The sequence below is a fragment of the Sinohyriopsis cumingii genome, chromosome 6, assembly GCF_028554795.1.
Source record: "Sinohyriopsis cumingii isolate HCF-2022 chromosome 6, ASM2855479v2, whole genome shotgun sequence".
Lineage (NCBI taxonomy): Eukaryota > Metazoa > Mollusca > Bivalvia > Unionida > Unionidae > Sinohyriopsis > Sinohyriopsis cumingii.
The window spans coordinates 153,692,418-153,761,960 of NC_142966.1; the positions used below are offsets into that span (position 1 = coordinate 153,692,418).

A 69,543-nucleotide genomic window follows, 5' to 3' on the forward strand; every position below is an offset into this window, starting at 1 on the left:
GTTCAGCGACCCCGGATATAAGAACACATGGAAACGTAACGTTGCTATTTCTCCCAAATACCACTCCACCTATTACGCATATCTTTATTTTTCAGTCATAGGTGTGTTGTACGTCAGGCATAACATTTCAGAGTAAACCATTTTGATCTATATATCTTAGCGAGAAAATCGAAAACAGAGTGAAAGTTCATTTAGCAGATATATAAATTACATTACTATTATCATTATTAAACTACTAATTTAATAACTGAGTTTATTTTTACTTTCCGTCAAGAACATTTGTGGTTGCAATTCTTCGAATTTCATTTTGTTCAGTTTTGCTACTTTTTTATATTTCGGTACTACTCATGACCTACTTGACACCCATTCCTCCATGAACTTTTCATCTCAAGCTGCATAAGTTCTCGTGCTTCTTTCCCAATGCAATTACTTCCATTTAGGCATTATGGGACTAGGAACGACGTGAAAGATTTACTTACCTCCAAAATTGAAGAACTTCACAAAGTTCGAAAACTACTGACCTCCGAAGCTGAAGATCTGACAAAGGAAATGCTCCAAGGAGCATAAATAATTTTAAGTTTCGCAAAAACATATGCTTAACTCACTTTTATGAAGAATTTTAGTGAACTTAAATGAAAGTCAAGACGTATTAGATTGACCTTTGCAAATCATCACAACTAAATAAAGTAAAAGGGGCCATGTGTTTGGAACTATTTTGTTAGACTCTTAATATACATGACTTTAAAACTGGACAGCGCAGGGGTAGTATCCATAATTGGATGTAAATCGTCAGATGGCAAGGGCTCTAATTTAGCGGTGATATTGCAGAGCGCTTTAAATCTTGCTAGAACATTTAAATAGCATTTAAAGAGTAACATAATTACATGCAGGTGACCTAAATAATTGTCAAATATAGTTATTGGTTTTCCTTATCTAATGGTGCCTCAAAATATAAAAAGGCCCTCAAACTGTCATGGAATAACGAAGCCAACAGCTTCGCAGTAAGCCAATTCAACCAAATTGTTGCTAATTATATTTCAGCCACATACTCCATAAAATCCGTCGGTATAATTGGTTTATCTTTGGAAGAAATCTATATAATACAAAGAGACCACAAGACTTACAGGTAGATTATTACCTATTTGTTTATATACTGAGAGACCACAAGACTTACAGGCAGATGACATATTGTTTAAATACTGAGTACCCACGAGACTTACAGGGAGATGAACTATTTGTTTAAATACTAAGAGACCACAAGACTTACAGGAAGATGACCTATTGTTTTAAAGACTGAGAGATAACAAAACTTACATTGCGATGATCTATTTGTTTAATTACCGAGAGACCACAAGACTTACAGGCAGATGACATATTTGTTTCAATACTGAGAGACCACAAGACTTACAAACAGATGACATATTTTTTTTAATACTGAGAGACCACAAGACTTACAGGTATATTACCTATTTGTTTAATTACTGAGAGACCACAAGACTTACAGGCAGATGACCTTTTTCTTTAATTACTGAGAGACCACAAGATTTACAGACAGATGACATATTTTTTAAATACTGAGAGACCACAAGACTTACATGTATATTACCTATTTGTTTAATTACTGAGAGACCACAAGACTTACAGGCACATGACCTTTTTGTTTAATTACTGAGACACCACAAGACTTACAGGCAGATGACCTTTTTCTTTAATTACTGAGAGACCACAAGACTTACAGGTAGATGATCGTTTTGTTTTAAAACAAAGAGACCACAAGACTCACAGGGAGATGAACTATTTGTTTTAATTGAAAAAGATTACAAGACTAACAGACAGATGACCTATTTGTTTAAATACTAAGAGTTCACAAGACTTACAGGGAGATGACCTTTTAAATTTAATACAATGAGACCACAAGACTTACAGGCAGATGACCTATTTGTTTAAATAATAAGCGACCACAAGACTTACAGGCAGATGACCTATTTGTTTAAATAATAAGAGACCACAAGACTTACAGGCAGATGACCTTTAAAATTTAATGCAATGAGACCACAAGACTTACAGGCAGATGACCTATTTGTTTAAATAATAAGAGAGCTCAAGACCTGCAAGCAGATGCCCTATTTGTTTAAATAATAACAGACCTCAAGACTTACAAGCAGATGACTTATTTGTTTAAATAATAAGAGACCACACGACTTACAGGGAGATGCCCTACTTGTTTAAATAATAAGAGACCACAAGACTTACAGGGAGATGACCTATTTGTTTAAATCCTAAGAGACCACGAGACTTACAAGCAGATGCCCTATTTGTTTAAATAATAAGAGACCACAAGACTTACAGGCAGATGACCTTTAAAATTTAATACAATGAGACCACAAGACTTACAGGCAGATGACCTATTTGTTTAAATAATAAGAGAGCTCAAGACCTGCAAGCAGATGCCCTATTTGTTTAAATAATAACAGACCTCAAGACTTACAAGCAGACGACCTATTTCTTTAAATAATAAGAGACCACAAGACTTACAGGGAGATGCCCTACTTGTTTAAATAATAAGAGACCACAAGACTTACAGGGAGATGACCTATTTGTTTAAATCCTAAGAGACCACGAGACTTACAAGCAGATGCCCTATTTGTTTAAATACGAAGAGACCACAAGACTTACAAGCAGATGACCTATTTGTTTAAATAATAAGAGACCACAATACTTACAGGCAGATGCCCTATTTGTTTAAATACTAAGAGACCACAAGACTTACAGGCAGATGTCCTATTTGTTTAAATACTAAGAGACCACAAGACTTACAAGCAGATGCCCTATTTATTTAAATACAAAGAGACCACAAGACTTACAGGCAGATGTCCTATTTGTTTAAATACTAAGAGACCACAAGACTTACAAGCAGATGCCCTATTTGTTTAAATAATAAGAGACCACAAGACTTACAAGCAGATGCCCTATTTTTTTAAATGCTAAGAGACCACAAGACTTACAAGCAGATGCCCTATTTATTTAAATACTAAGAGACCACAAGACTTACAGGCAGATGTCCTATTTTTTTAAATACTAAGAGACCACAAGACTTACAAGCAGATGCCCTATTTCTTTAAATAATAAGAGACCACAAGACTTACAGGCAGATGCCCTATTTGTTTAAATACTAAGAGACCACAAGACTTACAAGCAGATGCCCTATTTGTTTAAATAATAACAGATCACAAGACTTACAGGGAGATGACCTATTTGTTTAAATACTAAGAGACAACAAGACTTACAGGCAGATGTCCTATTTGTTTAAATACTAAGAGACCACAAAACTTACAGGGAGATGCCCTATTTTTTTAAATACTAAGAGATCACAAGACTTACAAGCAGATGCCCTATTTGTTTAAATAATAAGAGACCACAAGACTTACAGGGAGATGACCTATTTGTTTAAATAATAAGAGACGACAAGACTTACAAGCAGATGACCTATTTGTTTAAATACTAAGAGACCTCAAGACTTACAAGCAGATGACCTATTTGTTTAAATACTAAGAGACAAGAAGACTTACAGGCAGATGCCCTATTTGTTTAAATACTAAGAGATCACAAGACTTACAAGCAGATGACCTATTTGTTTAAATAATAAGAGACCACAAGACTTACAGGCAGATGCCCTATTTGTTTAAATAATAAGAGACCACAAGACTTACAAGCAGATGCCCTATTTGTTTAAATACCAAGAGATCACAAGACTTACAAGCAGATGCCCTATTTGTTTAAATACGAAGAGACCACAAGACTTACAAGCAGATGCCCTATTTGTTTAAATACTAAGAGACCACAAGACTTGCAGGGAGATGACCTATTTGTTTAAATACGAAGAGACCACAAGACTTACAAGCAGATGACCTATTTGTTTAAATAATAAGAGACCACAATACTTACAGGCAGATGCCCTATTTGTTTAAATACTAAGAGACCACAAAACTTACAGGCAGATGTCCTATTTGTTTAAATACTAAGAGACCACAAGACTTACAAGCAGATGCCCTATTTATTTAAAAACTAAGAGACCACAAGACTTACAGGCAGATGTCCTATTTGTTTAAATACTAAGAGACCACAAGACTTACAAGCAGATGCCCTATTTATTTAAAAACTAAGAGACCACAAGACTTACAGGCAGATGTCCTATTTGTTTAAATACTAAGAGACCACAAGACTTACAAGCAGATGCCCTATTTGTTTAAATAATAAGAGACCACAAGACTTACAGGCAGATGCCCTATTTGTTTAAATACAAAGAGACCACAAGACTTACAAGCAGATGCCCTATTTGTTTAAATACTAAGAGACCACAAGACTTACAGGCAGATGTCCTATTTTTTTAAATACTAAGAGACCACAAGACTTACATGCAGATGCCCTATTTGTTTAAATAATAAGAGACCACAAGACTTACAGGCAGATGCTCTATTTTTTTAAATACTAAGAGACCACAAGACTTACAAGCAGATGCCCTATTTGTTTAAATAAGATTAGATCACAAGACTTACAGGGAGATGACCTATTTGTTTAAATACTAGGAGACCACAAGACTTACAGGCAGATGTCCTATTTGTTTAAATACTAAGAGACCACAAGACTTACAGGCAGATGCCCTATTTGTTTAAATACTAAGAGACCACAAGACTTACAAGCAGATGCCCTATTTGTTTAAATACTAAGAGACCACAAGACTTACAGGCAGATGTCCTATTTTTTTAAATACTAAGAGACCACAAGACTTACAAGCAGATGCCCTATTTGTTTAAATAATAAGAGACCACAAGACTTACAGGCAGATGCTCTATTTTTTTAAATACTAAGAGACCACAAGACTTACAAGCAGATGCCCTATTTGTTTAAATAAGATTAGATCACAAGACTTACAGGGAGATGACCTATTTGTTTAAATGCTAAGAGACCACAAGACTTACAGGCAGATGTCCTATTTGTTTAAATACTAAGAGACCACAAGACTTACAGGCAGATGCCCTATTTGTTTAAATACTAAGAGACCACAAGACTTACAGGCAGATGTCCTATTTGTTTAAATACTAAGAGACCACAAGACTTACAGGCAGATACCCTATTTGTTTAAATACTAAGAGACCTCAAGACTTACAAGCAGATGCCCTATTTGTTTAAATACTAAGAGACCACAACACTTACAAGCAGATGACCTATTTGTTTAAATACTAAGAGACCACAAGACTTACAGGGAGATGACCTATTTGTTTAAATACTAAGAGACCACAAAACTTACAGGGAGATGCCTATTTGTTTAAATACTAAGAGACCTCAAGACTTACAAGCAGATGGCATGTTTGTTTAAATAATAAGAGACCACAAGACTTACAAGCAGATGGCATATTTGTTTAAATACTAAGAGACCACAAGACTTACAGGGAGATGACCTATTTGTTTAAATACTAAGAGACCACAAGACTTACAAGCAGATGCCCTATTTGTTTAAATACTAAGAGACCTCAAGACTTACAAGCAGATGGCATGTTTGTTTAAATAATAAGAGACCACAAGACTTACAAGCAGATGACTTATTTGTGTTTAAAAAAAAACAGCTGATGGAATGTACTATTTAGATGACTCTAAAGAAATGTAAAATGCGTTAAAACCGTCCTGTGATAACAATGCGAACAATTAAAACCAGACAACTTCACAGAAATTCGTAAGTGATTTAGAAAACAAATACCAATAGCATTCCGGAAGTCCTTGTGCTTATAATGTCCAGAAAGAGAATTATTTCGAATATACAAGGTCTATCCTTGGTTGACATGCACGTTAGAATTTTTAATAAAAGGTTAGATCACATAAATGTACAATTATTAAGGTCTTTTTTATTTTGGACGGAACACGTAATGCATAAATTGGTACTATGTTGCGGCACTTACCGAGTACGCACAGTAGCAGTTATTGTCCGCTTCTTCATTGATACATTATGGAAGTTATGAACTGCACAATAAACATGTTAACATTAATCGTCTATATGCATATTATGGAAAATATATTTTACAAAAGAAGTGCATTTTTTTAAAAGAACTCCTCAACATAACAAAAGAACGAACGCCATTTATTGATAGTTATTTATTGTTGTATTTCATATAAATAAAATCAATCCAAACAACATTTCTTTCAAGCTTGAAGGCTTTTTGGCCTAGAACTAATGCAAATAATATTTTCAATTAAAAAATCATAAATCAATTCAGTTAACTTGGCTTCCGTCGCGACTGTGGAAGTGGTTCCCACTGTTTAAAAATGGTTTCCAATTTCAATAATTGTTAGAAACATCAGTGATGTAGTAAACAAGTTTAAAATTTTTATGTCAGTCTAAAACCTAATTTTCTTCATGTGGACGAGTGCACCGGAAAATGTGATAAAAATTAGGTATGAAAAGATTGAATATAGATAAACTTGCATGAAAGTTATACTATCTAATCATGGAAGAATAACCTCTGCACAACACTGGTTCCAATACCATTATTTTCTGATGTAGACATGACTGGCCACCTTTGTTTAATTCCATTTCAGATGAATAACATATTGATAAAATTATTTTCAAATTGCGCATTATGTTTTGTTGGTTTTGAAAACTGAGCAGTTACTAATTATATTTCAAACCTGTAAATTGACAGCCGTTGATATTATGGAAAATAATTCTTAAAAAGAAAGAAGAGAAAAAAAGCTGTGGGGATTCGAACTTGGTGCGACAATTTGGCACGATAATGTTATACCCCATTTGAACTGTTGAAGCTTGCATTGTTTAATCTGTATATGATGCAGATGACACATTTCTTCTAAGCAGATTTATATAACTTCAGACGATCCTTTGTTGTTTAGCTAGTTAATGTTTAAGTTTTAGAGAATTAATATTGTTACTATATAAAGAAAGACCGAGTTTAAAAAAATTAATGAAAAAATACGCTGGTTGTACCTGTTATTTCCATCTGGAAATTGACGGATTCATTTAAATATTACATGTACGGAATTACACTGTAATAGTGAGTGAATTAAAAGTAGCAAACGGTATCGTGATGGAAATGAAGAAAAAACCTGTTATTTATGTATAAAATAAATAATATATATGCAAGTATCCTGTTATTTACAGTATGCTTTTGTAAAAAATTGGCAAATTAAAAATGCAGGTCCATTTCACGTTTACTCCACGTAGTCTTTGTTTACATATAGTTCCAAATGCCCCTTGAGCGTCTCTTCGAAAAATCGTGTTCCCTAGGCAATTTAGAAAGACTGGAGAAAGAGAGAAATGAATGGATAACATTCTTTTTAAAATATCTGAATAGTTATTATTCCCGGATTTTTAAAAAATATAATGATAAAGGAAATAATACAGCGCACTCTAGAAATGCGGGTCTAATTGCTCACGCGTAGCGATACGCAGGCAGCTACCGTGCAAAAGAAAAAACAACGACAATGATACATAATAAAGAAAATTCAAGATTTATTTTTGGTTTTTAGTGATTAAAGCAAACGTGCTCACATAAGTTAATATATGAACCCAAAAATATTCAAAAAAATTAATCAATCAGTGTAAATACTTTGAGCAAGCCTGTGCTTAGATCTTATTTCTAGTTTCAAGTTGCTGAAATGTAGCATTTTCTCCTAAATTCCCCATACCAGCCCATGTTCAAAGGTCGTGTTTAGGTATGAAAAAGAAATTATATGCATATTTAATGCAGAATAGGGTGATTTATACATCGAGTAATACAATGAGACACAGAGTTGTGATATTTACAAGAATGTTCCCACCCCCCTACAAACGGGTGCAGAAAATGGCCATTATTCAATATAGTCCTGTTGTTGGGTGCTACGTATCACCTTCTCCGACAGTATATAATCCAGAAAGTTAATACGGCCACTTTAGCAAAAAAGTAGGTAATTGCAACCCCAATTTACTTATAATGAGTACTGACATGGCAAAGGTTAATGGGCGCACTACAGATATTACGTACTTCTAAGAGAGTGATAGGTCAAGCTGAAGTATTTAACATTCGCAACATGCACACTGGAGAGAATATTGGCATACCTCTATGATATTTCCTTGTACTGTGGCTGAAATTTCTTTACATATTGTACTTGTGGAACTAAGCACACGGCTAACCAAAAATGGCTGTTCCCATGTGCTCGAAAATTCAGCCGGAAAATTCCTAAGTAATCTTTAGTAATTATTAAAATAGGGAAAACGAAATTTGCCGGATTAGTCAGTATCAGGTTCTGAAAGTGCAATCGAGGAATTACAAAAGAAATATATAAAGTAAAATAAGTTATTCGCTCGTTTTTCTCTCCAATTTACCTTTGAAATTCAGAAAGTGAAAATGACAAAGTGGACCTAGCAGTTTAAAAAAAAAAAATTTGTTATATGTGCACATCTGAAGCAAGGCCAAGCCGCATGCTATAGAACCCAAATTACACATATCAATCATGTACACCAAAATAAAGAGAATTTAAACTTCTTTTATCAACACCTAAGATATAAAATGTCCTATTTAGATAACCACGATAACCATGCGGATAACCTGGGAAATTCTTTTTCTTCAAAATGTGCCAAGTACGAACCTGTAAGAGACCCACCCAATCGACAAACAAATTTCATGACTATATATGTAACAGAGTCTAGGAAAGTGTGCTACATGTAAATGAAACAGCAAAAAATTAATATAAAAAAACACACAAAAAACAAATCAAAAAAAAAACCAACAGAAGGAGCATGAGAAAAATATCAACCGCTCCGGTGGCCTAGTGGTTAGAGCGTCCGCCTCGGATGCGGGAGGTCGTGGGTTCGATCCCCGGCCGAGTCATACCAGAGACTTAAAAAATGGTACTAACAGTTGCCTCGCTTGGCGTTCAGCATTAAGAGGTTAGTGTTAGGACTGGTCGGCCTGGTGTCAGGATAATGTGACTGGGTGGGACATCATGCTACATGTCTGCGGCATGATGCCCCAGTGCTAGACGTCACTATAAACTGCCACATTGCAGACATCGTAGCGATATGACTGAAAAATTGTTAAAGCTACGTTAAAAATCAAAATCACATCACCTCACAGAAAAATATCACCAACTTCTGCCTACATGTAATTGCAGCCTATGGCGAAACATGAACGCACTCGTCAAATATCATGACTGATTATACAGCTCTGTGCAAATACCTATCTGAACGATTGAAGGTAATACCCCAAAAGGACAATCTGTCATTTAGAGATAGCTCGAAAAGTTTGGTCAGGGTCGCTTGCAATTACGCACATACAGTGCGGTGTGTCTTCGCACATGTACTGTGTTAAAGTAACATTGATGACTTTATACAAGTGTTGGTATAAAGTAGGTTGATATACAAATATTGTTGGTATATCAAATTGATATCCGCCCATGCCGTATGGATACACATCTAAATATGGTTTCAACCGTACACTATTTATTCTATATTCTCTATATCGGTGATGAATTTCTACTTAATAAGCATCACTGACATAAGAAAGTAACGAGAAGAAATATTAATAATCCTCGTTTACGAAATAAAGTGAACATGGTATGCAATTTCATCGAAATTCTCTCTCTCTCTCTCTCATGCATAAGGAACAAAAATACGAGGAAATCTCTAAGTGAGAAAGGAAAAAGAACTTTAACTGAATAAAATCCTTGAACTAGATATTGCACTACGATACCTACAAGAACACGCGTGGTCGTAATTATATATGTACACTTTCAAATAGATTTATATACAGTGCTGGCAATACAAATGATACAAAGTTGCAATAGCTGATAGAGACCCTACGGTTAATTCCTTGGTAGGGTGGCATAAACATACTGTCATCTATTTAATGTTTTTTTAGACCTATAATAAGGTTTGAAAAAAGGACATAATTCTTAATATTAAAATGTCCGAATGCCTCTCTCTCTCTGTTGATAGGCCATGCAATATACTTATTGACCAAGAGAGAAACATACGGATGGAAATTTAAAAAAATATATTACTGCAAGTCTCGCCAAACTTTCACCACATCCCCACTTCTTTGTATTCTCTATTTCCCTTTCTCAGGACCATCGTCGCAAGCTACGGGCTAAAATCCGTGAAAAAAAATGGAGTGGCATGCAAAGATGGTAACAATTACAGAAAAACCGACCACTGGAGATGCGAAAGAGAGAGATGGTGGTAAAAAAATAAACCAAACGATCTCATGATAAGGGGCAATGTTAATTAAATCATTATAATGACTTAGATCAACTCTAAATTACCTCTTGTTGGTTTGTCACTACTCTTCTTGTCTATATTCCTAATCAGTTTATATATACTTGCAGATGACCGAACGACCGGCCATTAAAGTTATGACCGCTCCGGTGGTCTAGTGGTTAGAGCGTCTGCCTCGGATGCGGGAGGTCGTGGGTTCGATCCCCAGCTGAGTCATACCAAAGACTTACAAAAATGGTACAAACAGCTGCCTCGCTTGGCGCTCAGCATTAAGAGGTTATTGTTAGGACTGGTCGGCCTGGTGTCAGGATAATGTGACTGGGTGGGACATCATGCTGCATGTCTGCGGCATGAAGCCCTAGTGCTAGACATCACTATAAACTGCCACATTGCAGACATCGTAGCGATATGACTGAAAAATTATTAAAGCTGCGTTAAAAATCCAAATCACATCACACAACACATTAAAGTTATGTAGTCGGACACTTCTTTATCGATTTTTATGCAATTAAAGCAAATGTGAATGAAAACATACAGATTTATCGTCGCCATTCTACACTTATAGATATGTACCGTCTAAGTGAAATTCACGGTTTGATTTCATTGGAGTTTTACGGTACAGCAACAGAAGTAGATTATTTAGTGTCAAATCAGAATAAAGTGCTTATCGAAGAGCGCACTACGGTTACCGACTCGGGTCCAAAGTATAAGATTCGAACCCTGACCCCTTCGGTCACAAGTCGGGCAAGCTAACAAATGAGCGATGACAGCGCCTGTCTCCACTTATCGCCGTGTATATGATACATGCCCGAAACAGATAAATCCAGCAACTGAGTGCTTGCATCTTCACTAGCCAAGGTTCAGATATGACAATCCTATCTACATATTGTAGTGCTTTGTCTCTCTCTCTCTCTCTCTCTCTCTCTCTCTCTCCTTTTCCTTTGGACGGTTTGACTTAACCTTGCCATCATTCATAGGTCCAGAGACATCGTCGTATGACACAAGCTAAAATCCCAACGCTCGTATTTTCGTGGAGTTTCGCCCGTTTTTTGCTAAGTAGCAGGAGGGGGTGGACCTAAAAAATTATATTTTCAACCAAGCAACGGTGACTCATTAACTGTCTAAAGGCCAATCCGAGACTTGCAAGATTGTTGATTTTACCTGTGGTAATGCTGATTTATTAATCTGAGCAAAAGGAAATGACTGCAACCAGGTTGTAAGATATTGAATATCTTTTGAATAACTTTTTTTGGTAATTGTTTTCATATTTTTTTCTTCGTTGTTTTCTTTTTCCATTATGTGTGACAACCCCCTCCCCCCCCCCCCCCCCCCAAGAATCGCTAAGTGTGAAACGCAATTTTAGGGATTCAGAGGGCTGTCCAGGCTGAATTTCAATTTTGTAATCAAGCATACACACACAAAAGTGGACCCCGGGTGCTCTAAAATGAACAATGCACCCGTGTTAAGTTTTAGACGTTTGCAATTACCCATTCAACGATATTTCATCTTTTTCAATTCATCGCAGGCACACATCACCCCCCACCCTTTAATACGTTTTTTGATACGCCGACATTATATCATTTGTGTGTTCCTGGGATCGAACGTGAGTTTCCACAGGTTGATCGAAAGATTGTCCGTACTCTTTAATCACTCCGCCACTGTCTTTATTAAGAATATACGCCTAAAATAATTTCATGAACTATACCAACGGTGCTGTTATTTCAGCACATTCGCACTTATGAACAGACATATAAAAAATTAGTGTACACGCATTGAACAGAAAATTTATTAAGTATCTGAGCATTTTAAATCATTCCTGTTCTATTATCATAGCAGGTATTAATTTTGCCGAGTGTGGGAAACCCCGTGTGTTATTATTAGGGGTCAATTTGTCGCATGCGTTTTTGGCTGGCTTGACACGTAGTACGGTGATGTCTAAATTGTATGTCGAATTAACATTCCGGCAATTTGCTGTAGCTGAAAAAATACGTTACTGTATATACTGAAGTTTTATACGTGAACTGACTTAATGTTCTGTAATTAAATCGTTGTTGTAATAATAAGAATGAGTGAGTATGTCCTTGCCATGGAATTTCATACTGCTAAATTAGTTCGACAAAGACTAGATGAAATTAAGAAATATATTCCAGAACGTGATTCTGTTAAACAGCAGCTACAACAGCGCCAGTCACAAAAGCTACTAAAGATCTTCTTCCGTCTTTGGAAAAAACCGCTAAAGCAACTAGAAAAAGAGCAGGAAGAACAAAAACAAAGAAAGATTCCACCACAGCTTCCAGCTGAAATAGCTGCTGCACAACCACAATCACAGGAATTAATGGAGGGTATCGATCAATTCTGTGAAGAGATCGATGATATAAGGGATCTTGTTGCACCAAAACCAGAACCAGAACCTGTTAAAAAATTAAAAAAACACCTGCCATTTTTACCAAAGAAAGTCATAAAATACTTCGAGAAAACCATATTGCGGTTGCTGCAACGTGACCTATTAGATCCAGAGACCGCCGATTTTCGAAAAGAAACTGGACGCGTTTCGTATTTCGAAAGCACCATGCTATAAATCAAATCAGCGGTGAATATATGGATAAATTTGAAGATTTTGAGAAACAAGTCAAAGAAGCAAGAAAAAACACCATTATCTGGAGATATATCATTCCCCAAGCAATCACTATTCAGTGGCCTTGTCACTCGCGATCGACGTCGTAATAAACAAGGTGGTAATGTGATTGCTGAATCGCCGGTGATTCAAGATAAAAAGTATCCAAATAACATCCTCGCTGATGTTGATCGACTAGAAATTCTGATTGGTGGAAGACGAGTCGGCAACAATTCCCACGAAATCACCAATGAAGCAGCTGATATTTGTCAGCGTTTATTTAGAAGGTGGCGACATGGACAGTAGCGGTTATCGGGCATTGTTTGACGAAATTACCGACGATTACTACAGTGAGTGATCAATTAGATCAGCTATAACAAAATAACATAATTATACACAATGCCCAACGTGGACCTAAATACGTCAGGGTGATAAAAATTCAGATATTTTCTGCCCGCTGAGGCATTCATGGAGGTTCAGGTTAGACTTTTGAGAGATAGCATTAATCCATACGCTGCAGATGACAAATGCGGATTCGTTAAAATGGTATCATGGCCATTTTTTTTAAAGTGCCGTGTATATGACTGATAGTAAACAAATCGAAGTTTGTCACAACGACGTCGATGTTGCCACGATGATACTCGGTCTTGCAAGATATTCCGATGATTATTCAAGGTCTGCTGGTTCATCAATAATGTTCTCAAAGGATATTACTGAGCATCCTAATTACACCAATCTAACAAAGAGAGCTGTAGTTTGCGGTGATGATGTGATAACTGGAATGAGTGAATAAATCAACCTGGGATTTGTAGCGCGACGATCTCAAATTGATGCTCAAGGTAGATTCGCTGTGTGATACCGCTGTCACATATCTTCAGATTTTGCAGACATGTTAGAACAGTTATCGTTTTGGTGCAAGTTTAGTTTTAAGGTTTTCATCCTACCCAAATTGTTTTTCTATCTCACTTCATATTTCTGCATATGTTGCCACTTATGCATGGTAGGGGAGAGGGGAACGGAAAAGAGAAAGGATTGTGATGAAATTGTGTACCATATTAACTTCGTTTAGAAAACGGGGACTATTAATACTTTCTGTCGTTATTTTCATACGTCATTAATGATTAATGAGTGAAAATTCATCATTGTTCTATAGGCCTGCAGCTGAAAGAATGTTTATATATTCGTATTATTGTGCCATGCTTTTCAAATATTTACAGTGTGTACCATGACGTAGTAGAGCGTGTTGTAATTCCAGTTTGACAGTGACATTTCACAATCATAGTGCGTGGAGGAATTTCACATGGAACCATTGTCCAGGGTAGACAGATGTCTGAGAAATGCAGGATGAAATTTCTTCAAGACTTGTGTTTCTTTGAATGTTCTCCAATTGCTGGTCCATGGATTCAACAAGTAAGCATTAACAGCAAGGACAAAAGCAACAAAAGAGAATACAGAGAAAGCAATCCATAACAGCCCCTGAGAGAGCAATAACGACGACCAAGTCTAATGCAAGTCTAGAAATGGGTGAACAAATAATAGAGTATTTACGGGTTTGGTGGTCCATAATTGGTTAATAATGAAAACTAAAATTTTATTAAAAATACCTTTTGAGAGCTTATCCTATATGTAATTTTAAAAAAATATAGACAAATTCTATTGATGCAATTTTAGTATTTTTACCGGCTTGACTCAGGAGTACTCAATAGTGAAAGCAGCACCTGATCCATGTGGTGCAGAGTCAATAACATGTGTTTCATGCACATGTAGATAAACAAAATGCCGCGGCTCATATGGTGTTCTCCACACATAAGTTTGTACCAAGGTTAGTTGTGCATGGAGAATTATTGGTCTCATCATCAGCACCCAGAAATTTTAAGTTATTGAATTTTGAATATGATAGTGTCTCCATATGTTTACTATTGGAGTTGAATTAGTACCGTGAGTCCTATATGAGAATTACAGTAGCAACGTTCACTGCAAGTAACAGCTCTATGGACTACGTTCAACAGAGCTGTTCGACCATTGCTTCATTTATTGAAGATAATGGTTAGCCTTTGTTCCTCTTTTATGATTTGATTTCATGATTGCATTTTTATTTGCAATATACAGCGGGGGCCAAAACGCAAAACTACTGTCCCACACACAGTCTTACTGATCATCACCCACGCATACTAATAGTCACTCACAGCTACTGTCAAACATCCGCAGCTTCTGATAAACAGTTTTACTGGTCTTTTTTAATTCAGCTTGGCGGGCATTCGACTTAAACGAGCACTAAACTTCCTAAACTGACACGAAATGAGCGGAGACTAATTCCGCCCCCCCCCCCAAAAAAAAAAAGAAGAAAAAGAAAGAAAGAAACAAAGGCAGATTTTATAAACATGGCCGGGAAGAAAAGTCACATAGCATTTCTCAAAAAAAAAAATGAATTTAGCAGAGACTATAAAAAAATCAAAATATTTTTCTTGGCCTAGACTAAAAATTTTCAGCTGACATGGAATTTAACCGAGACTAAGAAAAACCCAGACTATTTTATTACAATGATCTAGACTAAAACAATTAGACTGTATACGACGGGAAAGAAGTGGATGAATTCATTATTAGAGGCAAAACATCGATCAGAGAAAAAGTGTGTTTAATTTTCGAAGTCTACATACTGTTTTCCAGGAAAGACCAAACTGATACAAAAGATGACTGGCAAATATCTTTAGACAATGAGTTTATCCAAATTTGGGCACCAAGGCAAAATTAATTTTGACACGGAAAAACGTGCAATATTAGAAGGAAGTATCTAGCGATCATCGATCGGTAACTCTTGTAGATTTTTAGAACAAGAAAAGAACAAAAACAAGAATAAAATCAAGTTTAACTCCATTTCGGAGCATATGTGGGCAAGACCACTGCAAAATGAATCAATAGCGTACAAATCAAAAGTACCACTCCTTCGATTAATGACATGGCATTCTCCATTTAAATGTAATAAGTCGAGATAACATTGTGGTAAACGAACTTGAACATTTGAAACAATACTAACCAAAATTATTTAATCTAATGGAGTTAGAAAAATTAAAAAAAGGGTTATGACACTGCTAGAAATATCCGAGCATAACACGTACCTAAATACGAACAGCGTAGACCCAGATTAGACATGGCATAATTCACTGGTACAGCCTAGACCAAGCAAACATAGTGAGTTTGAATAATGTTTATTTACTCAAGAAAGATCCAATCGAATTACAGCCATCTTGAATTTAAATTTCAACTTTGTTGCAAACTTACAATAACTAGCTTCTTAACTGAAATGTAGCACAAAACAAATAATATAAAATAAGACAAACTAAAATACAAACCCTTGAAACCCTCCAACAAAATTTTAGATAACACAAGCGATGCTTTACATTGATTATGTAGATATTAAAATTAAACTGGACAAATCTGATTGGAAAAATAGATACAGCATTTTATTTAGACTATTGAATATTTATATTACCTCAGAATGGCCAACCATTAATAATGTGTACAATTGCTTACTTTTCGAGCTCAAAATGGTCAACCATTAATAATGTGTACAATTGCTTACTTTTCGAGCTCAAAATGGCCAACCATTAATAATGTGTACAATTGCTTACTTTTCGAGCTCCTTGCAGATATTTCCACCACAAACGTGTTTACTCACCGAGTACTTTTGTCTTATGATGTTTAATTCATTAATTGTTCCACATAATTATAACACTGTACATTGTGCCAGTTTTTCTATACTATTGTATGGTACAGTTACTAATAATAAATTACATATATATTTTTTGTGCAATAGCAAAGTAACACCAAAACACGATATAAACACAACTGTATCTTAAGAGCACGATAAAGTTATTCAAACATGAACAAAACGATAAGAACAGAAAAAGAAAAAATTAATTAAAATACCTAATAAGGAGGTAGAACGAAATCGTTAAAATATAATCACGCTCGCATCGATTAAGAAATGGTTAGCTTTACTAGTGATTGATTGTGATTGATTTATCGATCTACCACACAGCCAACTTGGGATCAATTTAAGGAAAATAATATTGAGACAAAAGGTTTATGCTTGCTTGTCCTCTAACGTCTAGACCATAGAAGTGACAAACAATGGCTGTTAATTTGAATGAAATAGTCTGGTCTGAATTTTCAAAGAGTCATTCAGTACAATCCTTTTGTAGACTGAGATCAACAGAAGTGTTGTATGTATGTATGTATGTATGTATGTATGTATGTATGTATGTATTATTATATATATACACACACGCTGAGTTGAGAGGGTGGACGAAGCGTGTGCTGAAATCCGCGGAGATCCAAATTCATTTCTCCGATTCTCAATGTTAAAGCTGTCAGTCATATGTATTAGAACATGTATACAGGCTATATTAGAAGATTTGAAAATCGCAAGTAAGACATTCAAAGTAAATGTTAACAATATAAACATTTAAATAGAAAGAAATAGGACAGAAAAAGAAAAAGAACTATGTGTGTGTGTGTGTTTGTGTGTGATTTGGAATTTTAATGTAGCTTTAACAATTTTTCAGTCATATATCTACGATGTATGCAGTGTGGCAGTTTATAGTGATGTCTTGCACTGAGGCATCATGCCGCAGACATGTAGCATGATGTCCCACCAGTCACATTATCCTGACACCACGCCGATCAGTCCTAACACTAACCTCTTAATGCTGAGCGTCAAGCGGGGCAACTGCAGGTACCATTGTTATAAGTCTTTAGTATTACTTGCACGGGGTTCAATCCACGCGATCTACCTATTTGATGCGGACGCTTGAACTATACTTAAGCCAATAGAGCTATCTAGAATAAAGAACTAAAGACACAAATACAAATATAAGTGTTTGTAACAGTTGTAATGCCATCTGTTTAAGCCTCATATATTGGTTACAGGAGTTCACACGGAATTAGCAAATGTTACTTATGCTACCAAAAATGGAGACAAAGAGACAGACAGACAGGAACGTACGTACCATGGTTATCCTTCTGATCACATTTTCGTTTTAGTTCTTCAACTTGTAACATCAATACCTCTACGTCATTCTGTAGAAGAAGTCGTTTTGCTTTCTCCTCCCCAAGTCGTATTCGAACAGCTTCCACATCGGCTTGTCCTGCATCTTTCAGAAAGGCCGATCTACTTTGGATAAAGACAGAGAGTAAAAGTAGTTGTCTTAACAGCAGCATTATGGCAATGCAGTCGCGGACACTCTGACACGCAGTGGCCTTACTAAAAGTGGCACTGTAATTTCAGACACTCTGACACGCAGTCTCTTTAGTAGAAGTGGCACTGTAATTTCAGACACTTTGACACAATGGCTTTAGTAAATGTGGCACTCTAATTTAAGACACTGATATTCAGTGGCGTTATTAAAACTGGCACAGGGAGGAAAAACTGATGCCATATTTATACTGTAGGTAAGGATGCATCAAGATTCACAACAGGTGGCCGATATCTAATTTTATCAACTACATTACCATGTGTATCGGCATTTTCTTGCTCTAACATAAATTTTATTATATGGTCAATTTTTTCTCCGTTAACTTTACATTGTCAGAAACGTTCAGTATTTTACGATATTGCACTCACATGCACTTCATATTGTACTCACGTGTGCCCAATAGTGTATTAGGAACTACTTTGTAAACAAATCATGTACACTCACATAGTATACGTTTTATGTTTTGGTTGATTAAATTTCTTTCTGAATGAACTAAAGCAGATGTTTCGTGGACTGCCACATACCAGCTGCTTTTCCGCATGTTGGGTTAATCTTTTTGATACAATGTTTCGGATTTAGGCTAGCTATAGACGCCAGACAGGGTCGGAACGCTATGATAGTTTGATTTTAGAGTGAGCGATAGAGAGAAGTCAAAGAGCATGTACAATGAAAAAATTGAAAACAAACGACAGATATATTTTTTCAAAACACAACATTTTTACTCAGTAACTAACAACGAACAATTAACAATAAAACAACCATTTTTCAAATAACAAGCTATTTTTGACAAGGTTGTGAAGTTAAGCTAGACTTCCACCTATGGTAGTCATTGGGCCATTGATGTATTCTACGTTTCCTAGCTAAAAACAAAATAAAGCCATACTGGTCACGAAATCATCGATCTACTTTGTCATCGTTTCTAGAAGAGTGACGATCAGAATAAGTCGCTAATTCTTCTAAAGATTATCCATGACTACGTTGATGAAGAAAATACACACAATATTGTCCACACACCATGGAATATGTGCCTTGTATTTTCACATTATTGAATCGTGTCATCTGGGCATTTCTTTTCATAAAGTCGATGATGTCGTCTTCCAAAGTTCGCAATTGATACGAATAAAACAAACTTAACACAACCATCACGGGGAAATAAGACCACTATCCAGTGGGTTCCTGGGAGACGACTGTTGTCAGTGTTGATGACATAAGCTTGATGGTATTGAGGTTTGCGATGAGGCAGTTCATCTTTAGCACACACGATAGGATTCCAAGAAGCAGTGTACAAACTGTGATTCAAAAGGTAATAAAGTTTGCAGGTATCCATTTTTGTTTTGTTTTGTTATGTTGTTTTTTCTTTTTGTTTCATAGGTAATGATAAGTCATCAATTCAATCCGAACATTTTGCTTACCGTCTCAGGTAGAGGTTTAGCAAACTGAAATGTATACGAATCTGATTTCATAGGGTGGAAATGTCCCTCGTCGATGCCTTTGTCTGGAGTGAAATCATAAGCCTACAAAGTGTAACCTCCATCATATTCTTCGTACGTAATGCCGTGAATACTGTTGGTCCCAAGCTGTCCCGTTGCTTCCTACGGGGACAAGTACGATATCAAGCAATTCATCTTGGCAAAGTCAGGTTCGAAGGATCTGGTACAGGACTTGCCATCTCGACTGACTTTGGACACGTCGAAGTGCTGAAAGTTGAAAGGATTTTTTATTGTGGGCTCCGTTGAAGGCTGAATACCACTGATTATACGTTTATGTAACTGTCCTTAGAACAGATGATCTTTGATCATGGATCGCTGTCCTTTGGGAATGGTGAAGGTTTCCTCTTCCACGCGTCGTATCGGATACTTGGTGGTTGTTCTCCTCAAAGTGTGACTGATGTCGTTTCCCACTTTAGGTAAACCTTCCACGCGTCGCACGTAGAGTCTGGCTTCTTGGATAATGGTTCGTAATCGGCAGCATCAGCCAACAAATGGAAAGCATTACTGCTTCGATTTAGTCTCAAGCTGACACCCACTCCGTTCAGCAAATAATATTCTTGTAACCACATGTCCAAATACAAACGATCTATTAATTCTAAAATCTGCCCGTCTTGGGTAAACACGTTCGTTGTGCTATTTTGCCCCACAAACAATTCAACATCATTCTGGCAAACGATCGCCTTCCTTCGTTTTTCTCCACGTGGTCTAAAGTAATGCCTTCCTGCTTCCAGTATTTTTCTTAGAATTTATTTTGGTCTTCGGGAGTGTGGCACCAGGAAGGATAGCCACTGGCTTCTTGTTTATGTTTCAAAAAGGTACCCTTGTAGTCCGAGAAAAAGCCTTTCTGAGTCTCGTCGCCCTTGTGGTATTGTTCTGTCTTGGGAAAGTAGTAAATTTCGTACACTTCTAACAATTGGTATCCCAGGTCGAGAGCTTTAAACAATTCCATGCTGACCCACATTCCCGTCAATGCGCGTCATTCCTGGATGTGCTGACAAGGCTGATCTTGAATACACGTCTCGGCACAAGGGAAACATCAGTTTTCCTTGGCATTGGTGAGGTAAAACGGGATGGTACAAGTCCGTGGGACTTTGCACTTGATCAAGCCTTCGCACTGTCGAATGTTGTTCAGGTCGATGTGTTCCGTCAGCAATTGCGGATGCCCTGCGGAAAAATCGACAATATATGCACACCTAAGGATACAGCGAACACACGTCCAAGTATTTGATTTCTTCTTCTTTCTCTTCGTCAGCGTGCTACAGCAAACAGGTGGCAATCGTCCGTTCTCAGTACAAACTGTCCAGAGGGTTCAGAGGGTCCACTAGCTTGTAACTTTCCACGATGCATTTAAACTCGGGATCGGTTTTCAAATGGTGATCGTACTCGTGTTCCCACATTTCCACTACTTGTTATCCTTTTAATTTCAAGCGCCGGTGACAAGTGGTCTAGTACAAGTCTTCCATGGTCCGTTGTAAAAACTGATTTTTGGTGTCACGTTGAGGATAGCAGATGGGACATTCGTGAAATGAGCATCCGTTAAACTTATACACGATCTTCGAGTTTTCTAAGTCTCAGCCATCCACCAAATACGTTCCGATGGTCTTTTCGCCTCCCCAATTGCGAGCATGTTGGATCTATTTGTCTTCCTTGTCGCACAAGTAAAGTAGCCAGCGTATGGCTTTGACCGAGTATTGACGTTTGACAAAGTTCGTAGTTTGAGGGCTTATGACAGTCAGGGTGTTTTCGGGCATGAATCGTTGGCGGTACACTAAGGAACACGCTTTGGCAATGGTGCAGGCTTCTTTCAAAGGATCGATCCCTCCATGTTCCATGAACAGTTCTCGAAATTTCCACAGCAACGTCGTAAAATGCCCACATCGGATCGACAATACTTTAACATTTCTTCCTGAAAGTCGAATGGGTTCGAGGCGTAAGCCTGGTACCAAGCCTAGAAAGCTTCTCGTTGTTCGGTACGCATATTGTTCGGTCGTAGTAGTGAGTCTCAGGCAAATGGGATAGAAAGAAGTGTTGATTGGCTTCGGTATTGAAAAAGTGCGGGAAATAACCTTTAGCCATTTTTGTCATTCCAAACGTTTTAGGCATTCGACTCAAAGGCAGTGCCAATGAACTAATTGAATCTTTAAATTTCACTTGTCCCACTTGCATGGAAATGATTTTGGTTCCGTTTAAAGTCACTTTCTGACGTTCGGTACATTGTTCCGTATATTATCTGAGAAGAACTTGCCAATCGTATCCAGAGAAATTGTGAGCCATCACTGTGGCATGGCGATGACAATCATCGTAACGTTCGATGTCCTCTTGGCTCCACGTCTCGTTGATGAGGTTTTAGACCCATTGGGCGAAATTCGGCTAACGTGTTCGGTTCCCGAAAGATGTCTCCACATCCTCCATGAATCTTGCTGAATTGAGGGCAATGACTAAAGATAGGTTCTTGGATGCAGTTAGCCACACAGAAATTAGGAATGTGAATGCCAGTCTCTTTCAAGCATTCGAAATCAATCAAGATGAAATTGCCTATCTTCTTGTCATAATGTTCCTCTTGATGTTTAGAATCGCATTTTCGTACGTAGCATTCGTGTTCCAAGACCACGAAGATTTTGACAAATGTGACATCGTTTCTTTCCTGAGCATACGTTTAACTTGGCACTATTGGGACGTATGCCTTGTCAACAAGTAGGGAACACTCTGAGCAGTTGCCAAGCACTTTTTTGTGAACCTTGCGTCTTTAGATGTTGTTGGTAACAGGTTGGACTGTCAAAAGTGCGCATACAAGCTGGGCAATGCATCCTTTCTGGTCCTTCGTTCAGACAGGGTCTCAAGCGATCGTCTTCTTTGGCTTCACATTGTCGTTTCAGTGTGCTTAAAAATAAATCCGACACTTCGTCGATGAACCCCTCTGCTTTTTACCAACGGTGCTTTTGACTTGAAATCTTTAAACTTCACCGTGTACGTGTAAGCCGTAGTTCTAAATTTTCTAGAGGAGCGTTTTTCCGTCTCTCCAATGTGATAGTACTTTTCAGGGTTTACTGGTGAACTTTGTTCGGGTGTAGACTCTCTGGGTCTGGATTTCGGCTCACTCATCTCATCTTCAGAGTCACTGGCATGAATTTGAGCCAAGATTTCAGCTACTGTACGAGGCGATAAATCAGGTTTCTGCGTCTTGCTTTCTTCTGCTTTTTCCACGAAATGATATGATCGAAAAGTTATGCTACTGCATTTTAAATGCCATCGGTCCCTATATCCATGTCAAACCAGGATCTTCCCTATATAAAGGGTCAATGTCTTCCCTCCTAGTAATAATTTCACTCTTAAACCGACCAGAACGATAGAAGTGCCAACACAGATCGAACCTCTGATCAGAGCTTTGCAAGGTGTCATAAGAAAGTTTTCTTCAGACAAGCCGACGGACATCTCCCCCTCCTTTCGAGATAAAGGTCAATATACTTGCTCTATCTGTAAGAAGAATGGGCATTGGGCTACAGAGTGTCCAGACTGTCAAAAAAGCAAGACAGATGTGAGAAGAGGCAAAAGTCAAGATACCTGTTATCACTGTCAAAAGAACGGACATTGGTCTTCACAATGCCCTAAAAACAACAGGAACAAGACGAAGAGAGGGGTTAGGAACAGGAATAAAAGGCTTCCTACCAAAAGGAAGAACCCAGACACGTCCAGAAAGAGAAAAAAGAGAAGAAAAGAAGAGAAGGAGAAAGTGACGAAGAAGAGGAGCAAAAACCTGTGAAAGTAAAGAAATTCTAAAAACAGAGAGATTGAAAAAAGACACAGGCGTCTATCAACTTTTTAAAGTATTGTTTTGTAAATTGGATTGTGAAATTTGTACCAGAATAGACCAGAGAGAAAACGTAACTGTCTCTTGATTTTAAGTTCATTAGAATAGGACTTAACACTCACGCTCTCACACACGTCCATCATGGGGCAATAACAAAAGATTTTGTGTATTAACTGATTGTGGCAAAATGAATACTATCTCTTTCCGAGAGATGTGGGTGGTCCTGAAAAGGAACGTTGGGTGTTTTTTTTTTCTTTCCAATTTTATTTAATCGAATAACAATATTTACATTGTGACCGCTCCCGTAGGTCGTGGGTTCGAACCCACACAAAAATAGTGCTAACAGCTGCCTCGCTAGGCACTCAGCATTAAGAGGTTAGTGTTAGGACTGGTCGGCCTGTTGCCAGGATAATGTGACTGGGTGGGACATCATGTTAAATGTCTGCGGCATGATGCCCCAGTGCTAGACATCACTATAAACTGACACACTGCAGACATGGTAGCGATATGACTGAAAAAAATTGTTACAAGTTACGTTAAAAATCCTAATCTGTCTCTCTCTCTCTCTCTCTCTCTCTCTCTCTCACACACACACACACACACACACATATATTTACATTGTTCAAGATACACTTTATTGACAAAAGGTCGCATCCACCCCATCTTCGATAGCCAGGTTCCGATATGATAACCCTATCTACACGTTGGTGTATCGAGCAGATACTTCCGTGCTTTGTGTCTGTGAATTTCATCCAAATTAAGTTATTTAAATTTGAACACTGTTCCTACATGATCGAAGCAATGGGAGCGCACAGTTTGATTGGACTGATAAATAAGCAATTTTCCAACGCCGGTCCGTGTTTGTACAAATATATTTCATTCCAAAATTTTCGTTATGGCTTCCATCTGGTATATAGTCATACTTTCGATGTTAAACGTACAAAGCATCCTTTTTAAGTCAATTGTCTCCACTCTTTTCGGCCGATGTACAATGCACCGCTGTTACACGTTATCGGTTAGTTGACATTATAAGACAAGATAAGAATTCTTTATTGCAGACTACAAAGTCCATACATCTAAATTAAAATATAAAGTAAAAACATTGTAAACATAAAAGAACAGATATATCAGACATACAAGTATACAGATACATCTACAACAGGGGGCCCCGAGTGGCCGAGTGGTCTAAAGCGTTTTCCGTCACGGATCGCTGCCATCTCACCTCTGTCTGCGTGGGTTCGAGTCTCGGGCTCGTTCAATGTGGATATGTGAGAAAGCTTTCCGGTAGCTTCTCGTGGGTCGGTGGTTCTTTCCGGGGTTTTCCCGGGGTTCTTCCTCCACCATTAATACTGGCCGCCATGTATAGCCTATCTTGTGCTGAAAAATGGCGTTAAACCCTACAACAACAACAACAACAACATCTACAACAATTAATTGTGCCATGCATTGTTAAGAATGAAATTAAATGTCACATTTAAAGAGTAATTGGTTCTATCTAATAATTATATGAGAATTGAAATGAATGTCATAGTTCCAAAGAGATTTCAATATACAGTTCTTACTAATAAATATTCTTGTCATCATTGAGAAAACATACTTTCTCATTACTTCATCAAAACTGAATACATTATAATTTACAAACATGTTGGAGGCACTGTTCCACCTAGGAAGACCTAATAGAAAACGAAGACTATTATTATAACCAATAACTAGTTTCTTTTGATACATTCAGTAGAATTTGTCCACAGAGGAGCACAATACATAGTGCAGCAATACGATTTGACTAATCTAATTTTGATATTCAATGAACAATTCTTATATACTGAGGGAGGCAACTCATGAAGTCCAATATATGTCGATAGGACAAAGCACTAAAAATATCTATTCGATCCGCGAAGATGTAGATAGGGTTATCACATCGGAACATTGGCTAGTTAAGACACATGCACTCGGTTACTTGCCTTATCTATTTCGGACATGTATAGTACCCACTGTAAACACCTTTAGAGGACTGAACTTGCGCATCTTTTCGGTCACGAGACTGGCACTCTTGCTATATGCGCTTTTCCTCATGTCGCAAAAGGCGACATGTGGAGACAGAAGCCGTCATCGCGCAGTGGTTAGCGTGCCAGACTCGTGACCGAATGGGCCAGGGTTCGAATCTTATACTTTGGAACAGCCCGGGTCGTTTACCGAAGTGCGCACATCGACTAAGCACTTTATTCTGATTGATTTGACACTAAATAATCTACTTGTATTACTATACCGTAAAACTCCAAATCAAAACCAAACCATGATTGATTTAGACGCTATATACCTGTAAGTGTAGAATGGCGACGATAAATCGGTATTTAGTTTCATTTACATTTGCTTTAACTGAATAAGAAGTGTCCGACTACATAACTTTAATGCTCGGATATGACACAAAACAACCCACCGATCCGGAACTATATCTTTGGAGATATAAGAACCAATTGTTTCACGAACCCTGCTTTCCATATACAATGATAATAACAATAATGATAATGATGACGCAGTGACCAATTTAAAAATGATACCAGACCGACTCAACTGTGTTCTTTTGGCAAAGTAACATGATTTGTGTGTGTATATGTGTGTGTTTGTGTGTGTGTGTGTGTGTGTGTGTGTGTGTGTGTGTGTGATTTTTAATATATCTTCAACGATTTTATTAGTCATATCGATATGATTTGATTAACACGTTTTCTCTAAAGGAGACTTACCGTATAGGGTAGAATCTACTTTTATTTAATATCACAGACATATATTTCTTTGGTTCAAGATACGTTTTACTGATAAACATTCCTTTGCTCTCGAATATTTGCATATCAAGGAGCAGCGGTAGCTCAGTTGGGAGTACGCTTGACTCGCGGTTTTAATACCCGTTCAGCCCAGCCTGGGTCGGCTAACTTGGTGTGTCCTTAGAAAGTTTAAAAGAGCAACAACTCTCATTACGGCGACAGTAATGTGTTAAATTTGCCGTTAACATGAACCAATCAAACAACTAGCAAGCGAATGTTTACAACGAGCATAGATAAGAGTTAGACAGAGGTGACTACAAAATTCAACTGCTTTCGGTAAACACAGTAGTGGATTGAGTTCATAATGGACGAAAAATCCCTATATCTAGTATCATTTACATTTAATGTAATTAGATTAACAGTGGCCAAAGATGCGTCTGACTACCTCAATTACTGCCCAGATGCCGTATACCACAAAAAGATTCCCGGACCAGAACCCGAACTCTTTGGGGAGGTAAAAATCAATTATTTTATAAATGTTGTTTTTTGTTTACAGTAATTATTATTATTATTATTATTGTTGTTGTTGTTGTTGTTGTTATTGTTATTGTTGTTGCTGCCACTATTGTTGTTGTTGCTCTTATTGTTATTGCTATCGTCATCACTGGATTTATTTAAGATTCACCAATAATTTGTTTTCATGTCTGATAATGTTTGTCCCCAAATCAGTTATATAGTAGTTTGATTATTATAATGTGAGCCTAGTGGTTAGAGCATCCGCCTCAAATGCGGGAGGTCGCGGTTTCGAACCCCAGCTGAGTCATTCAAAAGACTTTTAAAAATGATACTAACAGCTGCCTTTCTAGGCGACCAGCATTATGAGAGGTCATAGTTAGGACTGGACGGCCTGGTGTCAGGATAATGTGAATGGGTGGGACATCATGCTACATGTCTGCGGCATGATACCCAAGTGCTAGACATCAGTATAAACTGCCACGCTGCGTACATTGTAGTTATATGACAGTTAACATTGTTAAAGCTACACACACACACACACACACACACACACACATTAAAATGTGTTTACCTGGATATGTATGCGCTGAAGCCATTCAACTTCAAAAATGGGATTGACGGATGGAAGGTTGTTTATATCTTGCCAAACATTGTTTGTCGAAAATAAACGTGGCTGTGAACATTGTTTCTCGAAAACAAAACTTGTGAACTTTAATTTCAAAACGTTCAGATGAGACGTAAGAAGTTGTAAAAAAATGCAAGAAAGCATTAGTGTACCTAATTATTTAAATGTTCTCGAAATGTTCATGATTGGCTACTGCTTCCCTTTTAGTACTATTCTTCCACGCTTCACTAATTTTCATTCAAATATTATTTATAGAAATATATTTTCGACAACAGCGACAGTATGTTATGTTATTCTGCTGCATTTAAAAATTAATTATTAATCGACATCGAAATAATCCAATGGTTCGTTGATTTTCCTTGGATAATTACACCGACCTTTTTAGATAGCAGTTTTTGATGTTTCAAATATTAGATATATGTATCTGTTATTTGTGTATATTACTGAGCTCCGCCCATTTATGTGGCTAGCTCATCAGCGTGATCAAAGAATGATAAATGAAAAGATACACCTTGACATTTCTCAAATTTATTTAACAATTAATGCAAAAAATAAAAAGCTAGAAACAGCGGTGGATAGAATCACCAGAATGGACCGGATCGGAGGCAATCATTGGGAAGGAGCTGAAACGTGTGTAAAATATTTGTAATCAATATTACTTTTGTATTTGACTGTATAATCACACATTTACGCAATAAAAGGTGTGCGCTCAACGAAAACAAAAAAACACCTCTATAAACGCAGAACACTTATCGATCTTATATTTATGGAACCGAATACTACACACACGATGATATCAAAACATAAATTATAAAACGCAATTAATTTTCAATACAACTTAATAGATAATCATAAAAAAATAAACATATGTTCGCTTTAAACGCAATTAACAAATATAAGGGCTTTAATTAAAAAAATACATTTCATTTCGTTTTAAATGCTTACAATTCTGAGTAACATATTTGTTAATTGAAATAATAACAAAGGACAATAAACAGTATCTAAACTTTATTTCATATATATATATATATATATATATATATATATATATATATATATATATATATATATATATATATATATATATTATATTACATTCTCATATATCTATATATATCAGTGTGTACCATGGAGAAGCAGGGCCTGTTGCAACTCCAATTCCACAGTAACATTTCACAATAAAAGCACCTGGCTGAATTTCAACTGGAACCATTGTCCAAATCACACGATGTCTAATAAATGCAAGACGAGATTTCTTCAAGACTTGTGTTTCTATGAATGTTCTCCAAATACTGGTCCATGGATTCAAAAAGTAAGTGCTAGTAACAACGACAATAAAAGAAGAGTAGTTCGGAAATGACCGATGATGACCAATGATTTGTTTGCAACTTAAAATCTTGTATGGGATAAGAAAGCATTAAAATCAAAATTAAAATACCACACGATCACATTATGTTTTAGTGCATTGCACTTTCGTACAGGGATTCTATAAAATTGCTAGATCAGTAATTTTATATAAAAAAAGATTTTTATAGAGATACAATTTTCCCACGGAACACATGTTTTGTAGACGAGAACGTTAGAAATCAAATTGAAAATCATTAGACCAATGTACATAGTGTTCTCTACTAGAATTTTCAATGAATGTAATGCCTTTTTGTTTTGAAAAATATTTTTTGCATTAATAAGTGGTATGAATTATACGAATATTTTCGGGCTGCTGCATGGAATCATTTCACTAAGTAAATAGCTTACAATAGACTCTGTGATGAAATTAGAAATGCCACAATGTAGTTGCAGATTTGGTGAAATAAATATAAATAAATTCTCGATTTAGTCAAGACTATATAAATACTGTGGATTCTATTGTACTTGCAGACGATTTATGTTTTCATTTTGTGTTAATATTTCTCGGAAATATTTCAAATCTATACTAATCAGGATAAAAAATATGAAAAGATATAACAGTGAAATTACAATTAGTTTATAGATAGCTATATTTGTATGGATCATTTGATAGAACAGCTGACTAAACATTTAAGACATTAAATATTTTTAAAAAATTGAAACAGTTTACAAATATGGGGTGTAAATATTTGAGGAAAGACCTTTACTCATAATAATATGTGAATAGCTTTGAAAGAAAAAACGATAAATGAGACTGTCAATGATTGATACTGATTCTTTAAACATTCATCTGGAAATAAAGGACGTATGCAGTAAAAACGTTTTGTGGGTAAAAGTCAATCCGTTATTCCGGAACATTAAAGACGAAAATAAAGTTTTAAAACAAATGCTATAATGATTGACAATTTGTTATCATGTTTATTTCTCAAACCAAGTCAGATGCAATGATTGTCATTGTAATAACGCATATTGTCATTGAATGATTGTTTCTATAAACTACTGTATGAACTGAAAACCCGTGGTATAACCAAAGCCTGAGAGACAGCATGAAATCTGTTCTGTCGACAGTGAGGTAGTCTTAAACTTTACAATACAGTTTTTTATTTATTATTTAGCGATTGGATATTTAATTTCTAAGACACAGCATCATACTGCAAAACAAATGTTTTCCAGTTTACATTTGTGACATCCACCGGATACTATTCAGAGGCAATTGCGAGTGAAATGTTAAATCAAAAGTTCTGTGGAAGAGATAACTGATACAGTGGACAATGATCTGTTAGCATGTGAAAGTCAAGTTGTGTTCTAAACTTTTTCCATACACAAACCACTGGATATCTTGAGGACCAGTATTTTCCTGATATGATCATACCATTCTAAATTTATTATTCTTAATACCTTGTCAAAGCCTATTTGTCATACACGAGATAAGTAGCGTAAATACTTGTTCAAGTGCTGAAGATATTGTAATCATTCAGCTTGTAAAGGTCATAACGTCTGTCAGATATGGTGATGCTTTTGATATGCATTCTGCCCGTGTTTATAATCAAATTGATAGCATCTCTTTTTACCTTCACATCGAACGAAGAAACTATGATATTCGGATTCCGCTTTGTAATTGCTGTCTGTTAAGTTTCCAGAGAGTAATGCTTCTTGGATCCTATACAATACACTGATGTCTTAGCTCTTTTTGGTATCTTGCCCTGCTTTTTATGGGTTATGCATTGCCATTAAGTGTGCTAAATAAAGAATTAATGTGCTTCGTCCACATGCATTCTCCATGTCTGTATAGATGAACTTGTAAGAAAAATGAATATTGACACCCAATATGTACATGAATTCTGTTTGACCATTAATTTGGGTTGTTTTGGATTTTCACGTTTAACAATTTTTCTGGTTTTGTTGGTGCATATAGAGCAAATACGTTATATAGGTTGTCTAAAGACTGTGTTATAAAACTCTACAGTTTTTATCAAAGCAACCAAGTGTCTTTGTTCTGTTTTCATTCACTGAACCGTGCTTTTTCTCTGTAATTGATATTTGATAGATAGTTGTTTCCTGTGTATGAATTAAGGTTAGCTAATGCTTATCTATTGTTGCATTCATAACTAACAAACTATGATACTACTATAAGCTTTTATTTTATATCCTGTATGAATAGGTGATGATATTTTGTTTTTCGTTTAAATTAATAAAATTTTATTTACGTATTTCTTTTACACTGTAAAGAACAAGTAGGCAAAAAGTTCGTTGCTTATCTCTAAGTGCTACGAATCTGTGGTCAAAATACAAGTACAAGAAAGAAAAAAACCCAACAAGTTTTGTTAAACTTAACAAACAATTTAATCATCCAAGTTATAAATGAAATCTGTGAGAGCAAACGGTATTATGAAGTGAATCAAAGCTAATCCTTATAAGAGTCTATGAAAAGTCGTATATAAATGAAAAGTTCCTTATAAATTTAAAAATCTTAAATATACTGGTCCTCCAAGAACCGTGACGTTGTCAAGATGGCGTTGTACTTTATTCCTTCGAATAAGTTATAACAATTTCAGACTAATATTATCGTCCAAACAATGAGCACTTTTTATTTCCACTGAACTGTTCAAACATTTTTTTCCCTCTCGAATAATATCTAAGTACAACATAAATCATGCGTGCAGACTTACAACAGGAACACAAAAAATGTGAATTACTCCAACATCAGAACGAAACTGATTGCTTAGTTCTCTGTTTATATACATCGTCTATAGCGACTATATTTCGCAATAGACCACACGTGATGGAACTTACTATTAATTTTGCGTCCAACTGGCCTATTCATGTGACCTAGCCCAACCGATGGGAAGTTACTGAGTACTTCTAGAAACGCCGAAACTCCACCAGTCAACGAGAAATTAAGCCAATGGTCATTAGGTGTTATTATTAAGATTATTATTAATAATTGTCAACACATACGTAAGTATCTATTTATTGATCCCATGTAGTACTATGCTCTTAACAGACTCCTGTCACGTGTGCAATGTGTATTTGAAGATATTCTGTACAATTTACAACTATACATAACAATTATAAAAATGAGATAAAATCCGGTAACATTTTTTCAGACGTTTCATCATTGTTTCTGTTTATTCAGTACTATATTACACCAAGTTGATATTAGTAAAGAAATTCGGCAAATGTAACATCTTTTATCATTTTGATCTTCTCACTTAAATTGAATTGTTAATAATAGATCTTGTTGTGTTTTTTGTAATATTCGTTTTTATATTTGTGTTCTCATCTGTTTCTTTTTGTTATTTGTTAAATCATTTTTCTTTTCCATCTCTTAGAGAGTATTATTGTTAGTAACAAACATTTTGTGAAAGTCGGTAGTGTTAGTGTCTTGGATGGTGGTCTAATTCCTCTATAACTGTCTGAACTGTAATTAGAAATTGCTCTGTGATTATCGGACTTAATGCATATCCTATCTTAAGTTTGTTGTAAATATTGAAAAAAAATATATATCATGTTTCTGATTTCAATTACTGTTTGCAAGTTATGTATGGCTTTACATAAGGTTCAGACTCTATGTGTTAGCAATTTATGTGCATCTAAAGAAATGATGTCCTCATCTATTCATTTATCTGTTCTCGTCTATTCATCTATCTTTTCTCGTCTATTCATCTATCTGTTCTCGTCTATTCTTCTATCTGTTCTCGTTTATTCATCAATCTGGTTCTTTGGATCTGAGATTTTGTTTGCTCTTTCGGTATCACTCTGTTAAATATTCAGTACCTGATGATTTGTTTGCAACCTGACATATATATATATCATTATCTACATGCAGCACAGGATTTAATGATGTTGCACTCAAGACGAACTTCGCCTCAGCTGACGGAGCACTTTGTGTCCTTCCACTCATTTGTATATAGGAAAGGGACAGCTTAGACTTTCTAGTGATAACCGGTTATTCGACTCTGTACATATTGTGCTATACGAAGATTTCACCGTTTAAGGTGTTACTATCATAAGACTCGCATTCTCCTTCAGAGATGCTGCACGATTTGTGTTTGGTTTTCTTCAAAACTGAAAAGTAACCTTGATTTTTCCCAGAGGTGAGGATTTATTGTTTAGATTCAAGGTTATTTCTTTGTAACAACTTTGTTAGGTAAAAATCAATATCCATTATTGATGGTGGCCTATTGGAATAACAATAGAGCACGATGCTGCCCACAGAAAAGAGAAGAGCTTATCTGTGTGTGCCAAATTGTTTTGATGTGCGTTTTTGTTTCAGTCGATATTTGTGAGCAAGTGTATGTTATTTAATAGCCCCAAAAGTTAAAACATTTTACCAATGTGTACGTTACCGTTGTTTGTACAGTGTTAACACTATTTTCTGGTCGTCGATGCTTTTTTCAATAGTCGAGTGACGTAGAGAAAATGGAATAATTAGCTCTACGGCTTCTTTATTATCGATGTTTCATGGAGAAACTATTAACTTCTCGATGTCTTCAGAAACATGTTGTGTGCAATGCTACAAACAGATTTAAACGGAATGCATGATAAATAGAGTATATTATCGCTTTTGCTTCATTCGATGTTGAATTGCAGGGAAAGCTACCATTTTTATTACTTGAAAAAAGTTAAAGGTTAAAGGAGTTTTGATATTGGGATGTATATACACAAAGTCTTGTCCTGTTGTTCTTTAGTTTTGTTCATTTTCATGATATCTAGTGGCTTACTTTGTAAAAGCTTAGTATCTCATCAACGTTTTAAACAAGAACGACTTCACGTTGTGCCCATATAAACAAGATGCTAAAACGTTATACACTCTCACCTTATCAAACAACACGTCGTGCTGTTAGATTCCTTGGCGAAGTATCCTTTGCTTATTTTTTAGTATCAACCATGTTTTCAATTGACTCCTAATGTTCACAATGTTCTGTTTGAATTGCAAGTCAGATTAATATGCATTTTAAACTGGAAGGCAGACTGAGTAATTTTTCAATGATACTTTGAATCAGTCATGACAAAGGAATATTCTGTTTTGCATTATGCTACGAGTCTATGCTCTTAAAATAAGTAACAGAAAAGAGTGAAAGACAACACGCTTTGTAACATTTAACAAATAATTGAGATCGCTCCGGTGGCCTAGTGGTTAGTGTCCGCCTAAGATGCGGGAGGTCGTGGGTTCGATCCCCGGTCGAGTCATAGCAAAGACTTACAAAAATGATACTAACAGCTGCCTCGCTTGGCGCTCAGTTTTAAGAGGTTAGTGTTAGGACGGGTCGGCCTGGTGTTAGGATAACGTGACTTGGTGGGACATCATGCTACATGTCTGCGGCATGATGCCCAAGTGATATACATCACTAGAAACTGTCACACTGCAGACATTGTAGCGATTTGACTGAAAAATTGCTAAAGCTACGTTAAAAATCCAAGTCACACACACAACAAATAATTATTTTCTATAGAATACAAGGTGAAAATGAGGAAAAACTTAAGGTATTGCGATTTAAATCCCAGAATAATCCAAGAATTAGCTCAGACGCAAGTCGTAGTAACTGAAAGTCTTGAATACATATTCAGCAAAAGTCCCGAAGAAATCAAAAACTGCAGTCAATTACGTGTATGTTATAGGTTATGGAGTGCTGATGTGTCAACCGTCTTTTTGTTGAATCACAGTAATATAATTCCAGACTTAACTTCAGTATAGATTCCAGTGAATGTCTTCATCCCGGAATTTAATCGGAGCACTCTTGTATTTCCAGAGAAAATAATCACCTGAATTGAATAGTTTGAAGAAAAACAAAATTCAGCCCAATCTGGTCACAACATAATACAACTTGAAATTGCTCGATGTTAAAGTACGAATGGTAAAATCCTCACAGTTACAATATATAAATAGTTCTCTATTTACAGGTCACAATTAGCATTTTCTAAAAAAAAACAACATTACTTAACGGAAAAAAACCTTCTAAAATAATCTTGAACAAGGTCAAGTCTAGCATACAATGTTACATTACAACAACATTTTATGAAATAACAAATTTTAAATCTAACAAACAAACAATTAAATTAAATATACATAACAATCAGCTGACTTCTGTCGACAAAACATTAAGGTGTAAGTGAAGATGACGTATGCCTAGATTATGTACATATCACATGATTCGAAGTGACCTGTTTGATATATTCAAACAGTAACAGTATAGAAAACGTTTCCACTGGTTAAACATGAGGTGTATAATTCGGTTGGAGGCAATCCCAATTAGGCAACAAAAATCCAGTACAGTATTCGATTCCTTTTCTTTATATTCACTTTTACAGATCTTTTTCAGTTTTACACATTTCTTTTTCGTATGTTCCATTTCAAATAAATATGTTCAGTTGGTGTTTGTACACATTCAGGTTATCTGCAAATGGAACTACTGGTGCTTTCAATCTTGCTGTTATCTCGTTTGTGAGTCTGTTGCAATCCTGCAGGCAGAAATAAGCACAGCCAGCTGGTTCATCTTTGTTTGTCCTTGAATTATTTCGCCAACTCAAAATGTTCTCCAAGATTAAATATTATCCGCTCTATGGCTTTATTTATGTTTCTAAGCAGCTAACATACAATCAGGTGTTGGCAATTCAAATCATTTTTGTACAGTTTTATGTTCGTCTATATTTGTTTGTCCCCTTGAGGTACTTACACTCATAATTTGGTGTTATTGTGAAATGTGTGCACATAAATTAAGTTGTTTCACCTCTATGCTGTTTTTTTTAATTTGACTCCATATTACATTTTACATTGAACTGATATTTAGACAGCTGTATTCGTATCTCAAATGAAACATGATTCTTTAGATAATAATTATGGTAAAATTATTAGTTTTTAAATGCCAGTAGGAAACTCAAAAGTCAGAGGTATAAACCATAATTGTTCAATTTTGTTAATTTTTCCCAAAGTTCAGGCCGTATTGTGAGTTTGATCTTCTCACTATCATTACTGTCCAATTTTAAAGTATATTTATCTTTTTAATGAGTTTATATTTGAAAAATTGAGTTTCAGTGTAGTGAAATTTAAACTCTTTAAACTTCTTTATATTATCAGGAATATTATTAGCAGAAAGCGGAACTGCAGGTGGTAGTCTAGTGCTTTACTTGGTTTCTTTTCAATTTGTAATCCATTTATTAGAATTGGCAAAACATGTACATTATTGGCATAATTAAAAGTATTAATTTGAAATTGGATTTTCTAGGTTAAATCTGAGGTAATTAGGTAGTATAGGGTTGTCACAGTTCAATATAGTAAAGTTTTACCCAGTGTTATATATATATCTGATTTAATTCATATTTATTTTAATTTAATTGTTTGTCAGTTTTAATTTTTGTAATTCTATTATATGCTATTATAATGTAAATTTATTCACTGGAGATGATATTTTTCCAGAAAATCGGTTGACCTGAATCATTTTTTTTTCAAACACCAGGTGTTGATCTGAATCCTGACCTTGTTTCATAATTCGTAGCAACCTTCGTAAACAAGTTCTATTTTATTTTAAAATGATTTTGGTCAGGGTTATTTTTGGTGTAAATACGATCACGTGACCCCCCTTTCGATTTCGCAATTCCGGTTTTTCCAATACTGCGCATTTGTTAGTTTTAATAGAGATGCATAGAGAGAGAGAGAGATTTCTCTGTTTTGGGCTCTTTACACTGATGTCAAGTTATTTTGTTGTAGCCAGATTTTGAGTTATAATTTTCTTGAGATCCATTGGATTTCAAAAGGATTAATTCTTTATTCTCTGGAAATATTTTGAGGAGTGCTCACACAGAAATTTTGGAAGGCATTGCTTACAAATTTAATTTGGATTTCCAACACCCGAGTGTCGTTATTTATATTTCTACAAGGAACTGTAAAAGACAAGACAGTGCAGACTACAGCATTCGTCATCGTCATCCATCCTGGATTTTCCACCAGGATTCGAACTTGAAATTATTGGAACATTTATTACTAGGACTTTTGCAATTTAATTCGTGGATTATTTTTGGATTATTCTTGGAATATTTTTGGATTTGATTCTTGAAGCCGTAAGTTCTTCACCTTTTTTATTTTTACAGAATATTTCCAGGGAAATAATTTATTTGTTAAATTTTAAAAAGCTTGTTGTTTTCACTTTTTCTGTGTTACTGTTTATTAGAACCTAAACACGTAACACCAGGGAAATTGATGCAATAACACGACCTGTATACCTGTTTTGAATAAAATTAGAAAAAGGTAAAATATTGCCTTTATTTCATGAACATCTGTGTGATTTTCGTTTCACATTAGTTTGTTCAAAGTGTGGTAGATTAGCTTGTAGTACTTTGCAATATATATTTCATTATTTGTAACATAGTCAGCTTTTATTTCTTCTTCAATATGATTTAGTACACTGCTAGGACATCGTATAGATTGTAGTTGGCTTATCACGTTTATCTTGTGTACCATTTTGTAGCTTACTGCTGATCTTCTTGGAAGAACTTTATTCTCTCTCTGTCTATGTCTCTGTTTGTCTGTCACACACACACACACACACACACACGCACCATGCATGCTTTAAACCCTTCATGTGTAGTGGAATATGTTTACATTTTTTCTGAAGGATTCTGTTAAGCCCGTTCAAAAGTATTCAGTAACTTTCATTTTGTAAAACTATTTTCCCCATCAATCTTTATCTTTCCAGCCTTTTTGATGATTTCTCTTAAATCATATCCCGTTTCTATGTTTCGCGGAGACGTATTTTGTGAAGAAACATATCATTATCAAAATGTATTTTTTATCAATTGTTTGTAGTTTATATGGCAATAATGTTAGCCTGTCGATGGTATCAACATGGCTAATACAGACCCTTCAATATGGACATATACTTCTCTCTTGCTTTCTTGGTGTGTTATAAGATTGTTACGTTAATGATTCCTTCAGTTCGTCGTATTTTATTTTATTTTGTCGCTATCATATTAAACGCTTTAAATATTTCCAGAACCTCTCTGAAAACTGCTGAACACAATAGAGTATGGCTTGGTGTCATTATTTACATTGTAAAAAAAAGTAATTCTTTTTAGTGACGCACTTTAATTGTCTTCATAGTATTATAATTCCAATATGTATTAATGGACTGCGTTTTCTACAACTTGATAGGATGTAAACGGTCACGTGCTACAGATCTGGCATTTGTTACACATCGATAATTTTGGGGACTACTTATGGTTCCCTGTTTCCAGGTCATATTATGTGAAGTATTATCTATATCAACACATGTGTCACATATGTCTGGTATTTTAATAATTTACAAAAGTTGGTTGATGTTATGTATATCTATAATTTTTGCAAATTTTATTCATGACTGTAATTTTTAGTGACTATCTCTAGCTAAATTTTGTGTACGTGTATAGGTTCTATTTTAAGATCTTAATAGTTACAAGACTGCGTGGGATCTATAAATAGCTATGATCAAATTACTACTAATAAGATACTATTAGTAGTAAAAATGTTGACAAGTTTGGAGTTGTTTCCAATTGGACAGGTCGGTCAGGTGGGTTTCTTAGAGGAGTTAAGTAATTTTCCATTGAATGGGTTATGTCAAGTAGGTTCTTTTACAATGTCGGAAATTTGCGAAAGTCATGTGACTAGAAGTAGCAAAATGTATTTCCACCATTTTGCTTTTATATAAGAACGTGGTGCTGGACCAACATTAGACCTTGTTTCTTAAGTTCTTGTTGCAACATCAGTCTTCAGATGTATTTAATGTTGTAATTAGACATTCGAGATGAACATTTGTTTGAACTATTCATTGGAATTACAAGGTGCTCATTGGAATAAAACGTTTTCTGGACTATTGTGACCAGCGCATTCGTAGATATGGCATTCATTCTGACAATTCGATGCTTTTGGACTTGAATAGAACTTTTGTAGGATTATTTTTTTATTCAATTTATAATGCTGTAAGTTCCTGTTACGTCTTTATTTTGAAAGTAAATTTAATTGTTAATTATATAAAATAAAAAAATCTTTGTTGGTTTTGCCTCTTTTTGTTGCTTAGTTTATAACCATAGAATCGAAATAACTCATCTGGTATCTTATACGTTCACACAAAATAATAATACACAAAAATATTACTAATCCAGAAATGTTGCATCCTTATAAAAATTTTCAACAAACAAATTATAAGTAGTATAATGATTTTTATGATTTCAATTTTAGTTGTTCTCGAATCACTTATATGAGATTGTAAAATTTCAACAAATAATTTATCCATCAAAGTCATTTGTTAATATTAAAAACATATAGATACAAAATGACAGCATCAAGAGCGAAAACAATAATGACAACGACGATTAATACCATGATGATAATGATAATTAGAAGCATTAGTATATTATTATTATTATTATTATTATTATTGAACAATTTAAACCTTCACCATTTAAGTTCGTCACTGTCAATGAAAGAACAAACAATAATTTCAGGAATTTCAGCGGCAATAATAACAAAAAGAACAATGATCATGATGAAGATTTACATCAAAATGAGATCATTTAGATGCACTTTTGTCTGTTAGTTTTTTGTGTGAACAAGACTGCTTGTTAAACAACATATCAGACGCCGTACTATAATATTTATATATATTGACCAAGCTGGAGATATACTTATTTATTAAAAAAGGAAATAACCTTTTGAACACCACATAAAGTCTGGGGGTTTTGCACCACATTAATGTGGGGATTGTTTATTTTTTCAGGTGTCAATGAAAATCCGGAATGAGCGTCCCTTGAACGTACCAATGTGCAACAGCACGTGTTTGAATTGGTGGAACGATTGTCGAGATGAATATACGTGCTTAAATAATTGGGGCAAAGGATTTAATTGGACCAGTGGTATAAACATGTTTCCTGATACTTTGCGATTATTTTTATTCAAAATGTTTGTTTCATTCTTTCAATTTCACAATAAATGGAGTTTAATAGAAAAGGTGAAACGTATATTAGTGCTTTCGCGATATTCTAAATTAGATTAAAGGCGGTACATATTCAACCATACACAATTTGGCTTCATATACATTTTTCATTTAAATAGTTCCAGATATAATGAAACAGTTATATGCAGATCCCTCGAAAATACATCTCAAGCTTTAGGATGGCCAGGATGTTGTGATTTGAAAATCCAGTGTTTAATCAGGGGATTAGGTGCTGGTTAAATTGCACTCATCAATTACGTCATAGCCAATTATTAAAAACTAGAAAAGGAAAAACAAATCTACAAGGAAAGAGATTTAGCATAGATTATTATCTTCTTTATTTTGTTTTTCTTTTGCTCTTGCAAATATAGTTTCAGCTGAAGAGTACGCGACTTTGTTCATCTTAACTTGTTTGATACCCTTGCTGTAATTATTGATTAAATATGGTCGTAGTTTACAAATTTGTTAATTTTCAGTCATACCATATTGAAAGACTGTCACCTATGTGTTTTGCATGAAATTGTTTCGCAATTTGTTCGGTAAGTGTTTCATCTGAAATTTTTTAATTTGCAGGGACTAACCAATGTCCAACATCTGGTACATGCAGACCATTCACGGAAGTGTTTAAAGATGCAACGACTTTCTGCAACCAGATTTGGGATTTTGCCTGGCGGGTTGTTCCGGATAGTCAGCCCTGTATGAAACTCCAATTTAATGGAAGTAATCCGAATGATGCTGTTGCTCAGTGGAAAGCGAATCAGTTAGCAAATAGGATGAATTCAATGAATGCAGATATGGCTGTAATATCTTTGGTGGCAGTTCTTCTTATGATGCTCTCAGTTTGAAACTGCATATGTTATTATTCCATTCAGTAGAGTTGACCCTGCACGTTGCTCCAATTTTATAGCTGCAATCCACGTGAAGCTATTGCTAAGAGGAAAATGAATATGTTGGAAAAGCATAAATGTGATTGTATTTTACCTTGTGAAATGCTCTGATGTATTCTTTGTTCATAAAATATTGTAATGGTTACTTTTTTTACCAGTTTATAAGAGAATCTCTCTTCAATAGCAGTAACACTAAACAAAATCAAGGCATGTTACAGAACATTGTTTTTGACAATAAGTCGTATTTAATTTATTCAAACGCAATTGTATTTTTCCAAATACACATTTATAAGTAAGCGATAAATCGTTACATTATTTTCTGAAGAAAGGTACTATTGGAGTGATGAATTGGCTTTATATGTCTGAACAAAGTTTATTTTCAAGATTTGTTTTTCTGCCTTCATTCAGTGTTAATTTATACATTTTATTGATTTTTTAAAATCAACTCAAAGATTTATGCGTACAGGACCTAAACAATTTTTTATCTACATTACCATTTGGTCATTTAAATTTTCAGAAATGTTACCGTTGAAATAAGTCTTCAGACAAGGATCATTAGTTCAAAATACTTTTTGTATACCTTTTCCAAAAATATACATTATCTTATTAACTTGCAAGTCAAGGTTACTAACATGGATTATTGAAAATAAGATTTATTTAGCAGCAAGTAAGCAGCAATAAAAGTAGAAAATGATTGAACTTAATAAACAATGAATTAATGAAATTTAAGTGGAAAATGTGGATTTTTTAAAACTACAATCTAGCCATCTTGTTCAAATATTTTATCTATAATATTAAAAACGTAAATGCTTGATAGAAGTTTTATACGTAAAAGTAACCATTTTTTCTGACGCTCTATTTCTTGTTTATATCTTCCAATTATTATTATATGGGTTCCCTTTTTTTTTTTTTTGTAAACGTTTGCTAACTTCCCGCATATGATATATAAACAGATTGATTGATTAATTAATTGATTCATTGATCAATTGGTCGATTTCTGAGGGACCTCTGTTGCTAATCTTTATAAAACGGCATTGCATATAACAGAATAGTGCGTAAGAGACGAATTAAATTTCTGCCTATAATTTCATATTTATGTCAAGTGTCTCTGTAGTTATAAAGACCACGGATACTTTTCTTGCACATTAAATTTTGTGGTACATTTTATATATAACACATTAATAAAATAAACAACAACAAAACAAAATCTTCTTTGTTTTTCTTTTTTCTTGTTCTTTGACTTTCGTTTTCAAGATGGAGGCGAGATTTAGAATTGAGCCAAAAAATACATAAAACGTTATGAAAGTTCACCGATTCAATATAAGTATAAACTAAAGTGATATCCGACCACTAAGGTGGGATTACCGTCACCCATGGTATGCTGACCAGGGTTAAGGTGTGAGGCAGCAACTGTTTAGGGCACCTTCTCTAGCTCCATCTTTTTACTACTGGGGTGAACAGTGTTATCGTAAAATGGTTGCTCCATCACTGAGGAGACTGCCAATTTTTACTGCAGCTTCGGTCAGCTGAAAACGACTTTGTGCCATGAATCGCCTGTGTACAGGTCTGCAGCTTCAGCTCCCAGAGTATTCATACTTGCTGCTCACCATTGCTACATGACGTAAATGTATCAGATGTCGGGGGAGGTGAGTAATATCATGACTTGCGCGTCAATTGGATTTAAGTGAGTGGAAGTTGCACCGAGTCGCCCTTATTCTCTCGCCCAGCACGAAGTTTTCAAAACGTCTTGAGACAAGTCCGAATGCAGTGGAGGGTCATCACTTCTAATGCACCTGAACAGATGCCCTGCGTTATCCACACAGCTCTTGCCATCTGTATTCACAACCGGGGAATGAGCATATCTGCTTCGCTTCCTGATCCACCAGAAAAGACTTTTAAGAGGGAGCAGTTCATTTTTATTTAATTTAGATCAAGTTACAAATTACGCATAAGTAGCCTTACAGGTATCCGCATGGCTGTATTTTTCATTCATCGATAATCTGTTCGGACTATCTAAGGAACTCATTCATTTATATCTGTTTTTTCTATTTGTCATTGCAATGTTTTTTTTTCATATGAACTTATTTTCTAATTTAATATGCGACATTCAAATAATATTTTTAAAAAAAATTAAAATTCACATAAATTTAAGATTCATAATTTGCAAACATCGCTGGAAGAATAAAGGTCGTTTGTGCTGTGTAACATTTCTATATTCCTCTAATAACTTCCTACTGATTACAAATCGCCAACGAACATGAAACAGCATCTGATAATCCAGTTTATAAAGCCTCGCCTCCTGGTATCTTTGTTAGGATAATGTTCCCATGCTCAGTTTTATCAGCAGCAATGTAATTCAGTACAAAATGACACTTTATACTAAGTATATATTCTATAAAAACGGAACTATTCTCACCAAATTTTCCGTTGTCTTTCTGAACAAATGAAAAAAGTTGTGACAGAGTTTAGTTAGTTGTCTGGGCGTTTGCAATCATGATCGACCAGCTGCATTCTGCAATCAGCCGATGTTATATGCAGAAATATTTGCAAATTCACCGTCCCGTTTCACCTCCCGCTCCCAATATATCGTCAACGAACATAAAACAGTATCTGATAGTCCAGTTTATAAAGCCTAACCTCCTGGTTTCTTCGCTGGGATCATGTTCTCACGTGCAATTTTATCAGGAAACTCCTTTTAGGCGCCGATGGCCTAAGTAGAGTATCACAGGTCTTTGCTGATATGGTCAAGACCATAAGCATGGAAGCTAAGGTGTCAGCGCTGCTTGCAGAATGTATTGTCGCTGAGGTTTGTCAGACTAATCCCACCCCACGCTGTTGGAAGTCTGCTGAACGAAGTAATGTATCGCTAGCAAGAGTTGTTGACCTAGTACAAAGTGGTTTCCGCCCGAGGGAAGAACCACTCAGTTAAGAGAGGTTGGAAGTGCAGAAATACCTGCGAAAGTGGAATCGCCTGTTCCTCATCGAAGATGGTATTCTGTATCGAACCGCTTCGCTTGACGGTCAACAAACTAAGCTATTAGTCTTGCCCCCTAGTCATAGACAGCAGTTCCTGAAAGGCATCCATGACGATGTAGTTCATCAGGAGAAGGACAACTGTCTGTGGCTTGCAAGGCAGCGCTTTTACTGGCTCTGGTTAGAGAAGGATCTTGAATCTCCATCTTAAAAAAGGGACAACTTAAGATTGCCGAGTTAATCCCAATACAGACTACACACCCAATGGAACTGCTTTTCATGGGCTTCTTATCACGTGAAGGTCTAAGAGTGGATTCAATCATGTTTTTGTGATCACAGACCATTTTTCTTTCCCTGAAAGGCCCCAAAGCGGCCGAGGCCTGAACTTTGAGAGTTCAATGATAAGGGAACTATATACGTTAGCGAGAATTTCCGAGTCTCGTACTACTCCATATCACCCCAATGGGCAACGGTTCAGCTGAGCGTTTCAACAAAACCCTGTTAAAAATGCTTGGTACACTGGAAGCCGAACAGAAACTGGACTGGAAATCGTACATCGGACCAATCGTTCAGGCCTACAATGTCACTAAAGGTGATGCCACTGGATATTTCCCCTATTTTGTAATGTTTGGTTGGCATCCCAGGCTATCTGTCGACGCGTATTTGGGTACCCATCTTGGAAACGATGGTGCCAAAGATCCGGCCGGTTACGTGCAGAAACATCAACAACGCCTGCAGTATGCTTACATATGTGCTGCTGAAGAGAGCTGGAAACATGCTGCACGTAACAAAGATGTTTCCTACCAAAAGGTTCAAGCCTCCAAGCTACAAGTCAACGATTGTGTAATTGTCAAGATAGTTGTATTCCAGGGAAAGCATGCACTGACTGACCGCTGGGAACACCGCCCTTATAGAATCAAGTAGATACCAAACCCTGACATACCAGTCTACAGGATACAGCGAGAAGATGGCAAAGGAAGCCAGAGAACCCTTCACAGAAATATCTTGCTCCCCTTTAACTTCCTTCCACCTTCCCCTAGCTCTCCTGATCCAAACAAAGTCCCGAAAGACCAAGCTCCAAACAGTCCCATTAACTCCAGTTCTCCACGCTCAAGCCCTGTTCAGCGACCCGGGATATAAGAACACATGGAAACGTAACGTTGCTATTTCTCCCAAATACCGCTCCACCTATTACGCATATCTTTATTTTTCAGTCATAGGTGTGTTGTACGTCAGGCATAACATTTCAGAGTAAACCATTTTGATCTATATATCTTAGCGAGAAAATCGAAAACAGAGTGAAAGTTCATTTAGCAGATATATAAATTACATTACTATTATCATTATTAAACTACTAATTTAATAACTGAGTTTATTTTTACTTTCCGTCAAGAACATTTGTGGTTGCAATTCTTCGAATTTCATTTTGTTCAGTTTTGCTACTTTTTTATATTTCGGTACTACTCATGACCTACTTGACACCCAATCCTCCATGAACTTTTCATCTCAAGCTGCATACGTTCTCGTGCTTCTTTCCCAATGCAATTACTTCCATTTAGGCATTATGGGACTAGGAACGACGTGAAAGATTTACTTACCTCCAAAATTGAAGAACTTCACAAAGTTCGAAAACTATTGACCTCCGAAGCTGAAGATCTGACAAAGGAAATGCTCCAAGGAGCATAAATAATTTTAAGTTTCGCAAAAACATATGCTTAACTCACTTTTATGAAGAATTTTGGTGAACTTAAATGAAAGTCAATACATATTAGATTGACCTTTGCAAATCATCAAAACTAAATAAAGTAAAAGGGGCCATGTGTTTGGAACTATTTTGTTAGACTCTTAATATACATGACTTTAAAACTGGACAGCGCAGGGGTAGTATCCATAATTGGATGTAAATCGTCAGATGGCAAGGGCTCTAATTTAGCGGTGACATTGCAGAGCGCTTTAAATCTTGCTAGAACATTTAAATAGCATTTAAAGAGTAACATAATTACATGCAGGTGACCTAAATAATTGTCAAATATAGTTATTGGTTTTCCTTATCTAATGGTGTCTCGAAAATATAAAAAGGCCCTCAAACTGTCATGGAATAACGAAGCCAACAGCTTCGCAGTAAGCCAATTCAACCAAATTGTTGCTAATTATATTTCAGTCACATACTCCATAAAATCCGTCGGTATAATTGGTTTATCTTTGGAAGAAATCTATATAATACAAAGAGACCACAAGACTTACAGGTAGATTATTACCTATTTGTTTATATACTGAGAGACCACAAGACTTACAGGCAGATGACATATTGTTTAAATACTGAGTACCCACGAGACTTACAGGGAGATGAACTATTTGTTTAAATACTAAGAGACCACAAGACTTACAGGAAGATGACCTATTGTTTTAAATACTGAGAGATAACAAAACTTACACTGCGATGATCTATTTGTTTAATTACTGAGAGACCACAAGACTTACAGGCAGATGAACTTTTTGTTTAATTACTGAGAGACCACAAGACTTACAGGCAGATGACATATTTGTTTCAATACTGAGAGACCACAAGACTTACAAACAGATGACATATTTTTTTTAATACTGAGAGACCACAAGACTTACAGGTATATTACCTATTTGTTTAATTACTGAGAGACCACAAGACTTACAGGCAGATGACCTTTTTCTTTAATTACTGAGAGACCACAAGACTTACAGACAGATGACATATTTTTTAAATACTGAGAGACCACAAGACTTACATGTATATTACCTATTTGTTTAATTACTGAGAGACCACAAGACTTACAGGCACATGACCTTTTTGTTTAATTACTGAGACACCACAAGACTTACAGGCAGATGACCTTTTTCTTTAATTACTCAGAGACCACAAGACTTACAGGCAGATGACCTTTTTCTTTAATTACTGAGAGACCACAAGACTTACAGGCAGATGATCGTTTTGCTTTAAAACAAAGAGACCACAAGACTCACAGGGAGATGAACTATTTGTTTTAATTGAAAAAGATTACAAGACTAACAGACAGATGACCTATTTGTTTAAATACTAAGAGTTCACAAGACTTACAGGGAGATGACCTTTTAAATTTAATACAATGAGACCACAAGACTTACAGGCAGATGACCTATTTGTTTAAATAATAAGCGACCACAAGACTTACAGGCAGATGACCTATTTGTTTAAATAATAAGAGACCACAAGACTTACAGGCAGATGACCTTTTAAATTTAATACAATGAGACCACAAGACTTACAGGCAGATGACCTATTTGTTTAAATAATAAGAGAGCTCAAGACTTACAAGCAGATGCCCTATTTGTTTAAATAATAAGAGACCACAAGACTTACAGGGAGATGCCCTACTTGTTTAAATAATAAGAGACCACAAGACTTACAGGGAGATGACCTATTTGTTTAAATCCTAAGAGACCACGAGACTTACAAGCAGATGCCCTATTTGTTTAAATAATAAGAGACCACAAGACTTACAGGGAGATGACCTATTTGTTTAAATACGAAGAGACCACAAGACTTACAAGCAGATGACCTATTTGTTTAAATAATAAGAGACCACAATACTTACAGGCAGATGCCCTATTTGTTTAAATACTAAAAGACCACAAGACTTACAGGCAGATGTCCTATTTGTTTAAATACTAAGAGACCACAAGACTTACAAGCAGATGCCCTATTTATTTAAATACTAAGAGACCACAAGACTTACAGGCAGATGTCCTATTTGTTTAAATACTAAGAGACCTCAAGACTTACAAGCAGATGCCCTATTTGTTTAAATAATAAGAGACCACAAGACTTACAGGCAGATGCCCTATTTTTTTAAATACTAAGAGACCACAAGACTTACAAGCAGATGCCCTATTTGTTTAAATAATAAGAGATCACAAGACTTACAGGCAGATGTCCTATTTTTTTAAATACTAAGAGACCACAAGACTTACAAGCAGATGCCCTATTTGTTTAAATAATAAGAGACCACAAGACTTACAGGCAGATGCCCTATTTTTTTTAAATACTAAGAGACCACAAGACTTACAAGCAGATGCCCTATTTGTTTAAATAATAAGAGATCACAAGACTTACAGGGAGATGTCCTATTTGTTTAAATACTAAGAGACCACAAGACTTACAGGCAGATGTCCTATTTGTTTAAATACTAAGAGACCACAAGACTTACAGGGAGATGCCCTATTTTTTTTAAATACTAAGAGATCACAAGACTTACAAGCAGATGCCCTATTTGTTTAAATAATAAGAGACCACAAGACTTACAGGGAGATGACCTATTTGTTTAAATAATAAGAGACGACAAGACTTGCAAGCACATGACCTATTTGTTTAAATACTAAGAGACCTCAAGAGTTACAAGCAGATGGCCTATTTGTTTAAATACTAAGAGACCACAAGACTTACAGGCTGATGTCCTATTTGTTTAAATACTAAGAGACCACAAAACTTACAGGGAGATGCCCTATTTTTTTAAATACTAAGAGATCACAAGACTTACAAGCAGATGCCCTATTTGTTTAAATACTAAGAGATCACAAGACTTACAGGGAGATGCCCTATTTTTTTAAATAATAAGAGACCACAAGACTTACAAGCAGATGCCCTATTTGTTTAAATAATAAGAGACCACAAGACTTACAAGCAGATGACCTATTTGTTTAACTACTAAGAGACCACAAGACTTACAAGCAGATGCCCTATTTGTTTAAATACTAAGAGACCACAAGACTTACAAGCAGATGTCCTATTTGTTTAAATACTAAGAGACCACAAAACTTACAGGGAGATGCCCTATCTTTTTAAATACTAAGAGATCACAAGACTTACAAGCAGATGCCCTATTTGTTTAAATAATAAGAGACCACAAGACTTACAGGCAGATGCCCTATTTGTTTAAATACTAAGAGACCACAAGACTTACAAGGAGATGCCCTATTTGTTTAAATACCAAGAGATCACAAGACTTACAAGCAGATGCCCTATTTGTTTAAATACGAAGAGACCACAAGACTTACAGGCAGATGACCTATTTGTTTAAATACTAAGAGACCACAAGACTTACAAGCAGATGACCTATTTGTTTAAATAATAAGAGACCACAAGACTTACAGGCAGATGCCCTATTTTTTTAAATACTAAGAGACCTCAAGACTTACAAGCAGATGCCCTATTTGTTTAAATACTAAGAGACCACAAGAGTTACAGGCAAATGCCCTATTTGTTTAAATACTAAGAGACCACAAAACTTACAGGGAGATGCCCTATCTTTTTAAATTCTAAGAGATCACAAGACTTACAAGCAGATGCCCTATTTGTTTAAATATTAAGAGACCACAAGACTTATAGGCAGATGCCCTATTTGTTTAAATAATAAGAGAACACAAGACTTACAAGCAGATACCCTATTTGTTTAAATACCAAGAGATCACAAGACTTACAAGCAGATGCCCTATTTGTTTAAATACTAAGAGACCACAACACTTACAAGCAGATGACCTATTTGTTTAAATACTAAGAGACCGCAAGACTTACAGGGAGATGACCTATTTGTTTAAATACTAAGAGACCACAAGACTTACAAGCAGATGCCCTATTTGTTTAAATACTAAGAGACCTCAAGACTTACAAGCAGATGCCCTATTTGTTTAAATACTAAGAGACCTCAAGACTTACAAGCAGATGACCTATTTTTTTAAATACTAAGAGACCTCAAGACTTACAAGCAGATGCCCTATTTGTTTAAATACTAAGAGACCACAAGACTTACAGGCAGATGCCCTATTTGTTTAAATACTAAGAGACCACAAAACTTACAGGGAGATGCCCAATTTTTTTAAATACTAAGAGATTACAAGACTTACAAGCAGATGCCCTATTTGTTTAAATAATAAGAGACCACAAGACTTACAAGCAGATGCCCTATTTGTTTAAATACCAAGAGATCACAAGACTTACAAGCAGATGCCCTATTTGTTTAAATACTAAGAGACCACAAGACTTACAAGCAGATGCCCTATTTGTTTAAATACTAAGAGACCTCAAGACTTACAAGCAGATGGCATGTTTGTTTAAATAATAAGAGACCACAAGACTTACAAGCAGATGCCCTATTTGTTTAAATACTAAGAGACCACAAGTCTTACAAGCAGATGCCCTATTTGTTTAAATACTAAGAGACCTCAAGACTTACAAGCAGATGCCCTATTTGTTTAAATACTAAGAGACCACAACACTTACAAGCAGATGACCTATTTGTTTAAATACTAAGAGACCTCAAGACTTACAAGCAGATGCCATATTTGTTTAAATAATAAGAGACCACAAGACTTACAAGCAGATGACTTATTTGTGTTTTAAAAAAAACAGCTGATGGAATGTACTATTTAGATGACTCTAAAGAAATGTAAAATGCGTTAAAACCGTCCTGTGGTAACAATGCGAACAATTAAAACCAAACAACTTCACAGAAATTCGTAAGTGATTTAGAAAACAAATACCAATAGCATTCCGGAAGTCCTTGTGCTTATAATGTCCAGAAAGAGAATTATTTCGAATATACAAGGTCTATCCTTGGTTGACATGCACGTTAGAATTTTTAATAAAAGGTTAGATCACATAAATGTACAATTATTAAGGTCTTTTTTATTTTGGACGGAACACGTAATGCATAAATTGGTACTATGTTGCGGCACTTACCGAGTACGCACAGTAGCAGTTATTGTCCGCTTCTTCATTGATACATTATGGAAGTTCTGAACTGCACAATAAACACGTTAACATTAATCGTCTATATGCATATTATGGAAAATATATTTTACAAAAGAAGTGCATTTTTTAAAAAGAACTCCTCAACATAACAAAAGAACGAACGCCATTTATTGATAGTTATTTATTGTTGTATTTCATATAAATAAAATCAATCCAAACAACGTTTCTTTCAAGCTTGAAGGCTTTTTAGCCTAGAACTAATGCAAATAATATTTTCAATTAAAAAATCATAAATCAATTCAGTTAACTTGGCTTCCGTCGCGACTGTGGAAGTGGTTCCCACTGTTTAAAAATGGTTTCCAATTTCAATAATTGTTAGAAACATCAGTGATGTAGTAAACAAGTTTAAAATTTTTATGTCAGTCTAAAACCTAATTTTCTTCATGTGGACGAGTGCACCGGAAAATGTGATAAAAATTAGGTATGAAAAGATTGAATATAGATAAACTTGCATGAAAGTTATACTATCTAATCATGGAAGAATAACCTCTGCACAACACTGGTTCCAATACCATTATTTTCTGATGTAGACATGACTGGCCACCTTTGTTTAATTCCATTTCAGATGAATAACATATTGATAAAATTAATGATAATGTTATACCCCATTTGAACTGTTGAAGCTTGCATTGTTTAATCTGTATATGATGCAGATGACACATTTCTTCTAAGCAGATTTATATAACTTCAGACGATCCTTTGTTGTTTAGCTAGTTAATGTTTAAGTTTTAGAGAATTAATATTGTTACTATATAAAGAAAGACCGAGTTTAAAAAAATTAATGAAAAAATACGCTGGTTGTACCTGTTATTTCCATCTGGAAATTGACGGATTCATTTAAATATTACATGTACGGAATTACACTGTAATAGTGAGTGAATTAAAAGTAGCAAACGGTATCGTGATGGAAATGAAGAAAAAACCTGTTATTTATGTATAAAATAAATAATATATATGCAAGTATCCTGTTATTTACAGTATGCTTTTGTAAAAAATTGGCAAATTAAAAATGCAGGTCCATTTCACGTTTACTCCACGTAGTCTTTGTTTACATATAGTTCCAAATGCCCCTTGAGCGTCTCTTCGAAAAATCGTGTTCCCTAGGCAATTTAGAAAGACTGGAGAAAGAGAGAAATGAATGGATAACATTCTTTTTAAAATATCTGAATAGTTATTATTCCCGGATTTTTAAAAAATATAATGATAAAGGAAATAATATAGCGCACTCTAGAAATGCGGGTCTAATTGCTCACGCGTAGCGATACGCAGGCAGCTACCGTGCAAAAGAAAAAACAACGACAATGATACATAATAAAGAAAATTCAAGATTTATTTTTGGTTTTTAGTGATTAAAGCAAACGTGCTCACATAAGTTAATATATGAACCCAAAAATATTCAAAAAAATTAATCAATCAGTGTAAATACTTTGAGCAAGCCTGTGCTTAGATCTTATTTCTAGTTTCAAGTTGCTGAAATGTAGCATTTTCTCCTAAATTCCCCATACCAGCCCATGTTCAAAGGTCGTGTTTAGGTATGAAAAAGAAATTATATGCATATTTAATGCAGAATAGGGTGATTTATACATCGAGTAATACAATGAGACACAGAGTTGTGATATTTACAAGAATGTTCCCACCCCCCTACAAACGGGTGCAGAAAATGGCCATTATTCAATATAGTCCTGTTGTTGGGTGCTACGTATCACCTTCTCCGACAGTATATAATCCAGAAAGTTAATACGGCCACTTTAGCAAAAAAGTAGGTAATTGCAACCCCAATTTACTTATAATGAGTACTGACATGGCAAAGGTTAATGGGCGCACTACAGATATTACGTACTTCTAAGAGAGTGATAGGTCAAGCTGAAGTATTTAACATTCGCAACATGCACACTGGAGAGAATATTGGCATACCTCTATGATATTTCCTTGTACTGTGGCTGAAATTTCTTTACATATTGTACTTGTGGAACTAAGCACACGGCTAACCAAAAATGGCTGTTCCCATGTGCTCGAAAATTCAGCCGGAAAATTCCTAAGTAATCTTTAGTAATTATTAAAATAGGGAAAACGAAATTTGCCGGATTAGTCAGTATCAGGTTCTGAAAGTGCAATCGAGGAATTACAAAAGAAATATATAAAGTAAAATAAGTTATTCGCTCGTTTTTCTCTCCAATTTACCTTTGAAATTCAGAAAGTGAAAATGACAAAGTGGACCTAGCATTTTTAAAAAAAAAAATTTGTTATATGTGCACATCTGAAGCAAGGCCAAGCCGCATGCTATAGAACCCAAATTACACATATCAATCATGTACACCAAAATAAAGAGAATTTAAACTTCTTTTATCAACACCTAAGATATAAAATGTCCTATTTAGATAACCACGATAACCATGCGGATAACCTGGGAAATTCTTTTTCTTCAAAATGTGCCAAGTACGAACCTGTAAGAGACCCACCCAATCGACAAACAAATTTCATGACTATATATGTAACAGAGTCTAGGAAAGTGTGCTACATGTAAATGAAACAGCAAAAAATTAATATAAAAAAACACACAAAAAACAAATCAAAAAAAAAAACCAACAGAAGGAGCATGAGAAAAATATCAACCGCTCCGGTGGCCTAGTGGTTAGAGCGTCCGCCTCGGATGCGGGAGGTCGTGGGTTCGATCCCCGGCCGAGTCATACCAGAGACTTAAAAAATGGTACTAACAGTTGCCTCGCTTGGCGTTCAGCATTAAGAGGTTAGTGTTAGGACTGGTCGGCCTGGTGTCAGGATAATGTGACTGGGTGGGACATCATGCTACATGTCTGCGGCATGATGCCCCAGTGCTAGACGTCACTATAAACTGCCACATTGCAGACATCGTAGCGATATGACTGAAAAATTGTTAAAGCTACGTTAAAAATCAAAATCACATCACCTCACAGAAAAATATCACCAACTTCTGCCTACATGTAATTGCAGCCTATGGCGAAACATGAACGCACTCGTCAAATATCATGACTGATTATACAGCTCTGTGCAAATACCTATCTGAACGATTGAAGGTAATACCCCAAAAGGACAATCTGTCATTTAGAGATAGCTCGAAAAGTTTGGTCAGGGTCGCTTGCAATTACGCACATACAGTGCGGTGTGTCTTCGCACATGTACTGTGTTAAAGTAACATTGATGACTTTATACAAGTGTTGGTATAAAGTAGGTTGATATACAAATATTGTTGGTATATCAAATTGATATCCGCCCATGCCGTATGGATACACATCTAAATATGGTTTCAACCGTACACTATTTATTCTATATTCTCTATATCGGTGATGAATTTCTACTTAATAAGCATCACTGACATAAGAAAGTAACGAGAAGAAATATTAATAATCCTCGTTTACGAAATAAAGTGAACATGGTATGCAATTTCATCGAAATTCTCTCTCTCTCTCTCTCTCATGCATAAGGAACAAAAATACGAGGAAATCTCTAAGTGAGAAAGGAAAAAGAACTTTAACTGAATAAAATCCTTGAACTAGATATTGCACTACGATACCTACAAGAACACGCGTGGTCGTAATTATATATGTACACTTTCAAATAGATTTATATACAGTGCTGGCAATACAAATGATACAAAGTTGCAATAGCTGATAGAGACCCTACGGTTAATTCCTTGGTAGGGTGGCATAAACATACTGTCATCTTTTTAATGTTATTTTAGACCTATAATAAGGTTTGAAAAAAGGACACAATTCTTAATATTAAAATGTCCGAATGCCTCTCTCTCTCTGTTGATAGGCCATGCAATATACTTATTGAACAAGAGAGAAACATACGGATGGAAATTTAAAAAAATATATTACTGTAAGTCTCGCCAAACTTTCACCACATACCCACTTCTTTGTATTCTCTATTTCCCTTTCTCAGGACCATCGTCGCAAGCTACGGGCTAAAATCCGTGAAAAAAAATGGAGTGGCATGCAAAGATGGTAACAATTACAGAAAAACCGACCACTGGAGATGCGAAAGAGAGAGATGGTGGTAAAAAAATAAACCAAACGATCTCATGATAAGGGGCAATGTTAATTAAATCATTATAATGACTTAGATCAACTCTAAATTACCTCTTGTTGGTTTGTCACTACTCTTCTTGTCTATATTCCTAATCAGTTTATATATACTTGCAGATGACCGAACGACCGGCCATTAAAGTTATGACCGCTCCGGTGGTCTAGTGGTTAGAGCGTCTGCCTCGGATGCGGGAGGTCGTGGGTTCGATCCCCAGCTGAGTCATACCAAAGACTTACAAAAATGGTACAAACAGCTGCCTCGCTTGGCGCTCAGCATTAAGAGGTTATTGTTAGGACTGGTCGGCCTGGTGTCAGGATAATGTGACTGGGTGGGACATCATGCTGCATGTCTGCGGCATGAAGCCCTAGTGCTAGACATCACTATAAACTGCCACATTGCAGACATCGTAGCGATATGACTGAAAAATTATTAAAGCTGCGTTAAAAATCCAAATCACATCACACAACACATTAAAGTTATGTAGTCGGACACTTCTTTATCGATTTTTATGCAATTAAAGCAAATGTGAATGAAAACATACAGATTTATCGTCGCCATTCTACACTTATAGATATGTACCGTCTAAGTAAAATTCACGGTTTGATTTCATTGGAGTTTTACGGTACAGCAACAGAAGTAGATTATTTAGTGTCAAATCAGAATAAAGTGCTTATCGAAGAGCGCACTACGGTTACCGACTCGGGTCCAAAGTATAAGATTCGAACCCTGACCCCTTCGGTCACAAGTCGGGCAAGCTAACAAATGAGCGATGACAGCGCCTGTCTCCACTTATCGCCGTGTATATGATACATGCCCGAAACAGATAAATCCAGCAACTGAGTGCTTGCATCTTCACTAGCCAAGGTTCAGATATGACAATCCTATCTACATATTGTAGTGCTTTGTCTCTCTCTCTCTCTCTCTCTCTCCTTTTCCTTTGGACGGTTTGACTTAACCTTGCCATCATTCATAGGTCCAGAGACATCGTCGTATGACACAAGCTAAAATCCCAACGATCGTATTTTCGTGGAGTTTCGCCCGTTTTTTGCTAAGTAGCAGGAGGGGGTGGACCTAAAAAATTATATTTTCAACCAAGCAACGGTGACTCATTAACTGTCTAAAGGCCAATCCGAGACTTGCAAGATTGTTGATTTTACCTGTGGTAATGCTGATTTATTAATCTGAGCAAAAGGAAATGACTGCAACCAGGTTGTAAGATATTGAATATCTTTTGAATAACTTTTTTTGGTAATTGTTTTCATATTTTTTTCTTCGTTGTTTTCTTTTTCCATTATGTGTGACAACCCCCTCCCCCCCCCCAAGAATCGCTAAGTGTGAAACGCAATTTTAGGGATTCAGAGGGCTGTCCAGGCTGAATTTCAATTTTGTAATCTAGCATACACACACAAAAGTGGACTCCGGGTGCTCTAAAATGAACAATGCACCCGTGTTAAGTTTTAGACGTTTGCAATTACCCATTCAACGATATTTCATCTTTTTCAATTCATCGCAGGCACACATCACCCCCCACCCTTTAATACGTTTTTTGATACGCCGACATTATATCATTTGTGTGTTCCTGGGATCGAACGTGAGTTTCCACAGGTTGATCGAAAGATTGTCCGTACTCTTTAATCACTCCGCCACTGTCTTTATTAAGAATATACGCCTAAAATAATTTCATGAACTATACCAACGGTGCTGTTATTTCAGCACATTCGCACTTATGAACAGACATATAAAAAATTAGTGTACACGCATTGAACAGAAAATTTATTAAGTATCTGAGCATTTTAAATCATTCCTGTTCTATTATCATAGCAGGTATTAATTTTGCCGAGTGTGGGAAACCCCGTGTGTTATTATTAGGGGTCAATTTGTCGCATGCGTTTTTGGCTGGCTTGACACGTAGTACGGTGATGTCTAAATTGTATGTCGAATTAACATTCCGGCAATTTGCTGTAGCTGAAAAAATACGTTACTGTATATACTGAAGTTTTATACGTGAACTGACTTAATGTTCTGTAATTAAATCGTTGTTGTAATAATAAGAATGAGTGAGTATGTCCTTGCCATGGAATTTCATACTGCTAAATTAGTTCGACAAAGACTAGATGAAATTAAGAAATATATTCCAGAACGTGATTCTGTTAAACAGCAGCTACAACAGCGCCAGTCACAAAAGCTACTAAAGATCTTCTTCCGTCTTTGGAAAAAACCGCTAAAGCAACTAGAAAAATAGCAGGAAGAACAAAAACAAAGAAAGATTCCACCACAGCTTCCAGCTGAAATAGCTGCTGCACAACCACAATCACAGGAATTAATGGAGGGTATCGATCAATTCTGTGAAGAGATCGATGATATAAGGGATCTTGTTGCACCAAAACCAGAACCAGAACCTGTTAAAAAATTAAAAAAACACCTGCCATTTTTACCAAAGAAAGTCATAAAATACTTCGAGAAAACCATATTGCGGTTGCTGCAACGTGACCTATTAGATCCAGAGACCGCCGATTTTCGAAAAGAAACTGGACGCGTTTCGTATTTCGAAAGCACCATGCTATAAATCAAATCAGCGGTGAATATATGGATAAATTTGAAGATTTTGAGAAACAAGTCAAAGAAGCAAGAAAAAACACCATTATCTGGAGATATATCATTCCCCAAGCAATCACTATTCAGTGGCCTTGTCACTCGCGATCGACGTCGTAATAAACAAGGTGGTAATGTGATTGCTGAATCGCCGGTGATTCAAGATAAAAAGTATCCAAATAACATCCTCGCTGATGTTGATCGACTAGAAATTCTGATTGGTGGAAGACGAGTCGGCAACAATTCCCACGAAATCACCAATGAAGCAGCTGATATTTGTCAGCGTTTATTTAGAAGGTGGCGACATGGACAGTAGCGGTTATCGGGCATTGTTTGACGAAATTACCGACGATTACTACAGTGAGTGATCAATTAGATCAGCTATAACAAAATAACATAATTATACACAATGCCCAACGTGGACCTAAATACGTCAGGGTGATAAAAATTCAGATATTTTCTGCCCGCTGAGGCATTCATGGAGGTTCAGGTTAGACTTTTGAGAGATAGCATTAATCCATACGCTGCAGATGACAAATGCGGATTCGTTAAAATGGTATCATGGCCATTTTTTTTAAAGTGCCGTGTATATGACTGATAGTAAACAAATCGAAGTTTGTCACAACGACGTCGATGTTGCCACGATGATACTCGGTCTTGCAAGATATTCCGATGATTATTCAAGGTCTGCTGGTTCATCAATAATGTTCTCAAAGGATATTACTGAGCATCCTAATTACACCAATCTAACAAAGAGAGCTGTAGTTTGCGGTGATGATGTGATAACTGGAATGAGTGAATAAATCAACCTGGGATTTGTAGCGCGACGATCTCAAATTGATGCTCAAGGTAGATTCGCTGTGTGATACCGCTGTCACATATCTTCAGATTTTGCAGACATGTTAGAACAGTTATCGTTTTGGTGCAAGTTTAGTTTTAAGGTTTTCATCCTACCCAAATTGTTTTTCTATCTCACTTCATATTTCTGCATATGTTGCCACTTATGCATGGTAGGGGAGAGGGGAACGGAAAAGAGAAAGGATTGTGATGAAATTGTGTACCATATTAACTTCGTTTAGAAAACGGGGACTATTAATACTTTCTGTCGTTATTTTCATACGTCATTAATGATTAATGAGTGAAAATTCATCATTGTTCTATAGCCCCTGAGAGAGCAATAACGACGACCAAGTCTAATGCAAGTCTAGAAATGGGTGAACAAATAATAGAGTATTTACGGGTTTGGTGGTCCATAATTGGTTAATAATGAAAACTAAAATTTTATTAAAAATACCTTTTGAGAGCTTATCCTATATGTAATTTTAAAAAAATATAGACAAATTCTATTGATGCAATTTTAGTATTTTTACCGGCTTGACTCAGGAGTACTCAATAGTGAAAGCAGCACCTGATCCATGTGGTGCAGAGTCAATGACATGTGTTTCATGCACATGTAGATAAACAAAATGCCGCGGCTCATATGGTGTTCTCCACACATAAGTTTGTACCAAGGTTAGTTGTGCATGGAGAATGATTGGTCTCATCATCAGCACCCAGAAATTTTAAGTTATTGAATTTTGAATATGATAGTGTCTCCATATGTTTACTATTGGAGTTGAATTAGTACCGTGAGTCCTATATGAGAATTACAGTAGCAACGTTCACTGCAAGTAACAGCTCTATGGACTACGTTCAACAGAACTGTTCGACCATTGCTTCATTTATTGAAGATAATGGTTAGCCTTTGTTCCTCTTTTATGATTTGATTTCATGATTGCATTTTTATTTGCAATATACAGCGGGGGCCAAAACGCAAAACTACTGTCCCACACACAGTCTTACTGATCATCACCCACGCATACTAATAGTCACTCACAGCTACTGTCAAACATCCGCAGCTTCTGATAAACAGTTTTACTGGTCTTTTTTAATTTAGCTTGGCGGGCATTCGACTTAAACGAGCACTAAACTTCCTAAACTGACACGAAATGAGCGGAGACTAATTCCGCCCCCCCCCCCCAAAAAAAAAAGAAGAAAAAGAAAGAAAGAAACAAAGGCAGATTTTATAAACATGGCCGGGAAGAAAAGTCACATAGCATTTCTCAAAAAAAAAATGAATTTAGCAGAGACTATAAAAAAATCAAAATATTTTTCTTGGCCTAGACTAAAAATTTTCAGCTGACATGGAATTTAACCGAGACTAAGAAAAACCCAGACTATTTTATTACAATGATCTAGACTAAAACAATTAGACTGTATACGACGGGAAAGAAGTGGATGAATTCATTATTAGAGGCAAAACATCGATCAGAGAAAAAGTGTGTTTAATTTTCGAAGTCTACATACTGTTTTCCAGGAAAGACCAAACTGATACAAAAGATGACTGGCAAATATCTTTAGACAATGAGTTTATCCAAATTTGGGCACCAAGGCAAAATTAATTTTGACACGGAAAAACGTGCAATATTAGAAGGAAGTATCTAGCGATCATCGATCGGTAACTCTTGTAGATTTTTAGAACAAGAAAAGAACAAAAACAAGAATAAAATCAAGTTTAACTCCATTTCGGAGCATATGTGGGCAAGACCACTGCAAAATGAATCAATAGCGTACAAATCAAAAGTACCACTCCTTCGATTAATGACATGGCATTCTCCATTTAAATGTAATAAGTCGAGATAACATTGTGGTAAACGAACTTGAACATTTGAAACAATACTAACCAAAATTATTTAATCTAATGGAGTTAGAAAAATTAAAAAAAGGGTTATGACACTGCTAGAAATATCCGAGCATAACACGTACCTAAATACGAACAGCGTAGACCCAGATTAGACATGGCATAATTCACCGGTACAGCCTAGACCAAGCAAACATAGTGAGTTTGAATAATGTTTATTTACTCAAGAAAGATCCAATCGAATTACAGCCATCTTGAATTTAAATTTCAACTTTGTTGCAAACTTACAATAACTAGCTTCTTAACTGAAATGTAGCACAAAACAAATAATATAAAATAAGACAAACTAAAATACAAACCCCTGAAACCCTCCAACAAAATTTTAGATAACACAAGCGATGCTTTACATTGATTATGTAGATATTAAAATTAAACTGGACAAATCTGATTGGAAAAATAGATACAGCATTTTATTTAGACTGTTGAATATTTATATTACCTCAAAATGGCCAACCATTAATAATGTGTACAATTGCTTACTTTTCGAGCTCAAAATGGTCAACCATTAATAATGTGTACAATTGCTTACTTTTCGAGCTCAAAATGGCCAACCATTAATAATGTGTACAATTGCTTACTTTTCGAGCTCCTTGCAGATATTTCCACCACAAACGTGTTTACTCACCGAGTACTTTTGTCTTATGATGTTTAATTCATTAATTGTTCCACATAATTATAACACTGTACATTGTGCCAGTTTTTCTATACTATTGTATGGTACAGTTACTAATAATAAATTACATATATATTTTTTGTGCAATAGCAAAGTAACACCAAAACACGATATAAACACAACTGTATCTTAAGAGCACGATAAAGTTATTCAAACATGAACAAAACGATAAGAACAGAAAAAGAAAAAATTAATTAAAATACCTAATAAGGAGGTAGAACGAAATCGTTAAAATATAATCACGCTCGCATCGATTAAGAAATGGTTAGCTTTACTAGTGATTGATTGTGATTGATTTATCGATCTACCACACAGCCAACTTGGGATCAATTTAAGGAAAATAATATTGAGACAAAAGGTTTTATGCTTGCTTGTCCTCTAACGTCTAGACCATAGAAGTGACAAACAATGGCTGTTAATTTGAATGAAATAGTCTGGTCTGAATTTTCAAAGAGTCATTCAGTACAATCCCTTTGTAGACTGAGATCAACAGAAGTGTTGTATGTATGTATGTATGTATGTATGTATGTATTATTATATATATACACACACGCTGAGTTGAGAGGGTGGACGAAGCGTGTGCTGAAATCCGCGGAGATCCAAATTCATTTCTCCGATTCTCAATGTTAAAGCTGTCAGTCATATGTATTAGAACATGTATACAGGCTATATTAGAAGATTTGAAAATCGCAAGTAAGACATTCAAAGTAAATGTTAACAATATAAACATTTAAATAGAAAGAAATAGGACAGAAAAAGAAAAAGAACTATGTGTGTGTGTGTGTTTGTGTGTGATTTGGAATTTTAATGTAGCTTTAACAATTTTTCAGTCATATATCTACGATGTATGCAGTGTGGCAGTTTATAGTGATGTCTTGCACTGAGGCATCATGCCGCAGACATGTAGCATGATGTCCCACCAGTCACATTATCCTGACACCACGCCGATCAGTCCTAACACTAACCTCTTAATGCTGAGCGTCAAGCGGGGCAACTGCAGGTACCATTGTTATAAGTCTTTAGTATTACTTGCACGGGGTTCAATCCACGCGATCTACCTATTTGATGCGGACGCTTGAACTATACTTAAGCCAATAGAGCTATCTAGAATAAAGAACTAAAGACACAAATACAAATATAAGTGTTTGTAACAGTTGTAATGCCATCTGTTTAAGCCTCATATATTGGTTACAGGAGTTCACACGGAATTAGCAAATGTTACTTATGCTACCAAAAATGGAGACAAAGAGACAGACAGACAGGAACGTACGTACCATGGTTATCCTTCTGATCACATTTTCGTTTTAGTTCTTCAACTTGTAACATCAATACCTCTACGTCATTTTGTAGAAGAAGTCGTTTTGCTTTCTCCTCCCCAAGTCGTATTCGAACAGCTTCCACATCGGCTTGTCCTGCATCTTTCAGAAAGGCCGATCTACTTTGGATAAAGACAGAGAGTAAAAGTAGTTGTCTTAACAGCAGCATTATGGCAATGCAGTCGCGGACACTCTGACACGCAGTGGCCTTACTAAAAGTGGCACTGTAATTTCAGACACTCTGACACGCAGTCTCTTTAGTAGAAGTGGCACTGTAATTTCAGACACTTTGACACAGTGGCTTTAGTAAATGTGGCACTCTAATTTAAGACACTGAACTTTACATTGTCAGAAACGTTCAGTATTTTACGATATTGCACTCACATGCACTTCATATTGTACTCACGTGTGCCCAATAGTGTATTAGGAACTACTTTGTAAACAAATCATGTACACTCACATAGTATACGTTTTATGTTTTGGTTGATTAAATTTCTTTCTGAATGAACTAAAGCAGATGTTTCGTGGACTGCCACATACCAGCTGCTTTTCCGCATGTTGGGTTAATTTTTTTGATACAATGTTTCAGATTTAGGCTAGCTATAGACGCCAGACAGGGTCGGAACGCTATGATAGTTTGATTTTAGAGTGAGCGATAGAGAGAAGTCAAAGAGCATGTATAATGAAAAAATTGAAAACAAACGACAGATATATTTTTTCAAAACACAACATTTTTACTCAGTAACTAACAACGAACAATTAACAATAAAACAACCATTTTTCAAATAACAAGCTATTTTTGACAAGGTTGTGAAGTTAAGCTAGACTTCCACCTATGGTGGTCATTGGGCCATTGATGTATTCTACGTTTCCTAGCTAAAAACAAAATAAAGCCATACTGGTCACGAAATCATCGATCTACTTTGTCATCGTTTCTAGAAGAGTGACGATCAGAATAAGTCGCTAATTCTTCTAAAGATTATCCATGACTACGTTGATGAAGAAAATACACACAATATTGTCCACACACCATGGAATATGTGCCTTGTATTTTCACATTATTGAATCGTGTCATCTGGGCATTTCTTTTCATAAAGTCGATGATGTCGTCTTCCAAAGTTGGCAATTGATACGAATAAAACAAACTCAACACAACCATCACGGGGAAATAAGACCACTATCCAGTGGGTTCCTGGGAGACGACTGTCGTCAGTGTTGATGACATAAGCTTGATGGTATTGAGGTTTGCGATGAGGCAGTTCATCTTTAGCACACACGATAGGATTCCAAGAAGCAGTGTACAAACTGTGATTCAAAAGGTAATAAAGTTTGCAGGTATCCATTTTTGTTTTGTTTTGTTATGTTGTTTTTTCTTTTTGTTTCATAGGTAATGATAAGTCATCAATTCAATCCGAACATTTTGCTTACCGTCTCAGGTAGAGGTTTAGCAAACTGAAATGTATACGAATCTGATTTCATAGGGTGGAAATGTCCCTCGTCGATGCCTTTGTCTGGAGTGAAATCATAAGCCTACAAAGTGTAACCTCCATCATATTCTTCGTACGTAATGCCGTGAATACTGTTGGTCCCAAGCTGTCCCGTTGCTTCCTACGGGGACAAGTACGATATCAAGCAATTCATCTTGGCAAAGTCAGGTTCGAAGGATCTGGTACAGGACTTGCCATCTCGACTGACTTTGGACACGTCGAAGTGCTGAAAGTTGAAAGGATTTTTTATTGTGGGCTCCGTTGAAGGCTGAATACCAATGATTATACGTTTATGTAACTGTCCTTAGAACAGATGATCTTTGATCATGGATCGCTGTCCTTTGGGAATGGTGAAGGTTTCCTCTTCCACGCGTCGTATCGGATACTTGGTGGTTGTTCTCCTCAAAGTGTGACTGATGTCGTTTCCCACTTTAGGCAAACCTTCCACGCGTCGCACGTAGAGTCTGGCTTCTTGGATAATGGTTCGTAATCGGCAGCATCAGCCAACAAATGGAAAGCATTACTGCTTCGATTTAGTCTCAAGCTGACACCCACTCCGTTCAGCAAATAATATTCTTGTAACCACATGTCCAAATACAAACGATCTATTAATTCTAAAATCTGCCCGTCTTGGGTAAACACGTTCGTTGTGCTATTTTGCCCCACAAACAATTCAACATCATTCTGGCAAACGATCGCCTTCCTTCGTTTTTCTCCACGTGGTCTAAAGTAATGCCTTCCTGCTTCCAGTATTTTTCTTAGAATTTATTTTGGTCTTCGGGAGTGTGGCACCAGGAAGGATAGCCACTGGCTTCTTGTTTATGTTTCAAAAAGGTACCCTTGTAGTCTGAGAAAAAGCCTTTCTGAGTCTCGTCGCCCTTGTGGTATTGTTCTGTCTTGGGAAAGTAGTAAATTTCGTACACTTCTAACAATTGGTATCCCAGGTCGAGAGCTTTAAACAATTCCATGCTGACCCACATTCCCGTCAATGCGCGTCATTCCTGGATGTGCTGACAAGGCTGATCTTGAATACACGTCTCGGCACAAGGGAAACATCAGTTTTCCTTGGCATTGGTGAGGTAAAACGGGATGGTACAAGTCCGTGGGACTTTGCACTTGATCAAGCCTTCGCACTGTAGAATGTTGTTCAGGTCGATGTGTTCCGTCAGCAATTGCGGATGCCCTGCGGAAAAATCGACAATATATGCACACCTAAGGATACAGCGAACACACGTCCAAGTATTTGATTTCTTCTTCTTTCTCTTCGTCAGCGTGCTACAGCAAACAGGTGGCAATCGTCCGTTCTCAGTACAAACTGTCCAGAGGGTTCAGAGGGTCCACTAGCTTGTAACTTTCCACGATGCATTTAAACTCGGGATCGGTTTTCAAATGGTGATCGTACTCGTGTTCCCACATTTCCACTACTTGTTATCCTTCTAATTTCAAGCGCCGGTGACAAGTGGTCTAGTACAAGTCTTCCATGGTCCGTTGTAAAAACTGATTTTTGGTGTCACGTTGAGGATAGCAGATGGGACATTCGTGAAATGAGCATCCGTTAAACTTATACACGATCTTCGAGTTTTCTAAGTCTCAGCCATCCACCAAATACGTTCCGATGGTCTTTTCGCCTCCCCAATTGCGAGCATGTTGGATCTATTTGTCTTCCTTGTCGCACAAGTAAAGTAGCCAGCGTATGGCTTTGACCGAGTATTGACGTTTGACAAAGTTCTTAGTTTGAGGGCTTATGACAGTCAGGGTGTTTTCGGGCATGAATCGTTGGCGGTACACTAAGGAACACGCTTTGGCAATGGTGCAGGCTTCTTTCAAAGGATCGATCCCTCCATGTTCCATGAACAGTTCTCGAAATTTCCACAGCAACGTCGTAAAATGCCCACATCGGATCGACAATACTTTAACATTTCTTCCTGAAAGTCGAATGGGTTCGAGGCGTAAGCCTGGTACCAAGCCTAGAAAGCTTCTCGTTGTTCGGTACGCATATTGTTGGGTCGTAGTAGTGAGCCTCAGGCAAATGGGATAGAAAGAAGTGTTGATTGGCTTCGGTATTGAAAAAGTGCGGGAAATAACCTTTAGCCATTTTTGTCATTCCAAACGTTTTAGGCATTCGACTCAAAGGCAGTGCCAATGAACTAATTGAATCTTTAAATTTCACTTGTCCCACTTGCATGGAAATGATTTTGGTTCCGTTTAAAGTCACTTTCTGACGTTCGGTACATTGTTCCGTATATTATCTGAGAAGAACTTGCCAATCGTATCCAGAGAAATTGTGAGCCATCACTGTGGCATGGCGATGACAATCATCGTAACGTTCGATGTCCTCTTGGCTCCACGTCTCGTTGATGAGGTTTTAGACCCATTGGGCGAAATTCGGCTAACGTGTTCGGTTCCCGAAAGATGTCTCCACATCCTCCATGAATCTTGCTGAATTGAGGGCAATGACTAAAGATAGGTTCTTGGATGCAGTTAGCCACACAGAAATTAGGAATGTGAATGCCAGTCTCTTTCAAGCATTCGAAATCAATCAAGATGAAATTGCCTATCTTCTTGTCATAATGTTCCTCTTGATGTTTAGAATCGCATTTTCGTACGTAGCATTCGTGTTCCAAGACCACGAAGATTTTGACAAATGTGACATCGTTTCTTTCCTGAGCATACGTGTAACTTGGCACTATTGGGACGTATGCCTTGTCAACAAGTAGGGAACACTCTGAGCAGTTGCCAAGCACTTTTTTGTGAACCTTGCGTCTTTAGATGTTGTTGGTAACAGGTTGGACTGTCAAAAGTGCGCATACAAGCTGGGCAATGCATCCGTTCTGGACCTTCGTTCAGACAGGGTCTCAAGCGATCGTCTTCTTTGGCTTCACATTGTCGTTTCAGTGTGCTTAAAAATAAATCCGACACTTCGTCGATGAACCCCTCTGCTTTTTACCAACGGTGCTTTTGACTTGAAATCTTTAAACTTCACCGTGTACGTGTAAGCCGTAGTTCTAAATTTTCTAGAGGAGCGTTTCTCCGTCTCTCCAATGTGATAGTACTTTTCAGGGTTTGCTGGTGAACTTTGTTCGAGTGTAGACTCTCTGGGTCTGGATTTCGGCTCACTCATCTCATCTTCAGAGTCACTGGAATGAATCTGAGCCAAGATTTCAGCTACTGTACGAGGCGATAAATCAGGTTTCTGCGTCTTACTTTCTTCTGCTTTTTCCACGAAATGATATGATCGAAAAGTCATGCTATTGCATTTTAAATGCCATCGGTCCCTATATCCATGTCAAACCAGGATCTTCCCTATATAAAGGGTCAATGTCTTCCCTCCTAGTAATAATTTCACCCTTAAACCGACCAGAACGACAGAAGTGCCAACACAGATCGAACCTCTGATCAGAGCTTTGCGAGGTGCCATGAGAAAGTTTTCTTCAGACAAGCCGATGGACTTCTGCCCCTCCTTTCGAGATAGAAGTCAATATACTTGTTATATCTGTAAGAAGAATGGGCATTGGGCTACAGAGTGTCCAGACCGTCAAAAAAGCAAGACAGATGTGAGAAGTGGCAAAAGTCATGATACCTGTTATCATCGTCAAGAGAACGGACATTGGTCTTCACAATGCCCTAAAAACAACAGGAACAAGACGAAGAGAGGGGTTAGGAACAGGAATAAAAGGTTTCCTACCAAAAGGAAGAACCCAGACACGTCCAGAAAGAGAAAAAGAGAAGAAAAGAAGAGAAGGAGAAAGTGACGAAGAAGAGGAGCAAAAACCTGTGAAAGTAAAGAAATTCTAAAAACAGAGAGATTGAAAAAAGACACAGGCGTCTATCAACTTTTTAAAGTATTGTTTTGTAAATTGGATTGTGAAATTTGTACCAGAATAGACCAGAGAGAAAACGTAACTGTCTCTTGATTTTAAGTTCATTAGAATAGGACTTAACACTCACGCTCTCACACGCGTCCATCATGGGGCAATAACAAAAGATTTTGTGTATTAATTGATTGTGGCAAAATGAATACTATCTCTTTCCGAGAGATGTGGGTGGTCCTGAAAAGGAACGTTGGGTGTTTTTTTTTCTTTCCAATTTTATTTAATCGAATAACAATATTTACATTGTGACCGCTCCCGTAGGTCGTGGGTTCGAACCCACACAAAAATAGTGCTAACAGCTGCCTCGCTAGGCACTCAGCATTAAGAGGTTAGTGTTAGGACTGGTCGGCCTGTTGCCAGGATAATGTGACTGGGTGGGACATCATGTTAAATGTCTGCGGCATGATGCCCCAGTGCTAGACATCACTATAAACTGCCACACTGCAGACATGGTAGCGATATGACTGAAAAAAAATTGTTACAAGTTACGTTAAAAATCCTAATCTCTCTCTCTCACACACACACACACACACACACACACACACACATATATTTACATTGTTCAAGATACACTTTATTGACAAAAGGTAGCCAGGTTCCGATATGATAACCCTATCTACACGTTGGTGTATTGAGCAGATACTTCCGTGCTTTGTGTCTGTGAATTTCATCCAAATTAAGTTATTTAAATTTGAACACTGTTCCTACATGATCGAAGCAATGGGAACGCACAGTTTGATTGGACTGATAAATAAGCAATTTTCCAATGCCGGTCCGTGTTTGTACAAATATATTTCATTCCAAAATTTTCGTTATGGCTTCCATCTGGTATATACTCATACTTTCGATGTTAAACGTACAAAGCATCCTTTTTAAGTCAATTGTCTCCACTCTTTTCGGCCGATGTACAATGCACCGCTGTTACACGTTATCGGTTAGTTGTCATTATAAGACAAGATAAGAATTCTTTATTGCAGACTACAAAGTCCATACATCTAAATTAAAATATAAAGTAAAAACATTGTAAACATAAAAGAACAGGTATATCATACATACAAGTATACAGATACATCTACAACAGGGGGCCCCGAGTGGCCGAGTGGTCTAAAGCGTTTTCCGTCACGGATCACTGCCATCTCACCTCTGTCTGCGTGGGTTCGAGTCTCGGGCTCGTTCAATGTGGATATGTGAGAAAGCTTTCCGGTAGCTTCTCGTGGGTCGGTGGTTCTTTCCGGGGTTTTCCCGGGGTTCTTCCTCCACCATTAATACTGGCCGCCATGTATAGCCTATCTTGTGCTGAAAAATGGCGTTAAGCCCTACAACAACAACAACAACATCTACAACAATTAATTGTGCCATGCATTGTTAAGAATGAAATTAAATGTCACATTTAAAGAGTAATTGGTTCTATCTAATAATTATATGAGAATTTAAATGAATGTCATAGTTCCAAAGAGATTTCGATATACAGTTCTTACTAATAAATATTCTTGTCATCATTGAGAAAACATACTTTCTCATTACTTAATCAAAACTGAATACATTATAATTTACAAACATGTTGGAGGCACTGTTCCACCTAGGAAGACCTAATAGAAAACGAAGACTATTATTATAACCAATAACTAGTTTCTTTTGACACATTCAGTAGAATTTGTCCACAGAGGAGCACAATACATAGTGCAGCAATACGATTTGAATAATCTAATTTTGATATTCAATGAACAATTCTTATATACTGAGGGAGGCAACTCATGAAGTCCAATATATGTCGATAGGACAATGCACTAAAAATATCCGTTCGATCCGCGAAGGTGTAGATAGGGTTATCACATCGGAACATTGGCTAGTTAAGACACATGCACTTGGTTACGTGCCTTATCTATTTCGGGCATGTATAGTACCCACTGTAAACACCTTTAGAGGACTGATCTTGCGCATCTTTTCGGTCACGAGACTGGCACTCTTGCTATATGCATTCTTCCTCATGTCGCAAAAGGCGTCATGTGGAGACAGAAGCCGTCATCGCGCAGTGGTTAGCGTGCCAGACTCGTGATCGAATAGGCCAGGGTTCGAATCTTATACTTTGTAACAGCCCGGGTCGTTTACCGAAGTGCGCACATCGACTAAGCACTTTATTCTGATTGATTTGACACTAAATAATCTACTTGCATTACTATACCGTAAAACTCCAAATCAAAACCAAACCGTGATTCATTTAGACGGTATATACCTGTAAGTGTAGAATGGCGACGATAAATCGGTATTTAGTTTCATTTACATTTGCTTTAACTGAATAAGAAGTGTCCGACTACATAACTTTAATGCTCGGATATGACACAAAACAACCCACCGATCCGGAACTATATCTTTGGAGATATAAGAACCAATTGTTTCACGAACCCTGCTTTCCATA

General features: G+C 36.4%; 1 protein-coding gene across 1 annotated transcript; it reads left to right on the top strand.

The window, feature by feature from the left end:
• The first annotated feature begins 26,303 nt into the window (after nucleotides 1-26,303).
• LOC149798297 (folate receptor alpha-like) lies at nucleotides 26,304-41,770 on the top strand. The gene is made up of 4 exons (XM_089960573.1): nucleotides 26,304-26,701; nucleotides 28,449-28,640; nucleotides 39,484-39,619; nucleotides 40,273-41,770. Exons 1-4 carry the CDS (start codon nucleotides 26,552-26,554, stop codon nucleotides 40,542-40,544), a joined length of 750 nt encoding a protein of 249 aa, XP_089816699.1. The 5' UTR covers nucleotides 26,304-26,551; the 3' UTR covers nucleotides 40,545-41,770.
• Nucleotides 41,771-69,543: the final 27,773 nt, after the last annotated feature.

Bases quoted from the DNA above. Each gene is read 5' to 3' on its own strand.
- LOC149798297 (XM_089960573.1), top strand. From the start codon at position 26,552: ATGGACGAAAAATCCCTATATCTAGTATCATTTACATTTAATGTAATT. The intron at 28,641-39,483 runs GTAAGTGCTAGT...TTATTTTTTCAG, and splicing joins CTGGTCCATGGATTCAAAAA to GTGTCAATGAAAATCCGGAA. The intron at 39,620-40,272 runs GTATAAACATGT...TTTAATTTGCAG, and splicing joins AGGATTTAATTGGACCAGTG to GGACTAACCAATGTCCAACA.